Source organism: Prosopis cineraria, unplaced genomic scaffold, assembly GCF_029017545.1.
Source record: "Prosopis cineraria cultivar Desert tree isolate PC_DT_omini unplaced genomic scaffold, ASM2901754v1 PC7, whole genome shotgun sequence".
NCBI lineage: Eukaryota > Viridiplantae > Streptophyta > Magnoliopsida > Fabales > Fabaceae > Prosopis > Prosopis cineraria.
Window position 1 is genome coordinate 28,273,995 of NW_026555338.1, and position 72,089 is coordinate 28,346,083.

A 72,089-nucleotide genomic window follows, 5' to 3' on the forward strand; every position below is an offset into this window, starting at 1 on the left:
ACAAATTGAAACTAATGATGGGTTAAGGGAATGAAAAGACAATAAAATTAAATTGAAACTTTAAAGAAATTTATAGAGCCAAATATATATATATACTTTGATCTAGATTTAATTAAAAGGTAACTTTGGAAAAAAAAGAAGAAGAAGAAGAAAGAAAGGATTTGATTAAAAGGCAAGGTTGATGAGTCGTATGGTTAATTGTAAATATATGCATATATATATATATATATATTTTGTTTTATTTATAAATCACTTTTAAATTTCAACATACTTTATTAAAATTGAAAAAATTTAAAATTTATTAATTTTATCTAAGAATTTAATACTTCCTCTAAATTACAATATAGGGCATTTGTAACTACTTCACAATAGTAAAAAACAGTTATGTGCGTGAAACCTTAATCTTTTAAAAAAAATTAAATCTTTTTAATTATATCCTTATTAAATATTTTATATAAGTGCCTTAATAATGATAATTAAAATTTTAAAAACATATTTTTTCAAAAAAGGTATATAAATGAAGTAAGATATAGTTGAAAAAATAATTATAAAAACTACCTAATATTCTATATTCTAGCACAAATAAAACTTTTAAAAGATATTCTAGTGTCTATATCATGGTCTAGAGGGAGTAAGTTTTTGAATTTATCCCTATTAAATATACATATTTTGCTTTCTATTGTTAACATTTAATGAATGATAAAAGAGAAAACTTGTAATAAAAAAAAAGTAATGACATAAATATCAATAAATATATAGGACAAAAAAAGTTTTCAGTAGTCTTCACTGTCCACCTTATATAGAGAGGATATGAGGAAGTATTTAACAAATCACAGTAATAACAATCAGACAAAATGATAATGAGATTATAACTACGCTTAATTAATGATTACTAGTGACAAAGCTAAGAGTCTAATAAGACGCATACGGGTCAGCATCCCTAATTGAACTGCAAACTTTTTAAACTGTTGATATTGTTGACATTCTACATATAAATATTTTTCCCAAGATATCTCCAAATATGATATTAATCTCTCGATGAATTAGAGCGTCATTTAAGAAGTTATTCTATTCTAAAAAATGCTCTCCATACACATTTTTAAGAATTCATGAATTCTGAAGTGATACCTACAGGACCCAAACTGCTACCATCAGAACGTTCTTTTAAAAAATAGTGCCCTTGCTGCTAATTGATGAGGAAAGAACACTTACGTGCTATGTCCCAATTAAATTAATATATGGTTAAAGGGTATTTTTGTCTTTCAATTATTTGTTAGAGAATACTTGTTATCTTAAACTTTCGTATGATGTAATTTTGTTTTTCAATTTTTCAAAATGGTGCATTGACTACCTTGTTATTAAACTAGTTTTGACCAAAAAAATTACAAAAAAACCTAAAAAAATAATTAAATCCCAAAAAATATTGCTAAAAGGGTAAATCGCAAATATTAATTTCTTTTGGCCAACTCAAAAATATTAATTTAACAACTTCATTTAATACTACTAAATGTCATTACTCAAGAAATTCTTGCACAAATTTCATGTACGACGTCATTTATGATCTATCTAATAAAAACATATCATGTTAGATAGTTATAGATATAAATTTATTTTATCAATGATAATAGTGGAGAGAGAAAAAGAAAATAAAGAAATAGTCATTAAAAATAAGAACACACGAGATTTTTTTATTCCAACGTTTAGGAAAACCTGAGTATTACTACATCCAGTCTAGAGAAATCTGAACCTCTGCTGAATAACACATAAGATTTTAATTATTTGATTTAATTAGTGCTAACGTAACATGTTTTTATTGGATAAACCATGAATTATGTGTTTTTATAGTCATTATCCTCGTTATTTGTTCATTGGGCAAATTCTGGATCGCCTAAAACGAGGAAGTTATTTTAACATATTTTTTATTTACTAAAACTTAATATTTTTTTTATAGAGTATAAAGTTTTTACGATCTAATATCCAGCTTAACCTTAGGCGGACTTAATTTTAGCTAAGTTGTTTATAATTTCATCCAAAAAATATAACAAATTCATATAAATTTGAAGTAAGTTTGAGAGTTTGAAAAAAAAAATATAGTAAAGCGTCAATTTTAATATTTTTATAAAAATAATTTAAAATATTTATTAAATTATAATAACAATGTATAATTTAATAGAATCAATACTAAAAACAATGCATAAGCCATAAAATTATGATAAGATAAAAAATACTCAATCTTTTTTATAAGATTAAAAAAATATTTTATATAAAAAAAATTTCTGTCTATATTAGAATCATGTTTAATTTTTTGAAAAAATTAATCATTGGTCCCTATAATTTTAATTCAATTATAACTCGATCCTTAAATTTTGATTCATTGTAATTCAGTTCTTATAGTTTTAACTCAATTATAACTCAATCTCTAAATTTTGTCTCTTGCAATTTAGTTCTTATAGTTTCAACCACTTAAATATTGATCCCTGTATTTAAAGAAATAAAGTTATAAATATTCAAAATATTTTAAACTTTTAATATTTATAATATTTATAATATTAATAATGAGATTATAAAGATTAAAATTATATTAAAAATTATTATTAATGTTTTAAATTATTAAACCCTTTTAATCTTCATAAATGTTATAAATATTAAAATTTTCAAATATTTTTCTTTATAATTTTATTTTTAAAATATAGAGATTAATATTCAATTGTCTAAAATATAGGGACTACATTATAAATGATAAAGTTTAGGGACTAAGTTACAACTAAATTAAAACTATGAGGATGAAGTTATAACGAATCAAAGTTTAAGGATTAAGTTATAATTGGGTCAAAATTATAAAGAACAAATAATTAATTTTTCCTAATTTTTTATGTTCATTAAATAAAATTTATATGTCTCCTTTTATAGTAGAGAATTTTTTGTAATAGATGACCAAGGGAATTTTTTGTGACAAAAATTTTTAAAAGAAATTTTTTTTTTAAATTATTACTTTACCATTCTAAACCTATTGTTATTGAAGGTTATAGTGCATCGATAAATTTTTCAATGGAATAAGAGAGATTTTATAAGAAAACAAGTGAAATATTTTGAAACGGCGGGGCAATTAAAATTTTTTTAAAGAGAAACTAAAATTATTTGAGTCACTTTTTTTTTCTTGAATTGTGGGGACAATTGTATTCATGGTTATATCCTTAAGTGTAAGGGTCATCACACACAACACAAGCAATAAAATTAAAGAAAAATATCATTCTCACGAGAGAATTAATGTAAAAGAGTTTTAAAATTTGCCATTGAACTTTAAATTAGGTTGAGCAAAATCATAACAAGTTCTTTAAACAAAAAACAAAGAAAAATTGAGTGTAAACTTGTTTTAATGTAAATAAAATTAAGTGAAACTTTGATTTCAAGAATAAAGGATTTTAGGACTTTAATTAATTAAGACCTGAGCTCATATATATATATATATATATATAGATCAAGCTCATCCGTTTTTTTTTTAACTCTAAATCTAATACCATTGATCATCACTACATATTACTTCAAAAATGAAAACGCCTCTTCACCTTTCAATATATTCAACCGTTCAATATATGCATTAATTGAAAGGAGACAAGAAATAACTATACTATTCCCTCTCCATTCCTTTAATATTTCTAGCTACAAGCACCTTTTAACTACTTTATACGAAAATTAAAAAACAAAACAGTTTTTTTTTTTGAGCCAAACAAACCAATTTTATTAATCATCAAAAAGCAAATTACACACATTAATCCCCTGTAAATCCAAAAAAGAACACCTAACAGTACAAACTAGAGAAAAGAAATAAAGCAGTAAATCTAGGATACAAACTAAAAGAAACAAAAAGACAAGAACAAACCAATCAACCAATACCCATCTATATGTGTATAATTGATTATCAATAATCATTCATGTGTCGCGTGATTAATTAATGAATGTTTTGTAGACTAAAATATCTGATTCTAGAAATCATTCACTTGCTTTATGTTTTTAAATTAAACTGTCTCTGCCACTAGTTGCTATTAATTATTTCGCAAATAAGTGGTCCTTCACTGTTATTTTCTCCACTAGATATTACCTCTACGTAATTCAACAATGGTCAATCCTTCTATATATAGGACGCACCTGGGCTCAACGATTCAGTGTCTCACTTGGCTTACTCTTTCTTCACTTCAGTGTCCGTGATGGAGTCTCTTCGTCTGCTTGCTGTTTTAGCTCTGTTATGTGTAAGCTTCTTCAATTTTCTTCCACGTTTCATTAATATTTTCATCTAAACATCTTCTGTAGTTTTAATTAACTGTGCTTCCCAAGACAAATGTTAATAATATTCGGTCATGAGTCCACTTTGAGGAGCTTCAAAAGTGAAGCAGAGCTTATACGTGTAAGAAACTCTTTCATTTAATAGGCTTTTTTTGAAATGAGCTCTTTCTCTTTCTCTATATTTGTGCTCGTAACATTGACCTTTAATTATTAGCAGAAGATAAGTGCAATGCCCTAGCCTGGAGCCATAAGGGATGTCAACTCTCGAATAGGGTGACACTTATTGTTATGACTCCCACAAGTGAAGTGAACATTAATAAGTTCAAGGAATTTTTTAATTTTTTTTGCCTAACATGCTGTTCTTTTGGAATAAGTTTTTTTTTTTAAAAGAAATTGTGACTTCATTCTGACGGATCATGTTATTACTTTTTTGTTTATAGTTACATCACAAAATCAAAACACTTAGATATTACGTAAATAAAGTTAAATGACAACTCCGTGGTGCATGTTTTGCTATGGATAATATATTTGTAGCTTGCTGCTGCTGGGAGGGACGATGTGACGTCGTCTCATTCGGCTGAAGAATACTGGCGTTCAATCTGGCCAGACACTTCTTTGCCAAAGAATTTAGAGTATCTTTTGGGATCTGGTCAGTACTTTAAATTCTCAAATCTCTATTTGAATTCCTTGTTTTTAAAATATATATATATATATATCAGCTCTTACAGCTGTATTATATTTGGAGGAAAGAAAAGAATGAATAAACTAGAGAGTTAAAATAAAAGGGGGAGGGGAGAATTATACACAAGTACCAAAAAGAACACAATTAAGAGATAATAAAAATGTTAATCTCTCATGTTTATTTCAGTTGTCAATTTTGTCCGTCAAAATTTAATTTATATCAATTTGATTTATTAATTTATTTCAGTTATCAATTTGGTTTTTATTGTTTAAAGAGAAAATAAAATGATTACTGACATGAATAATGGAGTATTAATGACAACTATGTAGATTAATGAAAAAATGTAATTATTTAGGTAGAAAAAAAATTAAACCCAAAAACTTAAAAAACCTAAAAACAAAACACAACTTAAAGAGCTAAATTAATAAAAATTAAATTGATTTACTGATTAATTTGTTCTCATTTAGCTATATAAACACGTCAAGTTATAAATATACTTTTTTTAGTTATTAATATACTTTACAAATTAGATCAATTTGAGAGTTAATTCATGTTTTAAAATTTAAAGGGCTAGCATGATAATTTAAGAAAAAACATAAAAAATTAAATTGATAAAAATTAAATTTAAAGGATTTAAAATTTATAATTGACGATTACAAATTTTATTATGCCTACAATTAAATATTACAAAGGTGCATTAACAATTGAACATAATAAAAGGACAACTTTAATTATGTTGTAGGGTAACCTGATCCTCTCTTAATCTGATTTAATTTGAATCAGTTTAGTGTACTATACACCGAGCTGTGGCCGAGCAACGAACACTTGAGAGGGGGCACGTTGGTCCTATACATTTTTATAATTACCTCCACTAGCCCCAGGATTTTGCACCTCTAGATTTTAAATCCAAGTTTACTAAGTTATTTTTAAAAAAGAATATCATTATATACTTTAACAGTTTTTAATCCCTCAAGTTTGTCTTAGTTAATGATTTGGTTTCTGAAGTTTAATTTTTATTAATTTGATCCTTTATTACTTCAATTATTGATTTAGTTCTTATTATTTAAAGAGAAGATAATACTATTAACATCTATTGATATAAATAATAGAATATTGATGACAATCATGTAAAGTAATGAAAAGAAATGTAATTGCTTAGTTAAGAAAAAACATATTCTAGAATTTTAAAAAACAAAAGAACAAAACGCAATGTGAGGAATTGTATTGATAAAAATTAAATTGATTTGAAAACTAATTTGTTCTCATATAGCTATAGATACTTGTCTAGTGACCAATATACTTTACATATTAAATTAATTTAAAAGTCAATTTCTGTGTTGATACTTAAAAGACTCACATGATAATTTTAGAAAATATAAAGGATCAATTAATAAAAATTAAACCTGAGGAACCGGATTGATAACTGAAACAAACTTGAAAACTAAAAATTTTATTATCCCTAAATTAAACTATAAATATTTTTTGCTTCATAAAGAGATCAACCTCAAATATTGTGCATAATATTATAGTTGGACGTACATGTTGAAACATGATTCCAAAAATTCCCCATCTTTTCAATGCCACAATTTATAATGCTTATTTTCTTATACTTGTACAATCTTAAATTAACAAATACTAATTTGGTAATGCCTAGGAGGTGTGAACGAAGGAGAAATTAAAGATACTCAATATCCTTATACTAGTTTCTTTGAAGATGACCTTCATCCTGGCAAAGAGATGAAGATAACATTTAACTCGCCTTACCCAACTCAACCTTATGGCATCCTAGCATTGAAAAGGAACAATATGAATGAAAACTCAAAGAAGCCAACTTCAACTCAACCTTATGGTGTTTTTGCATGGAAAAAGAATAGCATGAATGAAAACTCAGAGAAACCAGCTTCAACTCAACCTTATGGTGTCTTTGCATGGAAAAGAAACAATATGGATGTAAACTCAAAGAAGCCAGCTTCAACTCAACCTTATGGTGTCTTTACATGGAAAAAGAATAATATGGATGAAAACTTAGACAAGCCAGTTACAGCTCAACCTTATGGTGTCTTTGCATGGAAAAGGAACAATATGGATGCACATTCAGAGAAACCAGCTTTAACTCAACTTTATGGTGTCTTTGCATGGAAAAGGAACAATATAGATGATAACTCAGAGAAGCCAGCTTTGGCTCAACCTTATGGTGTCTTTGCATGGAAAAAGAATAATATGGATGAAAACTCAGACAAGCCAGTTACAACTCAACCTTATGGTGTCTTTGCATGGAAAAGGAACAATATGGATGCACACTCAAAGAAGCCAGCTTTAGCTCAACCTTACGGTGTCTTTGCATGGAAAAAGAACAATGTTTATGAAAACTCAGAGAAGCCAACTTCAACTCAACATTATGGTGTCTTTGCATGGAAAAGGAACAATATGAATGAAATCTCAGAGAAGCCAAATTCAGCTCAACCTTATGGTGTCTTTGCATGGAAAAGGAATAATATGGATGACAACTTAGAGAGTCCTTCTTCAACTCAACCATATGGTGTCTTTGCATGGAAAAGGAATAATGTGGATGAAAACTTAGAGAAGCCAGCTACAACTCAACCTTATGGTGTCTTTGCATGGAAAAGGAATAATATGGATAAAAACTCAAAGAAGCCAGCTTTAGCTCAACCTTATGGTGTCTTTGCATGGAAAAGGAACAATATGGATGCAGACTCAATGAAGCCAGCTTTAGCTCAACCTTATGGTGTCTTTGCATGGAAAAGGAATAATATAGATGACAACTCAGAGAAGCCAGCTTCAACTCAACCTTATGGTGTCTTTGCATGGAAAAAGAACAATAAGGTTACAAACTCAGAGAATTTAAGCTTGGAATCAATATGCAACATTAAGGAAAGGTTTATAGGAGAAAATGACAAGTTTTGTGTAGAGTCCATTGAATCATTACTTGATTTCGTCATTTCAAAGCTGGGGAAGGACATTGAAGCTCTAACAAGCTCCTTTGTCCCTCATCAAACTCAATATACAATATTGGAAGGCGTACAGAGGGTTTCAAATAAAGGAGTGATGTGTCACAAGTTGAATTTTGAGAAGCCTATGTTTTATTGTCATCAGGTGAATGGAACAATAACTTATATAGTTCCTATGGAAGCTGCAGATGGCACGAGAACAAATATAGTGGCTCTTTGCCATCATGATACAAGAGGCTTGGATCCTCATAAGTTGTTCCATCAACTTAAGGTCATGCCAGGAACTGTGCCTATTTGCCATTTTTTAGGCTCGGGAGCTATTTCTTGGGTTCCAAAGAACAAGGACCTTAAGGTTGCTTACTAGGCAAGCCAGGCTACCTAGGTTGACCTCTTTCAATTATGACTTATAAATAAAGCACCACCATGTATCGTTATGTGTTTAGATGTTGTGTGCTAGATAAAACTATCTGTATAATGCTTGTATGTTATGTAATATATGTATTATATTTGTGATATAAAAACATTAAAATCTATAATCCTGTTCGGTGTAGTTTCTCACTTTTTTGACAAAGCAATAAATAAAAGACAAACTCCTTGTTCTAGCTAAAGCATCAAGTCTCATGCAGTATACTTGAAGACTAAGGCCATGTTACATAACAGAACCTAAAACATAAAGTTCAATTTTTAATTAGGACAACACCTTGCAACAATGAAGATGTAATGAACCAGCTTAATATTCATATGGACTAGGATTATGAAGAGTACACTAATGGGCCGATCATTTTAGGCTTAAAAGGAACTGAAAGGGTATAAGGTGAAGATATATGGATAAAGGAAATGCTAACAATATGGTAGATGAATTTTATGAAGACTCTTCCCCTCTTTGAAGTTTTCTTTGGTCTTTGGCCATAATCTAGTGATTGTGGAGCTTTACTTCTCTTCTGTTATTCCTTCTCTCTATATATATATATATATGTCATTAGTTGCTTATATAAATGTTATTCTTTCTCCTCTATTATTCCTCCTTGTATTATATAAATGTTAGGGTTGCTTATATATTTGTTGCTGGTTCAACCTAGGAGGAATTCTTCAAACCTTAAGACACCTTTAGATCTTAGCTGTGCTAGAATTTAGGCATTGAAAGTATTGAAATCAAGAGATTGGACTTTTTGAAGACATTTAAAGCTTCATTTCTTCAATTTTTTTTGTTACTCTTCCCATTTCCTCTATTATATTCTTATATGGGCTAAAATATTTTGTATATTTGTATCTTTTGAATGATTATGAGTAGCTAAACTCTTACTCTAGGATTATTTTAAATCTTTGAACAGATTAACACTAATTTTCTCCTCTCTTTGTAATTAGATTAATGATTTATAAGTGTTGATTTTATTCTGCTTTTCTTCATGCTTTCAAATATTTGGTCACTATTTAGTTGTTTTGTTCATTTGGGTGATGCTCGCGAGGGCAACCTTGAGTATACAACTTGGATAAAATATTTAGTGCAAGATCTTAAAAATTTTACGATGAATGGATTGTTTTTTGTTAGTAAGATAGAGATATACTTGCTAACATTTCATAGCTACATTAGGATTAGAGTTTAAAATTAGATTTTATTAATTATAACAAAAGATTAAGAAATTAATTAAATTAAACACTTGTTTATGAATTGAGAGAGCTTTTTTAAGTATTTTTAAAATCCTACATTGGCACTTATTTTCATTAAAAATATTTATGAAGAAAGTAATTTTAGTATTATGAAATGCAATGGGATAAATAATCATAGATCTCAATTGTACTTAAAATCTAAGAATCATTTACTTTTTTATTTTCTTATTTTATTATAGTTTTTAAAACCAATCTTCTTCAATTAATTAATTGAATTTGCAATGTTTTTTGTTTAATCATATTTTTAATAAAAATATTTATGAAAATGATACATCATTTATATTTTGATTGCTTTGTCATGCCCGTGCACTTATTATTTATCACTTGGTCCTAACGGGCAACTTTCCCTTATGGATCCCATGAGACACACGAGACACATCAAAGATGGAGCCCAATATACGTGCTTCCTTTGTTTCTATATATAAAAAAATCATATCACAAAATTTAAAAAAATTAATTAACTATAATAATTACACCTGAAAATAAAGAAATTGAACTAAAATGCCTTGTGTGTTAATCAATATAAGTATATATTAATTATTTCTCGTTAATATAAATTATGAGGATAATTTAAAAAATTTGTAATAAATACTTATTAAGATATGTGATTTTGCCTATAAAAAAAATATCAAAAGTGAAAGATTCTCTAACAAGTGAAAACAGAGAGAGTAGCTTTAGTGTCCATGTGTAATGTATAATAGTATTGCTTGTAGGTTAGATAAGTAAAAAGGCAAGTTAAGATTATATATAGGCAAAATTTATTTGTGGGAACACCTCTAAGAATTTGTTTTATCAACAAAAGAATTAAAAATAAGCAAAAATTTAATAATAGGTTGCAGGTATTTTGATTGCATTTTTGATTTTGCTCTCTATAATTTTATTTTATTGTTCCCAATTTATTATGCTATGTTAGGATGGACGTGAATTTAGATTTAAACTAAATTTATCATTTGAATAATAAAAAATATTTAGGTAATTTTAAGTCTCTGTTATTTAAAATTTCAATGAAAGCTCATCTCTTCCTTCATGTTCATTCGTCAACTTTACTATCCTTTGAATCCACAACGCAAGCAAGCGAGAGAGTGCTCCTCCGTCACTGTTCCGGCTGCTGCATTGTCACTATTACCATCTTCATCGTCGCCCCTGTCACGGTTGCAGCTGCCGTCACCATTTGAGTTGCCAAAGATCAAATTGCTTCTTCCTTGATTGTGTGTTGATCAACACTCAGCATATATGCATGCTCTCTTAGCTGGTATGTTTTACATGCACTTAGCATAAACAATAGCGTTAAGACTTGGTTGATGCGTTTTCTACCAGGATTGGATCAAGTTATTTTTCTTTAATTAGATAGGCTTTCATCTTTTGCTTTACTCATATTTGAAAGCCAATTTAACTTTGAATATGTACTTAATTTGGGTAGGGTCCTTAGAAGGGACATGCCAATTCTTAAACTCTGAATGATAAGCATGATAGATACTAAAGGAATCTTATATCTATTGGTTTCTATTTTCTAAGCATATGCTGACCATTGGATTTAAGATGGACACATTATGTTTGCTGTTCCTACTAGGTTTCTATTCACTCCATGGGATTTATTAGAGTTATTTAAGCCTCTGTGATTTATATATACTCTGGTACTGATGTATTCTTCTGCTTGATTGAAATATCAACTGTAAATATTTCTACTGTAAATTAGTGGTGAATAAAAAGATATTCTGAGAATATCTCACTTTATTTTCTCCCATAATATAGGGTGATAGGACCAGCACTAATAATAGCTATTTCTAGAGATTAATGACAGGAAAATGATGAATATTTCACTGGTATCCTCTATTACGAAAGGAAAATGTAGAGAATACACTCACTAATCAGCCTTACTCACTCTAGTTATGGAATGGGAACAGAAAAAGAAAAGAAATGACCCCTGAATAACCTGGTTTTCGAGGGGCCAGGCCCTCTCCCCAAAGACGATACTCCCTGCCTTCCTATGACTTCCCTCCCTCCTTTTTTACCCCTCCACTACCTGACAGTGTCAGGTTTCGTTATTTCTACTCTGTCCCTGTTCCTGGGTATTTCCTTTAGGCCTTCGCTTGTATACGTGGCCCCAAATGTTGGCAGGCCCAACATTTCCCTCCCCTACAAGTAACACCTTGTCCTCAAGGTGAAAGTGGGGAAATTGTGCCATTAGCACTTCTGCATCCTCCCAAGTATTCTCATGGTCAGGTAGATCTTTCCATTTAATTAAAATCTGCAACTTTCCATTGTTGATCCTCCTCACGCTCTTAGCTTCTTCCGGCTGAATTTGCAACTTCAGCTCTTCTGTGAGGCCCTTAGGGAGGGGTTAGGCAGTGATTGAAGGTTTTAGAGCCCGTTTTAGCTGAGATACATGGAATACATTATGTATTCGAGCTGCTGGAGGTAACTCTAGCTTGTATGCTACTTTGCCAACCCTCTCCAAGATTTTATAAGGGCCATAAAATCTAGGGAACAGCTTTTCATTAGGTTTCTTGGTTAGTGATTTGTACCGATACGGTTTCAATTTAAGGTAGACAAAATCTCCTTACTCAAATTGGATTTCCCTTCGGTGCTTGTTTGCTTGATTCTTCATCCTTACTTGAGCCTTCTCTAGTTGCCTTTTGAGTTCGTCCAAAATCAAGTTTCTTTCCTATATCAACTCATCCACTGCTTGGACTTGTGAAGGCTGATCCTTCCATTTCAAAAATGTCGGTGGATCTCTCCCATATAGTGCCTTGAAAGGAGTTATCCTAGCAGCACTGTGATAAGTGGTATTGTACCAATATTCAGCCCAAGATAACGATTTAGCCCACTTTTTTGGAGCTTTACCAGCAAAACACCTCAAGTAGGTCTCTAAAGTTCTATTGACCACCTCAGTTTGTCTGTCGGTCTCGGGGTGATAGGAAGAGCTGAACTTGAGAGTGGTTCCTGCCAAGCTAAAAAGCTCTCTCCAAAATTGACTTATAAAAACACGGTCTCTATCGGATATAATAGAACTCGAGAACCCATGCAATTTGATAACCTCTCGTACCATTAATTCAGCCACCTCTCTAGTACTATATGGGTGCGATAAAGGGAGGAAATGCCCATACTTGGTTAAACGGTCAACCACTACCAAGATTGTGTTAAATCGGCCACTTTTTGGCAGTCCCCCTATGAAGTCCATACTAATATCTTCCCATGATGCTTGGGGAATAGGCAACGGTTGCAAAAGCCCAGGGGGATTTAGAGCCTCATACTTGTTGCGCTGGCAAACTTCACATCTCGCCACATACTCTTGAATATCTTTCTTCATACCTTCCCAAAATACCATTGCAGTGAGGTACTTGTAAGTCCCTAAATGCCCCGAGTGGCCCCCCATAGGTGAGTCATGGAATTTTGTAATCAATGCTGGAATTTTCTGAGAACTCCTGGGTAGCACTAATCTCCCTTTAAAATATATCACTCCTTGTCTCATAGTATATCCTTTCGGTGCTCCTTTGCCTTCTATTAATTACTGCATAATCTCTTGAAGACGTGTATCTTTTGAAATTTCAGCAACCAGCTCGTCGACCCCATCATACTGCCACATAGACACAGCCCTTAATTCCAATTCCATATCACGTCTAGATAGTGCATTAGCCACACGGCTTTCTCTTCCGGGCTTATATTGGATTTGAAATTTATATCCCATGAGTTTTGTCACCCACTTTTACTGATCAGGTGCTAGGACTCTCTGTTCGAGGAGATATTTAAGGGCTTTCTGGTCTGTTTTGATAATAAAAGGCTGGTTGGACAAGTAGTGTTGCCACCTTTTGACTGCCAATACGATAGCCATTAATTCTCGCTCATAAACAGAATTTTGTTGGCATTTTTTAGATAACTTCTGACTGAAATAAGCTATGGGTCGTCCCTTCTGCATCAGAATAGCCCCTACTCCTCTCCCCGAAGCATCTGCTTCCACTTCGAAAGGCTGACTGAAATCAGGCATTGCCAACACGGGCAGAGTTGTCATGGCCTCCTTGAGATCTTCAAAGGACTTCTGAGCCTTTTTATCCCATTTAAAAGAGTCCTTTTTGAGTAGGTGAGTTAGTAGGGCTGCTATTCTACTGTATCCCTTCACAAACTTGCGATAATATCCTGTGAGACCAAGAAACCCCCTCAATGCCCTCAGATTCTTTAGCTTCAGCCATTGCAGCATCACTGTGATTTTGGAAGGGTCAGCTTTCACTCCTTCCGCAAAGATGATGTGTCTCAAATACTCAATCTGGTTCTGTCTGAACATGCATTTTTTTGGATTCACCACTAGTTGATGTCGCTCTAACAGCTATAGAGTCTTCCTTAAATGCTCTTGATGAGACTCCTTGTCTTTACTATACACCAATATATCATCAAAGAATACAAGTATAAACTTTCGTAGATAATCTTTAAAAATGTCATTCATAAGAGATTGAAAAGTAGAGGGTGCATTCATCAAACCAAATGGCATAACCTTGAATTCATAGTGGCCGTCATGAGTGCGAAAAGCCGTTTTGGGTTCATCTCCCTCTTTTATTCGAATCTGATGATAACCTGACTTGAGGTCCAACTTGGTGAAAATTGTTGCTCCTCCCAACTCATCTAATAACTCATCAATAGCTGGAATAAGATATTTGTTAGGCACTGTAATACGATTTAGGGCTCGGTAATCAACACAGAACCTCCAGCTACCGTCTTTTTTCTTTACCAGTAGCACTGGGCTTAAGTAAGGGCTTGTACTAGGTTGTATTATCCCTGCCATCAGCATTTCTTTAACCAACTTCTCAATCTCAACCTTTTAGGCATGTCCATACCTATATAGTCGTGTGTTTGTAGGTTGTGAGCCTTCTTTGATGATTATGGAGTGATCATGAGTGCGTCTTGGTGGCAATCCCTTACTTGATTCACACACAGCAAGGAATTCCTCAAGTATCTTAGCCTCATCGCCCTGTACAATCAATGGAACTTCCTCATCATGCTGCTGCAAAGTTGCTAACTCGATTAAGTACCCTACTCCAATCTCCTGAATATTTTTCTTCATTATCCAAAGTGAGACTTAGGCGTGCGATAGGGAAGGGTCTCCTCTGAGGCATACCCACTGTTTTCCAACTTTTATTTTCATATAAAGCTGCCGCCAATTCATGCGTTTTTCCCCTAGAGATACCAGCCACTCAACCCCTAACACAAGGTCCACGTTACCCAAATTAAACGGGTAGAAGGATTGTTCAATCTTCATCCCTTGTATCTCTAATTCCACGGTGGGACACTTAAGATTAGAGAACACTTTCCGTCCATCTCTGACAGTAACTACGTATCGCTTAATGGTCTTGGTTGGAATCTTGAGCTCTTCAACCAACATTGCAGCCACGAAGTTATGCGTGGCACCACAGTCAATTAACACAGATACCTATCTTCCGCGTGTCTTCCCTTTTAGTTTCAGCGTTCGTTTCCTCGTAAGACCCACTGTAGTAGCCATGGATAATTCCATGGACGCGAGCTCCTCCTCATTATTGGGCTCTCTCGTTTCAATCACGGTTCTTTCTTCTGTTGGGCTAATGTCCTTATCGTCCAAAACCAAGAGCCTATATTGTCTATTCTTACACTTATGGTTTGGGCCAAACTTCTCTTCACACTTAAAGCATAGGCCCAATTCATGCCTCCTGTTTATTTCAGCTTCAGAGAGACACTTGCGTGGTATCACACTGCTGCTACTGCTAATTGACGAGGTGATAGAGCTTGCCAGCTTTACTTGCGTCGACCTGGTATCCTCGTTTGTCTTCACCCCCAGGTCTTTGTCATCGGTGGCACGCTCAGATTCTTAGACGTCTCCATATAATTGAACTTAGGAGTCACGAGTTTCAGATCACTCCATCGGCTACCACCAAATGTTGTTTTTGTTGCCCTGCTTTTCTTCTCCTCCAGTGCCTTTTCCTTAATTCTATTTCTATCCTCTACCTGACCTGTGAAGTCCATGAGTTCCTTTAAGGTCTTGGGGTGCATATGCCGTACATCAGCTCTAATTTCTTCATTCAATCTGTTCAGAAAGGCCCCCATTAGCATTTCATCGGGTACAATGGATAAAGGGGCTGATAGCACTTCAAACTTCTCTCTTAATTCAGCCACTGTCGCTTCTTATTTAAGTGCCAAAAAACGCTCGTGTTCTCCACCAATTTGCTTACAATGAAACCTGTCTGTCACTTCTCTTTTAAACTCCTGCCATGAGTGCACTGGAGTGCGTGTGTCAAGCCATTGGAACCACGCTAAGGCTTTACCTTCTAAACTAACCACAGTAGCATCCAGCTTTTCCGTTTCTCCAACTCCATTCACTGTGAAGTATCGCTCTACCCTGAAAATCCATCCCAATGGGTCCTCACCATTAAATAAAGGAAATTCAAGTCGACGGTGTTTAAGACCTTTATTTTGTCCAATGCCTTCTCGGTCATCAGTGTTTAACCCTGTATCCCTGGTTTCATTCCTTGGTTCGTCCTCCGGTGGAGGTGGCGGTGGTGAAGGTGGTTGAAGAGGTGGCGGGTTGTTAGCTTCTATAGTGTTCTTCAACTCCTCCAACTGTCGCAAGATGAGCACCATTGAAGCTTCGACACTGGTAACTTTTTCTATAGTCTCCCCTTATTTCCTTTGCATTTCTTCCACTACTCGTTCTAAATGCTCAACTCTTCCCTCCATTCTAGTACCAACCATACCCCAGAATAGATGGCTCTGATACCAAAATGATAGGACTAACACCAATAACAGCTATTTCTAGAGATTAATGACAGGAAAATGATGAATATTTCACTGGTATCCTCTATTATGAAAGGAAAATGTAGAGAATACACTCACTAATCAGCCTTACTCACTCTAGTTCTGGAATGGGAACAAAGAAAGAAAAGAAATGACCCCTGAACAACCTGGTTTTCAAGAGGCCAGGCCCTCTCCCCAAAGACGATACTCCCTGCCTTCCTGTGACTTCCCTCCCTCCCTTTTTACCCCTCCACTACCTGACAGTGTCAGGTTTCATTATTTCCACTCTATCCCTGTTCCTGGGTATTTCCTTTGGGCCTTCGCTTGTATACGTGGCCCTAAATGTTGGCAGGCCTAACATTGGGCTTTGCTAAATATGTTGAATGGAGTGCAAATATGATGGAAGATGATGCAAAGCGGAGGATGAAGGATGCAGAGCTTCAGGCAAAGAAGAGCAGGTTAAGGATCTGGACATATATACGATCGGCTACAAATTCAAAAGCAATTCATGACCTGAATTTTACAGGAAAGGTAAAGTTTTGTCCAAACATATCCTTACAATAAATAATCAAATAGTAATGTCATCTTATAATACTTTAAGTTGACTTTTCCAGGTGGTAAAGTTTGTAGGTGGGGATTGCATAATTGTTGCTGATGATTCCATCCCATATGGTAGTCCACTAGCAGAACGACGAGTCAACCTGTCAAGTATCAGGTGTCCAAAGATTGGCAATCCTCCAGTCATGCATAAAACTGACCTGACTATTTCTGGAAAGAAAGGAATCCATTCTGCCAAGGATCCTCTAGTCATGCATATAACTGACTTGACCATAGTGAGAATAATGATTGTTATGTTGAATTTTCTTTCTACTTTCAAGGTTATAAAATATGACTTGGAACTTTTTGCCCCACTTAGGCACCGGCCAAGAAAGCTGTTGATTCCCAAAGAAACATGCAGCATTGCCTTTTCATTTTTTTGGTATCAAATGTCCTGGTCATGATGAGCCATATTTTGATGAAGCAATTGCACTAATGAGACAAAAGATTATGCAGAGGGATGTTGAGGTAATCCAATTTCTGAGTGTAATATTACTTCATTTTTGCTTTCATTTATACAATATATATTCTATGCAGATTGAAGTGGAAACTGTCGATAGAACTGGAACTTTCTTGGGATCCTTATGGGAGTCAAGGACCAATAGCTGTACTTCTTGAAGCTGGCCTTGCAAGAGTCCAAACCTCCTTTGGCATCCTGATTTTCACCTTTTCGAGCAACCTGAACAATCTGCGGCAAAAGCTTAAGGTAAGAAAGGAACTACTATGGTCTTATTACTGCTTCTTTTTCCTTTCAAGTATTCTAAGATGAATTGTTTTGCAGATTTGGGAGAACTACGTTGAAGGGGAGGAAGTGTCCCATGGTGCAGCGGCTGAAAACAAGCACAACCGCAAGAAGTGCTCAAGGTGCTTTGGATACACTTTTCATAAGTGATCCTTGTGTTTAAAAATGTGAATAACTTACTTATTTCTATAAATTGTCAGCGAGGTGGTAAATTCTATGTACAGACTGTTGGTGATCAAAAGATAGCATCGATTCAGCAACAACTTGCTTCTTTGAGCCTTCACGAACCTCATGTTCTTTTGTCATTTTCTAGTAGACAATTCTTGGTACGGGGCAATGGTGAGTTCAAGCCTGAAACCTTAGCTGTGTATTCAAGCCTATGCAGAAAACATTGACAGTTAAATAGGGATTGAATTCGTGGGGTGAGGGAATTCTCCTGATGGTTGCTTTTTCGTAAGCCTGTTCCTCTATAAAACTTAATTTTCTTCACCCTAGAGCTGCTTTTATTTTTCCTTACGTAAGATGCTAATTCCATTTGATAAAACTAAAGTGGATTTCATCTCATTAATCTGATTTCAAATTTTTATTTGATACTGCATCTTTTTTCTTCTAACCTGTAATGATTCCAGGATTAGTTAGGGTATTAGATAACATCACAAGGCCACTCTTTAAACACAAGCAGGTTATTTTACTTTTATAAGCCACTTGTTACTTTAGTTATAAAACTCCTCTCTTTAATTGCTACTACTTTCTATTTTTTTAACTTTATTAATATTTGGCTTCAGGGAGCTGATGGTGTCCTTGTTCCTAGAGGATTTTGAGATAAAGTAGTGTAAGGGAAAATTCTTGTAGCTTAACGTACCTTAGCAACTGGAACGGTGGAAAGGCCAAAGTAAATTTTGGAAGTTCATTAATTATTCCCCGAGTTTTTCTTTTATTTTATATTTGAGATACTTTTAAAACTCTTATAATATTATATGGGTTTATTACTCTACACTTGCAATATTGTATGATTTTTGATATGTGGTTAATGGATTGAATCACTTGTGTTATATTGTATTATGTACTTTAAATTTCTTATATAGCTCTTGCTGATGAATTGAATTATTAGCTAATAGAAATTTCATTTGCAAGTTAATTGCTTGATTGAACAAGATTTCTTTTTATAACCAATAAATTTTAATTCTAACAAAGCCAATGTGCAATTTAGTGAGGAAATAACGATTAGTGAAGATGATATTCTTCTCTAATTAAACAAATTTGCAAGGAAATAGTGAGAAATCAATGTCTCTGATTTTAGCTGGGAAAATAAGGCCTCACTAATTTGTCACTGTTGATGAAATATTAGAGCCAATTAGTGGAGATATTGCTAGGACACAATTCCTCACTAAATTTAGCGACAATGTCAATCCTCACAAATTTCTAGCTAAAAGCATTGAATTATCAAGGACCTAAATTTCTTGCTAATATCTAATCCCTTGATTAGTTAGTAAGGAAAACACTATCCCTCACTAAATATTAGCAAGCCGTAAATTAACTACAAATTTAGCAACAAAATTAATTTATCAATCAGGAAATTCTTTTTTTTTGGATAAATTACATGGAGAAATTCTTAGGTAGACTCCCTGGTCTATTCAAGAATTTCTCCTATTACATGAGTTGCCTACTAGACAGTAATAAAATACAGAGTATGAATTAATTTTTTAGAAAATTAAGAGTGCATATGGCTAAATTAAAATAGTTAAGATAAATTGTGGAGAGAAAATTAAAATTAATTTTCTGAACTTTTTTTAATTGTGATCTTTCCCATTCCCCATGACTCGTCTATGTCTAATAATAATCATACCAGCAGTGGAGAAAAGACTTTTGAAAGCTTTTTCCAAATTTAAATGACTTGATACCTTAAATAGAAATCTGATTCTCTAACTCTCAAGACTTGAGTGGGATGATGAAGGTTGATGGAACACTTTAACTCGTTATTTAATCTCAATAATTTTGACTTAGTTAAAATTTAATCTTTTAACTTTAACTCGTTATAACTCAATACTTATAATTTTTTTCTATTTAAACTATTGGTTTGTATTAAATTTTTGAGAATCAAGTATATATTATGTTTGCCTTTCAATCAGAATATCTTGAGAAAATGTAATAGGATTTATCTTAATTTTATATACATTCAATTCATTCTTTAATTAATCAATGTGAGACTTTTTATGTTAATATATTCTACTCCTCCTACTATTTTTTTCCCTCTTTATCTTTCCTTCATTCATTTCTTCTTCTTCTCTTTGTTTGGATTTGTATTTTTTTTGAGTGTCAGAGATGTGAAGATCACCACAATCTTCATTTTTTTAATCATTTTTGACTTCGCCTTTGATATCATATTAAATTTTTGAAAATTAGGTATATATTATGCAATTGTCTTCTATTAAAATACCTTGAATTAATTTTACAGGGCTTACCTTAATCTTATATTCTTTTAATTCATTCTTTAATTAATCAAAGTAGGACTTTTTAATATATTCTAATAGTCCATACATTTTAGAAAATAAATTTATAAAGAATAAAGTATCACTAAAGCTTAAGGACTAATATTTTAATATTTAAATCCTTAAGTTGTAATTGTTAAACTTTTGTGAAGTTTTTCTTTTTAAGAAAGAGATAAAAAATTTTATATTTTATAAAAAAAATAAATTGAGCAAAAGATACTAAAAAAAAAACTTAACCTAAATTCACCAATTCCAACTTTAGAAGATTTAAATTAAATATTTTAAATGATTAAAAATATAAGAACTAAATTACAATATGTTAAAGTCTAGGGACCAAGTTGTAGTATTCTATTAAAATTTAAGAATCAAGTTATAATTAAGTCAAAAATATAGAACCAAGTGATTAATTTTTCATTATATCAATATATATCAGTAATTATTGATTATTAAAAATCAATCATGTGAGTAATTACAATAATTAAATTAAATTCTATAATGGCCAATCCGTCTATATAAAGGAAGCACTTGGTTCAATGATTCGTTGTCTCCCTTCTCTCTCTCTCTCTCTCTCTCTCTCTTGATTCGCCGTTTCTATGATGGAGTTTCTTCGTTTTGTTGTTTTGACTCTGTTATGTGTAAGCTTCGATCTTTTCTTCTCTGTTTCCATATTTTCATCTAAACTTTAAATTTTCTACTGATATAGCGTATTCACAAAACTCTCTAATATATAACATCGCATAAAGTTAAACAACGACTTCGATATGTGCATGATTTAATTTGCTTCTGATATTGTATGTTCAGCTTGCTCTTGCTGGGGGTGATGCAACGACGTGGTCTCGTTCTGGTCAGTATTTAACATTATCAAATCTTTATTCAGATTCCCCTATTTGGGAATGATACACCTTCATAAGTCCTTTGCTTCTTAGCAGTTTTGTCTACAAGTATATATGAACTGTGAAATATTCATGTGCAAATAATTACATGAAAAATATAATTAAATAAACCTCTGGAATTATTTCGGTACCTTAGGATGGGAAAGGAGCACCATGAATGCAGACTTAGAGAAGCCAGCTTTGACTCAACCTTTCGGTATCTTTGGACGGGAAAGGAACAACATGAATGCAGACTTAGAGAAGCCAGCTTCAACTCAACCTTCTGGTGTTTTTGGATGGAAAAGAATCAATATGGATTCAAACTTAGAGAATTTAAGCTTGGAATCAATATGCAATACTAAGGAAAGGTTTGTAGGAGAAGATGACAAGCTTTGTGCAGAGTCCATCGAATCATTACTCGATTTTGTCATTTCAAAGCTGGGGAAGGATATCGTAGCATTGACAAGCTCCTTCATTCCTCATCAAACTCAGTACACAATATTGGAGGGTGTACAGAAGGTTTCAAATAAAGGGGTGATGTGTCATAAGTTGAATTTCGAGAATCCTGTGTTTTACTGTCATCAAGTGAATGCAACAATCACTTACATAGTTCCCATGGAAGCTGCAGATGGCACGAGAACAAGCATAGTGGCTCTTTGCCACCGTGATACAAGAGGCTTGGATCCTTATAAGTTGTTCCATCAACTCAAGGTCATGCCGGGAACTGTGCCTGTTTGCCATTTTCTGGGTTCTGGAGCTATTTCTTGGGTTCCAAAGAACATTGAGCTTAAGGCTGCTTACTAAATCGAGCTAGACTATTCTCTTTGGATTATGACTTATAAATAAAAGCATCACTATGTATAGCCCTATGGGTTCTAGTGTTGTGCGCCAGATAAAACTATGTATAATGTTTGCATGTTATAAAATATTATATGCGTGCGTATTGTGTAATAAAAGCATCAGTTCTATAACCTTGTTTTCCATTTCTCACTTTTCTGACAAATCAATAATAAAAAGAAAAACTTGTTCTCGACTTTCAAGTCGGATACATTAATACTTGAAGACTAAGGCGACATTACATGATTAATTAGAACCAAGAGCATAGACTAAGATATAAGTAGGGTCTTCTTTTGAGATCCCAAGAGCGCTATACCTACAGCACCAGGAAACATAGGGGCTAGGAGTCTCTAATGTGCCCTTCTCTAATGTCTCTTGTAATGCCTCAACTTTTCAATTTTATTTTTTATTTTTCTTTAGCTCATTGGCTTCTACATAAAATAAGAGACATTTGAATATCTTGATGTCCCAAAATGGTGAAGATTTATATTTTTTATGATTTTTCAAAAATAAAAGGGTGTATTTGTGATATTTTTCTTTAAAAAATCATCCATCTTCATCAAAATATCCAAATGTCTCTTATTTTATATAGAAGCCAATGATCCAAAGAAAAATAAAAAATAAAATTGAAAAGTTGGGGCATTAAAGAAGGGCACATTAGAAACCCTAGCCCGAAGCATAGTAGCTAACGATATTATCAAGTGAAGGAATAACCAATCATTAATAATTATAAAAATTACATGTGGTTAGTTAATTGAATTTCGTATATTAGGAATTAAATAGATAATCATGATCAGGTCAGGTACATTAATGGGATGCTTGTCATCTGATCTGAGTTTAATTCAGCAAATTACAAAATCGAAGCTATATATAGGAAGTGATTGGAAATTAGTCAGGAAAGAAAAAGAACAATGATGATCGTGGAACAATTGAGAGAAGAATTTGGAATGGTATATTCAATTTGAATCTAACCCATCAAAATTTCTTTCTCTGCTTTTTTATAAAGATAACAAAAGAATACAGAATAATTAGCGTGTTCTTTGAAAGCATGCTGTAAGATAATAATCCAATCTCTTGTTCTTTGTCAAGAGGATCAAGGTTCGAATTCTAGATTGGAAAGGAAATATATATTAGTTTTCTGCTATTTAATGATTTCACAGCAATTTTTAAATGTTGCCCAACTGTTGCCCATTTCTTACCAACAATTAAACCTGTTACTTATTGTCTTACTATAAGCAACAATTTTTTTATCCATGACTGAGAATATGAAAAAATTTGTTATTTTAAACTACAGGTAACGGTGACAAATTCTATATCTAAAAATCATGTATGCATGTATGTGTAAATATATATAGACGACAGTTTTGCTCTTTGTTGCAAAGATTTTTTGCTGTTGTAATAGGAGAAAAAAAAAAGGGTTGTAGTAATATATAGACGTCACTAAAGACTTATCGCAACCTTGATTTCAACACAGCCTTATTAAGCCTTAGCTTCCAAAATACTTACAAGTTCAATAACAGTGTTGGGAAAGTAATATTGTTAACATCAATTGATGTTCAAGCGAAGGCCTCACATCTGATTAGATATAGTTTTTCTTTAGCTTTTGCTTATTTGGAAAGGTGAAATCAATTAGATGGGATTTTTTTGGGGTTGTAGTGTATTTTTACCCCTGAAAAGTATTCTCAAATGAACAATTGATGATGAAAACTCTAAAGAAAATTATAAACCAATGTGGCACATAATTTTTTTGACTTAATTAGCGCAATTTTACCTATTTTTTAATAGTCTACATTGAGTCAAACAAGATTTCTCTACTTGTATTAATGATTGACCTAACAATGACACCTTACGTTTATGATTTGAAAAAGTTAATGATATGTTTGGATATATATATAAATTTAAATTTGGATCAAATGCTTTGTTTGAGTATTTAAAAATTTATTGATTTAGATATACCTCCAATGTGTATGAATTTGAAAAACACGAATTTTAAATGTGAAATTTGGATAAGTGAATCGGTGAACCAATATTCCTAAAAAGTTTGTCAAGAGTTTTGGATGAGTCGACCTGATTGAATTTTATTTTATTTTATCTTATTTCTCTTTATTGGAGCTTGAACCAATATCATTTTGAGTTTGGTAAAAAAAAGGTATTTCATCAGATTTGTACTATAGTTGTTCTATTTTTGTTAGATTATTTGATGCATGAATGTTCCATTTACTTGTATTAGATTAATGTCTTTTTTATTTAAATATTATTCTTTTCAGGGTTATATATTTATATATATGAATATTTTTATATATTTTAATTAAATTATTAGTCTAATCTTGATTAGGTTGATCTTGAATCAACTACAGTTAAACCACAGACACTTGAATATAATCACTATTTTGGTTCGATTTCAGTACCTTCATCTCTGGTGAATTGTTTTGTCCTTATTAAAAGCTAAGTTATTCAATTTTCGCTCATATATTCCACGAGGCACACGAGACACACTGAAGATGGAGCCGTGTAAATGTGGCTTTAGTGTGCATGTGAAATTATAGTGGAAATTATGAGAAGAAGAAGCAAGCCTAAGGGTCTGTTTGGCGAGCTATAATAGATTGTAGACGTTACGTGCATAGGTAAGGTCAGATTACATGTAAAATTTATTAAGTGGGAACACCCCTAAGATTTTGTTTTATTAACAAATTAAATTGACTATATATTTTGAGTTTTAAATTACAATTTAATATTCTTAAAATTTTGTCCAGCTTAATCTTATTGTTATTTGAATTTAATTTTATAAATTATACCGTCATCATGATTAAAAATAAAATAGTACAGACAAAAGGTTAATTTGTCCAACTTTTGAACTGTGTTTCTTTTCCATTAATCTCCATGATTCCTCCAATAAATTTGTACTATCATATTAGAAAGACTTGAAAACTTTTGCCAAATTTAATTGATTTGATACCTTAATTAGAAATGCCATTCCCAAGACTTATGGTCCAAGATGCGGAGGAAGAAATTTTTGCATAGAACTAATGCACCATATCTTTTGTAGATATCCAATAGAGTTTTACCATTTCAATTAAATAAAATTTCATGTGTCATTATGTTTAGTGATTTTTATTTTGAAATAAAATGTGTTTTTAATTTATTGTATTCTCTCTCTCTCTCTATTATATCCAATAGCACAATTAATTTATATTTATAGTCACATAACATAACATGTTTTTATTAAATTGTTTACAAATGATGTGGTGCATCAACTTTATGTTAGAATTTATCAGAAGATGAGGGCCTGTGCGAAGTGTAATACTCCTTTGAGAGTGACGTACATATCAATGTTATTATGAGTAACGGAAAGAGAGAATAAATAGGCAAGAATTGCAAAATAAAAATAAAAATCATATCTTTACTCAAAATTAAGTCCTTGTGACTTCAACCAAGGCCTATCCTATCCCATTTTGGGACTCAAATAAAATTTCATATAGGTCACAAACGAAACCTAACTTTTATGACTTGTTAAATAAAGGAGAGCAATTGTTCAAAATTAGGAGGAGAGAATAAATAATAGGCAAAAATAATAGAATTACATCATATCTTAATTCAAAACCAAAACTTTAAGGTGTGAATTTATGAGTCCTTCTATTTATTTATTTTTTTATTAAGCATGTATGATACGGTTCAAGATATGGTTTAATATTAAATGTAGGCATTTCTTCCAACGGAATTTAAATATTGGTGCACCATATTTTCAAGGACTAGCCTTTTTTGCTAGACTTAATCCCCATTGGTGAGTTATGTTTCATTATACGTTAATTATTAAACCTAATTTTATTTAATAATTTTTTATATTAATTTAAATTCACTCACACTTGAACAATCTAACACACACATATATATATGGATACGTGTACATAACTTACTGACTATAATAATAATAATCATCATCATCATCAATCATGTAATGACTAATTATAGTGATTCTACAATGGCCAGTCCGTCTATATAAAGGACGCACCTTAGTTCAATGTTTCAGTGCCTCACTTCACCTACTCTTTCATCACTTCACAATCCGTCATGGACTTTCTTCGTTTTGCAGTTTTAGCTTTGTTATGTGTAAGATTCTTTTCTTCCTTGTTTCCATTTTCTCATCCCAATCTTTTTCCTACAATTTTAATGTGCTTGATCAGGAGGCATATGTTAACAATTAATGCTTCGACTGATCACATTATTAGTTTTTTAAGTTATTATATCACAATCTGTTCGGACACATTTTCAGCTCGCTGTTGCTCGGAGTGATGCGACGTCGTCTCGCTCAGCTGAAGAATATTGGCATTCAATTTGGCCGGACGCTCCCATGCCAAAGAATCTAGAGTATCTTCTGGGATCTGGTCAGTATTTATGTAACTCGCGAATATTCAAAATCTTTATTATAATTCCCTATTTTTAATGGATTCAACTTAGTTCTCTGCAGTATTAGAGAGAGGAAATTAAAGAATGAAGAAGAAAGAGTCCCCCCCACCTTAAATAGCACACTTGGAAATTTTCTTCCTAGCAGTTAATAATATGAAAAAAAATAATTAAATAGACTTATGGAATTATTTTGTTTTTTCAATAAAAAGAATGAAGATAAAAATTTATCATGTACTTCTTTTACGCATTAAAAGGGTTTGATCCCCATTGAGTCTTTATTTACACTAATCCACTCTACTCTTGAAACATGATAAAAATATTCTACACTACAAATCTTGTTTGTGTTTAGACGGCACATCTTTGAATATGGTACATAATGTTATAATTATAAGTACGTCAATGTCAAAACACGATGTCGATGATTCAATATCTTTGATTATTATTTTCTCACACCATTTATAATGTGTCAAAGGTGTGAACGATGAAGAAATTAAAGAGACTCAATATCCCTATACCAGCTTCTTCGAAGACGACCTTCATGCAGGTAAACAAATGAACATGATATTCAATAACCCTTATGCTCCAGGGGAACAAGAAAGTAATACTAAGAAAAAATATCAAGAGAGCTCAACTTCTACCCAACCTTGGGGCATTGGTATATGGGAAAAAAATAGTTTGGGTGAAAACATAGAGATGTCAACATCTCCTCAACCTTGGGGTATCGGAATATGGAAAAAAAACAATATGGATGAAAAACCCAAAATGCCCACTTCTCCTCAACCTTGGGGTATTGGTGTATGGAAAAAAAATAATCTAGTTGAAAACCCAGATATGTCAACCTCTCCTCAACCTTGGGGCATTGGTATATGGAAAAGAAACACTTTAGAAGAAAACCCAATGATGCCAACCTCTCCTCAACCTTGGGGTATCGGTGTATGGAAAAGAAACAATCTGGATGAAAACCTAGATATGTCAACCTCTCCTCAATCTTGGGGTGTTGGTATATGGAAAAGAGACACTTTGGAAGAAAACCCAAGGATGGCAACCTCTCGTCAACCTTGGGGTATCGGTGCATGGAAAAGAAACAATCTGGACACAAATCCAAACATGCAAACCTCTCTTCAGCCTTGGGGTATTGATGTATGGAAAAGAAACAATTTGGATGAAAACCCAGATATGTCCACCTCTCCTCAGCCTTGGGGCATTGGTATATGGAAAAGAGACACTTTAGAAGAAAAACCAAGCATGCCAACCTCTCCTCAACCTTGGGGTATCAGTGTATGGAAAAGAAACAATCTAGATGTAAATCAAGAAAAGTCAACCTCTTCTCAACCTTGGGGTGTCAGTGGATGGAAGAGAAACAATCTGGATGCACATCAAGAAAAGTCAACCTCTCCTCAACCTTGGGGTGTTGGTATATGGAAAAGAAACAATCTGGATGCAAATCAAGAGAAGTCAACTTCTCCTCAACCTTGGGGTATTGGTGCATGGAAAAGAAATAAATTGATTGAAAACTCAGAAAAGTCAGCATCTGGTCAACCATGGGGTGTTAGTTCATTGAAAAGAAATGCAGTAGGAAATAAGCCAACTGAGAAGCTAGCATCTACTCAACCTTGAACTGTGGCTTTGGGGAGAAAAATTCAATAAGTCTTCCTCCTAATTAATCAAACTAGATAGCCGCTAGGCTAGTCTCTATGGGTTATGAGTTTTAAATAAAAGCACCACTCTATTAACACTTTGTGTTCTAATATTATTGCGTGTGCTACATGAAACTTCATTCTGTGTTATGTATTAGTTGTGCCTTGTTTCTTTGTTTCATGGAGTCTTCTGTCATAACTCTCTATTCTATATTTGTTCTTCGGCTTTCTATCACACTAAAATTAAATTAACTTTGAACAATATTAAAAACATTTTAATTTAGAGGATTGGTTAAAAGTTTATGGTAAATAAGTAGCAGATTTTCAGCAATCCAATTACCATGACGAACTTGTAGTAATGTGCCTTACGTTGACTTATCAAATAAACGAAACAAAACTATATTGAAAACAATAGTACTATATGTCTCTAACTTTGCTAAAAAACCAAATACTAATCAATAAGCAAAACACTACGATTAGACGGGACAGACCCAAAAGCCTCTATTTTTTTTTCCTTTTTTTTTTATAAATATTTATGTGACAATGAAAGATGTGAACATAAAAAAAAATGGAAATATTTCCATAGATGAAAAAACATGGAAAAAAACATGGAAATATTGCGTGGGGGTGGAACCAGGTCCCAGAATTTTTTATTTATTTATTTATTTTTTTTTTTGCCTTCGAGTAAAGTATAGGTGTTAATTAACAATTAATACATGGCCCACAAAATAAAATTTAACTCAATTCAAAAACAATTTATTTTGTTCCTAAGGTCCGAGCCCAAATACCACAACCCGACTTATAGTGAGTAGTGTTGTTTCATCTTAAAGCATGGTTTTATAGAATTTATGCTTTGACCCCAATAAATTTTTAAAAATTATATTGTGATCCCTTATCTTTCAAAATTGAGTTTTGACCCACCCAAATCTCTTCCAGAATTACCATTACCCCTGAACACCTTTTAAAATTTCACTGAAGTCTCAAATCTATTCTCTAATTCTAAAATTATTTTTTATTTTGTCCTAAAGTCATAAAGCTTGTAATTTTATGACACTTAAGATCTTATAACATTGATAATGGTATACCCCATAGGTGTGACATTATTAATGTAATTTTAATTGTTAGCTTCAAAAATATGCAAATAGTATTATTTTTTTGATGTATTAGATATTTGTTATACCCTATAAGTATGAAAATATTTAATATATTATTTTTGTGCCTATAGACTTTTATGTGAGCCAAATCTATATGGTATAAGAGCCTTCTTAATGCATGATGATAGTTGCATAACTGAAATTCACATGTTGAAATATACTATAATTATATTATGCATGCATAATTATTATTTTTTATATTTTGTTTTGTGATTCCATTTCTATTTTGAGCAATTATTTTTTGTAAAGGCTCTTTGTGGGACTCATTATGATAATTTGTAAGAGTCTTTAAGTATGTACCTTACTACTTTAAGAACTAGTTGGCTTTAAGAGAACTCAAATAAAAGGATCTCTCTTTACAGTCTAATGCTTCTGACAAAGCCTATAATAAATATTGATATAAGTCCAATCAAATCTCTTTGGCAGTGATTAAATTTACTATTAAGAAAAGGAATTAGGGATAACATTTCTAGCGAAATATATTATGCAATGCTTGATAGTACTCAATCATAATGGGACATTTGGTATTAAAGGAAATATTCTTGAACTTATATGGGGTTGACATTGGAGTATTTCTTAGTGTATAGAACTATTACAATCTAATTATGAATTCTTAACATCTTCTTACTTCACGAAAGAGAGGGGAGAGATTGAAGGATTGTGCAATATTGATAATAGCCTATAATAACTTTCAATTTGAGGAGTGAAGTGTTTCAAGTTTGGAACATTTAAAGAGTTGCTAGACTATTGTCCTTTTTTATTTGGAATTTTCATTTATATATCCACATGTTTAGAGCATTTGTGAATAAATTAGTGATATATTTCTATGATATTACAAAAGTCATTTACACTTAATGATTGTGTGCTCACCTATAATGGGCAAAATTATGGTAATGTATTATTTAAAATTATATTTCAAGATATTATATTGACAATGAATCATAGGTATGTCATTGTTAATGTAATTTGTGTTTAAAACTTTTTAGATTTATCTAAATACTATATTGGTAAAAGACATTATTGGTAAATCAAAGATTACCATTATTGATAGTTGGGCATTTATTTTGGCAAATTTTGCAAATAAGAGTTTTAATGTTTTAATGTTTCTTATACCCTATAAGTACGGTGACATTAAATACATTTTGTTATAATCCTTTTAATAAAGTCTTTAATTCATATTTGAATTGGATGCTTCATAATTTAATGTCAAAAATAATATAAGATAAATTATTTGTATTAAGCTAGAAATCATAAGTGAGATTTTTAATTGAAGAAGCTTAATCTCAAAATTTATTAAGAAATTCATTATTTACTATTGCATAGGATCAAGATAGGTGCTGATTTTGTTACTCACTATCAAGTTAATCAAATTTAAATCTTGCCTTCAAATAAATAGATTTAAGATTAATAATGGTGTATGATCCATAATTGGTGTAGATATGTAACTTTTTCTTTTAAAAAAAATAATTCACATTCCTTGATTATAATCTACACTGATTAACCAACCAATGTAAATATAATCAATATCTACATTAGTTATATAATCGGTGTAGATGTGGACAAAGTTTTTACACCATTCTTATCTACACCGATTGTAAAATTAGTATATATACTTATTTTTAATTAGTGTAGATATCCCCTCTTGTACTAGCGTAAGAAGAAAATTTATATACTTAATTAGCCTTATATATTTAATATAGTTGTTTTTAATTGAATAAAAACATGTTAATTTTTTATATATTATTTATTACATAACAAACTTTTGTTATCAATATAATTAACATTTTAAAATCTGCTTTTTTTGATTCAATTGGAGAAAAGTATACTATTTATATATATATATAAGATTAAACACTTAAATCTTTCCCTTACAATAATTTGTCAGCAAAGAACGCTCTATTAAAACAGTGGGTGTCACAGTCAATTTTTCTTTCCCTGGGTATAATGCCCAAGTAGATGATGGGCCATCAAAAAAGGTTTTGGGCCTAAAATAATATATCATGTGATACCATCGTCAATATGTTCAGAACAAGGCTCGACGTACTTGGAGGATAAATGTATTAGCATGTAGTGTTTTATATTGTTTGTATTACTCCTCTAATTCTATTTATAAAGTAAAGAGATAAAAAATTTGACCTTATTTATAAAGTATTTGTTAATTTTAAAACTCCTCTTTATGTTTTTGCCCTTATTAAATGCTTTAAATAAAAATATTATTAATAATATTTAAGAATATTTATTATGGGTAAATGTGAAAACTTGTTAAACTTTAAGATAAAATTAATGAGATTTAATTTTTTTTAATTTTAATAAAATACATTAGAAGTGGCTCATAAATAAGACTAGAAGGAGTATATGCTTTCAATTATTTTGAAGTTTTCGTATGTGGTTATTTAATGTGCTTTTTAATACTATATTCATGTAGAGCTTATCTTAGATATGCCAATGAGAATTAAATCTAACAGAAGAGCTAATCTTTTATAGCATGATGAACTAATAGTGTTTGAATTTTTATTGAAAGAAATACTTATATTTAGTACCAGGTTGAAGCTGCCAATTTTGTATCTTAAGGACTAAATGGCATTTCTATAATTGAAAGTATTAAAATTAAAATACAATATATCGTAATATTTCTTCAATGTCGACCTTCGTTATCATTGCCCTTGTTCTAAAATTAAACCAGAACAATACTTACGTAAAATACATAGTAACTTGATTCAGAAGACATGTAGCTGCTGATATAAGCTCATAATTTTTTAGAATGAGATCAATTGCCCTTACGTCGTCGTTTCCATGGAATCTAATTAATTCTAAGATCAATTATCATCTTGAATCTTGAATCCCAAGGGAGAATCTGCTACCAGGAAGGCTATATATGGGAAAACTAACATATAAGAGCTATATTAGGTAGAGCAGGGAAATTTTAGCAGCCCGGCTTTATAGAGCCAAACTTTAAAAAGTCAGTGTCTAAGAGGATCGGCTTGAAAAAGCTCAAAAATATTTTAAGGTGGTTTTTCGAAGCCCAGCCTAATATATATTCTTTTTTAAAAAAAATGTAAACATTTAATAAACACATTTATAATTAAAAAAACCAGAACACATAAGATTAAGCCTAAAAAAATAGATTGAAGTAAAATGATGACAAATCTATAATATGGCAACCTCATCCAATTTAGGTTTTAAGTATTGGTTTATCTAAATAATTTTTTAATTCAAACTTGTCCATAGGAAAAATTATCTATACTTATATAAATATCTTAATAATCTGACATTATAATTTGTAAAGGATTAAAAAAATATCACTTAAATATTAACAAATTAAAACAAGATTAAAGAATAAATTTAATTGACAAAATATTTAAAACATACGTTAAGTGCATAATTAAAAGTGGTGGTTGTTATTTTTGAAACACTAAAAGTATAAGAAGCATGATGAGTTATAACTTGAAACTCTAGAACTTAATTCGCCTCCAACTTTATTAGATAATCTCCCTATATTTTATATTCTTTTACTTGAAATTTGAAAACAAATAATCAAGCCTAAAGGGACAGGTCTATTAGCTCTAAGGGGAAAACATTTTTACTTTTAATAGGACGAGTCCTTTTAAATTTAAACTCAAAATTTATGTCTACATAAATTTAAAATGTCTGATGAACCGTGAATGAACAGTGATTTACTGAAAATACTCCCAATTTTTTTCCTTTTTTATTTGTTACCAGTGGAACATTGTCTGATAGTATTATAGATCTATAGTACCACCTGACTTTTTCTTTTTCTAAAAAGAAGTTTGTTGTGAATCTAATGTTTTTTTTTTAAAAAAATTTTAAGATGAGCACGTTACATATGAAACTTATACTTGAAAATGAAAAAAATATTTTTATCTATTTTTATCTTAATTAATGATATCTCTCTTTTATTTTTTGAAACTTATATGAATATTTTTTAGTATGAATAGTTAAATACAAGCCCTCCTTTTATTTTTAAGATTTTATTTTCATCACCTAACTATTAAGTTGACCCTTAAGTCACATATGTTGAATTAAAATATTCATATTTAAGTATAAATGTTGTCCAAAAATCATTTAAATTACCAAAAATTAATTTTTTATTATTTAAATGTGTTTATTTTGTAAATTTTTTTAAAAAAATTACATATATAAATTGGCCAAAAAAGATATTCAAAGAAACAATGTGTGGACTCAATAAAAAAATTATAAAATAAAATAATTTTTAATAATTTAGAGTAGTTAAATCAGCCTAAATAAACTTGAAAACTAAATGTGTTAAGAGTCATGTTCAACTATAAATTTTTATATGTTTAGATATTTTAAACTCTGTATGAATTGAGGCTTTAAGGTTAATAGAGGAAATATAATATTTTAATAAACTTAATTTTTAAAAAATTAAAATAGTGTGGTTTAAAAAAGTGGTATGTAGGACCTATCATTAAAAATATGAGTGGGATCTATATTTATAAATTTTAAAAATTTAAACAAGGTGTAAAAATAATAAGATTTTTATATTTTGAGAGATCATGTAAGATTGTATATTAAAAATTGATGTGAATATAAGATTTTTAGTACAACAACAAGTGTTGGATACAAAGAATTTTTTATATACTCCCTTCATTAGAAATGTAAGGTATTTTGTTAGGAGTTAGATATTAAAAATGTAAGGCACAAAAAGGTGTAATTATTATCTTTTTTTTTTAAGTGTCCCTATTAAATAAATTATTTTATATTTATCTTAGAGTGAAATACCTTATTAAATAGAGTTAAATATAAAAAATAAGATTAGTTTAAAGGCAAGTAATTATGTTATTGGGGTAAAATTTAGTTAAAAATGGTTTATATTTTTTAACTGATGGAGCATTTATTATTAACATAGGGTAACAAATTAAAATAGTTTGTGCAAACATATATAGAATAAGTTTTTGTTTATATTCTTCAAACACATAAGGAATAAGAATCTACTTTCTCTGTTAAAAATATAAGGCATTTTTGATCTTTTTAGGTGTAATTATTAATTTTATTTTTTAAAAGTGCCCCTATTGATGAGCGACTTTATGCTTATTTTAGGGTGTTTAATAAGAATAAATATAAAAAGATAGGGTTAATTTAAAAATAGGTAACTATTTTATTGGGGGTGAGATAATAGGTAACTATTTTATTGAGGGTGAGATTCAATTAAAATTACCTTATATTTTCAAACAGATGGAGTATTATTCTATTATTTATATGTAAAAGTTGATTATGATTTAAACGCCTATAAAAAATATTAATGTAATTATGTGCCTCAAATTTGAGCAATAAAAATTATAGGGCTACAAATTAATTATATAATATTAATGAATTTATCTTCCACTGAACTCCTAATTTTTTCTTAATAGTCATTGTATTACTTGCATATACGTGTTTGAAAGATTGTTTTAGTAAACTTACTTCATTCGTTAAAAACTACTCCCTCCATTCAAAAATGTAAGGTACTTTTTAAGGAGTTGGATGTTAAAAAATATAAGACATTTTTAGTTTTTTGAGATGTAATGATTGTCTTTTCTTCAAAAGTGTTCCTATTGACAATGACTTTATATTTATTGTAGGGTATTTAATAACAGTAAATATAGAAAGATATAATTAATTAAAAAGTAGATAACTATTTTATTAGGGGTAAGATTCGGTTTAAAATGCTTTATATTTTTTAATAGAGAGAGTATGAAGCATTTTTTAAGAGGTATTTCTTAGGAGTTGAATATTAAAAAATATACAATATTTTTAGTGTTTAAAGGCATAATCATTAACTTTTTTTTGAAATGCCCATAATAAATAAATTATTTTATATTTATTTTAGTTTGAAATACCCAATTGAATAACAAATATAGAAAGATTGTGTTATTTTGAAAACAAATAACTAATTTATTGAGGTTGAGATTTGATTAAAAATATTTTATATTTTTTAAAACATGGAGCTTGTATTTAATTTTTTAAAAAAATACTAAATAAATTATTTTTTTGACTAATAAATTTAAAATATAAATAATTTTTTTAAAAAATATCAAAAATAGTAACTATTAATTAATGATCAGAAAATGAAAATTTAATAGTGAAAGGCATATTTATATTTTATAACTCTTAACTGTTAATTTTAAGAGGAATTCATATAAATTTTAAAAATAAAAATATTTATAATTAAAATAAAATAAAAAATAATATATTTTATTTTAAAGAATATTAAAATAATTTTTTAATATTTATTTTTATTTTTATTCTAGAAAGCTCAAATATTCCCTCTATCGTGCATAATTTAGTTTAATTATACTCTCTCCGTCTTAAATTATAAGATATTTTAAAAAAAATTAATATTTTAAAATATAAAACACTTTGATAAAAATAAGATTTTATTAATGATACTTTTTTAATATTATCCTTATTATATATTCTCTTTCTTTAATATTCTTTTATTAATGAAGTATTAAATGAAGGACATTTTTAAAAATTTATATTTTTATATCAAAAAAATAAAATTATAAAATATATTTAATAAGAATTATTAATATATAAAATTTTATATAAAAATATTTTATAATTTAAAATGAAGGAATACTTCATAAACCATTAGCATAGCCTAGCTATTTCCGAGATTAAACAGGCTTGGTTTGTTACTTTCCCGGCTCTAATATTAAATTTTGGGAATAATACAGGTATAACAAATGCCATGTATTATAAATAGAAAATATCCTCATACGTAAGAGTTTCATACATTCTCATAAAGCTACCCACAGTATTAAATTGATTTTTGAGCACATAGTCCAAAAAGTCCAGCATCATTTCTCAATTATAATAATTAAGTTTTATCCACATTTAAAATATGATACATTTTTCTTCAAAAACTTAAGAACAATTTTTTTCGTTAGAATATTTCTCACATAAATTAGTTTCTTCAAAAATTTTAAATTAAATTGAACTATTATTATTATTATTATTATTAATGTGCCAAAATCTCGTGAAGTAAATATAAAATATAAAATAATGTACAAAATAAATAAATGAAATAAATTCAATCTCGTAATTCGATGACCCACCTACACGTGATTCTGTCTCCCGAAGCCGCCCTTATCTTTAACGTGATCCGTAGTTATGAAATATCTCCTTCTGAGAATTCATCGCTACCGTCGGATCTTTCCTTTTTGTCTTCGCCCTCCACCTTTCTCATATCACGATGTCATTTCATGCCACGTTTATATAACAGATAGCTCCTTTCTATCCGAACCTCAGCTTCGGCATTGCGAAGGTGGTGCCTTGTCCCTTTCCCCTTTATCCATTTAACTTACAGTGTCATTCTGCTTCCGGTATTTTGCAAGGAAAACAAAAATCTCACCTCATAAACTGCGAAGTGGAAGCTCTACTAGCGTCTCCCAAATCGGTAAGGGTAGCTTCATCTTCCCTCTCGGGGTTTATTTATGGATTTTCTTGAAGGGTTGTCGGATTTCTAGCTGTCATTTGTATGATTTGGACCTTTGTTTGTTAATCGTGATAGCCTTGATCTTTTGAAACTCCAATGGTGGGATCATGATTTTGTGGTGTTTGTGGCATGAGTTTTGTTTTTGTTTTTGTTTTTGTGGGGTTTGAGGTTGTGCACTACAATACCGATTCAGAGTAAGAATGGAGTAGCATCTAGCCTTGTTCATGAGATTATTAATTCTTTGATGATCTGTCGTGATCTGGTGGCTGGCCATTTTTCTTGGGGTGAAATTGGAGTTCTCAGGATCAAGAATTGAATAATAGAGCCTACAGGGAAAAAAGAAAAGACTTTTGTTGCTGTTTACATTGACTTACATTTATTCTCCAGTCATGCTCTGATATGCATCTGGTTTTGATTTGGCTGCTCGATTAGATGTATAGATGATCATTATGAGTTGATCCTATTTCTTTTACTTTATTCGATCATTTGATGAATAAGTGACTAAAGCTCCTCTACTGAAATTTCATCTTCTGTATTGAGCTGACATTTTAGACAGTGATCTTCAATAATCAGGTAAACGCTGACAAGTTGTGATGGCTTTAGTATCTGGAAGAAGTTCTGGATTGAACCCAAATGCTCCTCTCTTCATTCCCGCTGCTCTTCATCAGGTGGAGGATTTTTCACCTAAATGGTGGGATCTGGTGAAAAACTCTACATGGTTCCGTGACTACTGGCTAAGCCAGCACAAGGATGAATATGTTGCAGAAACTGCCAATGACTCCACGGTTGACGAGATTGAGAATATGCTGCCAGAGATGTTTGATCTGGGCATTGAAGATGATTTAGAAAATGAGTTTGAGCAATTTGTGCTGTTCTCTGAAGCTAAAGATTCTCCTGCTTGGACTGATCCTGATGCTGGAAAAATGCCTCTTAACGGTAAGAATTGATGATCGTGTCTGGCGATTGAAAAAGTGATTTTGATTCAGTTTTAACTGGGACTGAACTACTGTAAGTCTATATTATAGAATTATGTGACGGAGAAAACTATGAAGAAATTGGAAGGATTCAATGAGATAAAACATACATTTCCCCTTTTGTGCATGTGCTGCTGCTACATAAATATGGTAGCATTCAAGTTATTGACTAATTACCTCACTTGGATGGCTCTTGGCTCTTTCCATGATTTTGCTTCCTTCAATTGGTGGTTTTTTTACTTGAGAGTATTGTATGGAAATCTGGCTGATAAATTGTTAAATTAGTGTGTTGACTGGTTTAATAATATGTTTTGCTTAAAACCGATTTAAATGCAGTTTTGACTATTAATTATTGAACTAGTATTTTGATAGGTTCAATCATCGATCTCGTTTTCAGTACCTTACTTGAGACAAACTAATTATATTCCTATCATTCTCCGTTTTTGTTTCAGGCATGAACGTGGATACAAAAGCTCTTCTGAAGAACCTGACGACACTAAACTCACCAAGGAGTCCCAAGTCCCCAGTTGGGCCTGCAAAGCACCTTGATAAGCCACCACAGTATGTCAACTTGAAATGTGCTCCTCGAAGAATTCATCAGCCTCGTTGAAAGAAAACTTTCATGGCCATGGTCGTTGCTTGGTAGAATTGCAAGCGGCTGACAAGAGTATGAGTTGTCCTTAGAAATAACTTCTGTAAATAATGCAGTTCAGGGTCGTTGTATTCCTAGTTCCTACTTGTCAGATGTTTTGTATATTTTATTTAGTCCTTGTTCTTCAGGTAAACCTAAAGCATTGACTTTTCATGATCCTTTACTGTCACTGGATGGTTAATCTTGAATATCAGAGCGAGCTTTTCAAGCCCTGAGACTTGGAAATAGTTTGCTAGTTGTTTGTGCTTTTAAATCGAGTACATGGTCAAGCTATAGGAGACCTAAGCATTGTTTGGTTGATCCTCAAATGAAGCAATTAGTGGCAATTTGTCCCTGGAAGTGCATTGAATTTGTGTGCAGCAACTGCAACAACTTCAAAGCATTCTGAGAATTTGGAGATGATGTATCTTTAGTGGGTAAATAATATGTCTAGTGTTGAAAGTCGAAGCCAACCATTTCCTGAACATGTTGAAATTAGATTAGCACTTCTGAAGATTTAGATTCAATGAATGGTTTAAATATATTCATTTGATGAACATCTCAATATTTTAATTAGTTATTAAATTTTATCAATTCTTATTAGTAAATTATTAACATAAATAATTCATATAATTAGAACACTTTTCATGTGCATTGTTTCTTTTAAAAATTTGAGTTTTGATATTTTCTGAATATGGTAAGGTTTTGGCTGTAGTTTGATTAATTTAATAATTTAGTTTCTCTTCTTTTTCTTCCCTCAAGTGCAATATGCCAGACATAGCATTATGGGATTGCGTCAAATTTTCTCAAATTTCATCAATCTCGTATGGACTATATTAATCAACATGAGATCAGCACATCATTGACTCATTGTTCATTGTATTGCTTATGATTATTGCAACATCATCAATATATATCTATAAAATTAAAATTAAAATTAAAGTATCTATTAAAAGTTGTGAAAAAGTTATATACTATGTATATAAATCATAAATAGTTGATTTCAATCGTACAGAAGAGTCCATTTGCTACTGAAAAGTCGTGGCTCAGAAGGTGATTGATATTCACCAGCTTTTGCATGTGCAAGTAATTGGAAGGTCACTTGTTTCAGCTTGATGCACCAAAAAGGACATTTAAAAATTCCTACAAGGTATTCATATTTCAAAGTTTAAAAAATTAACTTTTTTTGTGAAAGAACGAAATGGGAATTTAATTTCTTAAAATTATTATTCATATTTTTAAAAGCTGTTACTCATTCTTTTAACATTTATAAATTTAAAATGTTCTTGTATAATTAATAAGAAAATCACGTAAGTTCAAGGAGAATCAATGAACAATGATAATTATATGGAAGCTTTAACTTTTTTTTTTTTTAGTATAAGGCCACGGTAAAATCGTATAAAAAACTAAAATTAAGTAATGTCGGAAGTCATAAGACTTATACAATTACTAGGTGGACTGTAAAATAAACAAATATCAAAAGTAGGGGTAGAAGCCCTGTGAGCCATAAGGTCAGCACATTTGTTAGCTTCTTTATAGGAGTGATCAAAGGTTATCTCTCAATTATGCATGGTCAGATTTCTGTTGTTACTAATAATGGCAGAGAGAGAATGATTATGAGGAGAATTCCAGTCAATAAAAGATAAGGCCTCTATAGAATCAGAGTAGATATTTACTTTAAAAATCTTAGCATTCTAATAAAGGTTGAGACCTTTCAAGATTTCTATTAATTCCACAAAGTGCTAGGTTGGTAGCCAAGATTTTTAAAAAATCCTTTAACCCAATTGCTCATATCATTCCTAATAAGACCACCACAAGGCACAATTCCATTAAGATTAACAGAACCATCAACATGTAATCTAACCCAACCCAAATTTAGTGGAATCCAATTGACTGTAGTGTGGGTGTCATAATTCCTTAGAAGATTCATTTTGGATTGAAGCTTCATGTCATTGATAATTTGTTGTGTGCATGTAAAAGCAATATCACCGTCCAAAGTGTTATCCTCAAAGTAGACTTTCTTGCATCTGGCTTTCTATATGTTCCAACAGGCTTGTATAAAGAGTTTCTATTAAGGCAATCTTGTCGTAGACGTGCTACCAGCCTCATTTTTTGTGTTCCAAAGAATCCAATCCTGCACGAAAATAAAAAAGAAAGTATTAAACTTATTTGGATTGACCAACTTTTTCCAAACCTCTTTTGCTGCCCTTCAATCTTGTAGAATATGAATAATAAAGTTATGAGAATTACAACCAAACGGGCAAGTACATTGCTAAAGGTTATTCCCATTGTGGAAATGTACTTGATTTGGAGATGGTTCGGGAAGCTTTAGTTTTAAGGTAATTAAACATGGTTGGCCTATATTTTATCGTTACTTACATTGTTGAATTTTTTTTATATATTGGAATCAGGCCACGTATTGATGGGTTGATTAATTCCTATTTTCCCTTAATTAATTTAATTCTGCCCAATACTCCCTAATTTATTTTAATATGTATATTTTGTTTTTTGAAATTCAATAAATTATGGGATAGTAAAGTGAAAATGAGAGATACGTGAGAAACCAATTTTGGTCAAGCCAAACACACCAAATGCACAGCGCAATATCTGGATAACACATTAGATATTTTGACATATTGTCAATAAAAGGACAAAAATTTTGTATCCTTTCATATGGTTATGCCACATGATCTAAATAATTAATGCAATATTGCAATTACTTGTAATTATTGCGCGAGGATTTTCCCCTCCTACATTATTATGATAGATTTTGTAAGGTAGATTTTTACATAAAGTAGACTTACTTTTGTTTGCTACCACAAATGAAGGTATTGCGGTAATCTATGTACTTTGTTTCATAATACAAATTAATTTTGGGCAGTCATATTAGGTATAACTGATTTGTAATGAGTCTAGTTGGGTCAAATGACTAAATGAGTCTAAAACAATGTTTTTAGAATCAGATTAGACATTAAACTGAAATAGCAGTCCACACTTTATATAATTCAATCAAGTTGAATCAATGGTCAAATCGGTAATGTATTAATTAAATTTAAAAAATTATATATGTATATAATAATTTAAATATAAGAAATAAATATGAAATTATTACTTAACCTAAAAATAAAACCAAATATTTTAAATTTATCATAATTTAACAAGCCACATAATACAATATAATATCAAATAATTAAAATAATTGGTCATTTTCTTAAAAAAAATTTCTTGAACAATCTGGTTTTTGAAAACTAGATCTGGTTTCCAACTTAATTTCAATTTTTCAATCTGACCATTAGTCTAAAACAATCCAACCTGGCCCAACTTCCAAAATGATTTTTGCATGTTGACCAAGCTGAAATTCAAACTGATCAACAGTTAGACCATTCAATCTAGTTTTAATCATTCATCTAAAGTTCTTTTTTGATTGCGTATAGATGTTATTTTGTTGGAGACAATCTTGATCAATGTATAATTAAGTGTTAAATGTATTATACCTTGGTTCACCATGTTATAAGAATGGAAAATTTTTAGGTAACTTGGGTATGTTGTCATTTGTAGTCTATCCAATAAAAATATGATATCCATATGGCAGTAAATATAAATTGATTCTGATATTAATGATAATAGAGATTAAAAAATGTAACACACCAAATTTTTTTTAAATAATTTTAAAATAATTTAACTCAACCATAGTTGGGTTACAGCCACCCAACACATTTTTATATCAATAATTTCAATATAAAATATTTTATAATTGGTTTCAACTCACACACTATAACATTTCGGATAAATTGTTACCTCCCACATGCCATTAGGCTAAATCACATTTGTCCATCCTTATACTCTCAACAAGTAAACTAAATTACATTTGTCTATCCTTATACTCCCAACAAGTAAAATAAGCAATTTATTCAATTTTCAACACAAGCCAGTTATTTGGCCTTATAATCATGCCATTTTAACCAATCCAAAGTAAACCAAATATTAAAATTACAGTCATCCAAATTGTACCAAAAATAAAAATAGTTTGAAAGGCATGATTACATTTATATATTCATATAATTGACAATAAACAAAAAAGCCTTAATATTGGCAATATAACACATTATAAATCATAAATCAAATACCCAAAAGAGACAGTGAATCTATGCCACTAAGCCTCTGGGACTCCTCCACGTGCCACTCGTGGCTCTTCTCTTGAAAATTGTTAACCACATAATGAGACTCAGAAGTCCCAATAACCAAAGCCAATTTATGATAGTGTATACAAACAGTTAAGTGTGTGCTTACTAAGTGAGAATTAAAAATAATATAATTTCAACAAATATAAGAAATATTACAATACACACAAACAACCATCCTTATATCCCTCCATTAACCTCGAGCCGTAGCCCTCACTTGGTGCTAAATTACCTGGCCAAAGGTAGATTAGCCCGAGCCCTTACAAGCCACCTATTGAGCTCCAATAGGGGCGTACCATGTGGCACATAAATACAACAACAATAGCAAGTCTCCCAACACCTCCCACAATAATCAAACAAATTCATAATAATATTGCACAATATACAATATTAAAAAAATTCATAATTTTCTCAATAATCACCCAATTAACATGAAGTAACACTAATATAAATTAAAAGCATAGTTACCTTGTGGCTTTTTCAATAAATTATTCCTTAAAATTTCTCTCTCACCACAATCTTCACCAGTAATACAATCTACAAATAACATATTATTTATAAATATTAGTTTCAATTTTTGAAACTAATAAAATAATTCTAATAATAGAATTAAAAATATAACATAATTTCTAATCTCAATCTTAATACAAATCTAGAGTTAATACTATTAAGTAAAATTTTTAACTCCTCTTTTAATTATCAATAAACATTAATAATCTAAAAATCAACTTCTAAACTAATTTCTATTATCAAAATTTTCTTTTTATTTCATAAATTCGCACCTAAAATACTCAAAAATTAAAAATTGAGTCTCTAGCTTAGAATCATAATCCTATAGCCATAATAATTCATTTCTCATTCTAAATAATCATCTAAACCTCAATAAATCAACATATATTTTCAGATCTAGTCTAGAATTTGATCCATAAGCCACAAATTCAAAGATCATCAACAAATTTATACTCTAGAACATTTATTATACTACTGACAACCTCAAAAACCATATTTATTCAACATAAATTCATCCCTCTTTGAAATCTTAAATTTTCTACCACTACAAACTCAGAAACCAAGGAAGAAGGATGACTAAGAAAAAATTTTAGAACACTTACTTAATCTTGAAAAGCTTAAAATCACACCCTAAATATCCTATTAAAAACTCTTACCTTAAAAATTAGATATTTCGCACCGGTGACTCGCGTTCTCTCTGCCTCAGCGCGCACGAAGGAATGAATGAAGAAACGAAGGAATAGGTGAGTTTTTATAAAAATTTAGTGAGTCCCACATCTTTTTTTATTATTTCTTCTTTTCTCTCTCCCTTTTTTTTTATATTATTATTATATACAATGATTGCACGGACGCCGAAAGAGGAAGCCAAACTTTCTTCTTCTTCTTTGTTTTCTTTTTTTTTAATACCTTTTTCTTTTTTTTTTAGTATAATAATAATAATTTAATAATATTTATTTTTTTCTTTTTTTTATTTTTTATTTTTATTTTTAATTTATAATTATATCCTAAGTTAGATTTAATAATCATCTCCTACTAATTTGCTTACCTCTAAATATTTTTTTAAAATTTTTATTAACCCAAATTAACTATTAAAATTTAAATTGGGATGTTACAAAAAAGATAAGAAATTAAATATGGATTCTATTATAAAAATAAAATTAATTAAAATAATATTACATAAGATTTTATTTAAAAGATTTAAAATATTTTAATTGGATAAACTATAAATGACATGGCATACTTAATCTACCTAAAATTTCTTTATAATAAACTAACTCATTCCACTAAAACAACTCCATCGTAGAGTTCTTTTAGCAACAAATTTCTCTTGATTTCTCCTTTAAAAAAATTAATTTTTTACTCCTTCAATTTTTAATTTATTTATAATTCAATCCATCAACTATAACTTGTCGCAACTCATTTTTTTAACTTTTGACTCACATATGACTTAATCTTTCAATTTTTGTTAGTTCTCTTTTTTATGTTAGCCTAAATTCCAAATCAAAGAGTAAAAAAAGGATATTTTAATACAAGATGTGAGCATTTTTTTATTTCACTTATTTGATAAAGATAATCTTTTAAAAGAATTTGAAAAATAAAGACTGAATTATAAATGAATCAAAAGTTACAACAGGTTATGATTGATAAATTAAGTTACAAATAAATTAAAAATTAAATAATTAAATAATTAATTTTCTTAATCTCTTTAACTTTGGGCATGCATGACAATAATATATTAATGTGGTGATAATTCTTTACCTCTAACTTTTCCCGTCCCATTTCTTGGGAAACACTACACACAGTCGTTACACACACACGTATGTGTATAGTAGTATTCCATGTTATATATACATTACAAGCAAAGAATAGAATCCGTTGTGGCCGACCATTTTGGGCCTATACTTTATATTAATTAATGTTTGCCAAAACATGAAGGTGTCAAAGTGTCGACACAAGGGACTGTGGTCCTGTTTATGAAACATTAAAATACTATACAACTTTGTTCACGATATTAACTTTATTTTCTTCACAAGAAAACATTAGTCAAGTTTGTTGTGTTGATGTGATTGATTATGTGATCTATTCAGAGTATAATCTTCTTCTCTTCACCAAACCATGTACAATATAATATAATCCATTTTCAAGAGCTAATCTTAATCTTGATTAATTCAAATCAAGTTAGGTCAATTTATAAAGTGTAAAACTTTCAAAAACAATAAAAAACATCATCATTGATTCTTATAATTTTATTAAATTTTACTTTTAGCCTTTGTAATTTTTATCTAACGTTTTTAACCCCTATAAAGACCAAAAACATTAAAATTATGGGGATTTGAGAAACAAATGTCACCTAACTTTATTAAAACTATAAAAGTTGAAAATATTAAAAAAAACTACAAAGATTAAAAAATAATTCGATGACAGTATAGAACTAATAATTGAATACTAATTAATTAATTCAAATTGAGTCGACCATTACAAATAAGATTTGAAACTTGATCAAAAGACATTAATTTTTCCACTAACACGGCTTGAGTGGCTTAAAACCCTGGAAAAAGGCATTTAACCACATAAATAATATATCCTTGGTTGGTTAAAAAAGAAAAATAATATATCCTTGTCAAATCATATGAGCTGTACATTATATGGCAAATTAATTAATGAATGCTTAAGCAGACCAACCATTAATTTGAGGGTCATATTTAAAATTCTTTGTTGAAGCACACAAAATAACTTGTCAACAATAGGAGCTATACATTTTTCGGCCATTAATCCATAGAGTCTACTAACAAAATTTTTATATTAATTAGGGTTAAGGTTAGTGATGGTTATTTTTTTTAAAATATTATGACTCTTAATATTGTTTGACGAATATTGAATTTGTAAGTAACTTTTATAATTTTCAACTAATTCGGTAAGGTCAGTCATGCTGAAATATATATACAAATTAATCCAGTTATAATCTTAGGAGATAAACTTATATATATGACTTGGCTTGTCGATATAAAATTCGCATTTTTATTTTGTTGATATGTTCAAGTGCATTTGAAACACTTTAATTTGCCTTTTAAGACATAGAAAAAGTATATCCCCAGAAGAATAAAACGCTAAAGGTGAACAGAATCCTTCGACTTAGACTTTATTATTAATCATGGAAATTACTAAATCTCATGCTCATAATTTTTTTATATTACTGAAAATATTATCAGACTCTAGTTAGTACAAGACTACAAGGGGAATGACAATTGGAGACCAAATGATAAATTTAATTTTATTTAGAAGTCAAAGTATTTATTAAAATTTAAGTAAAGAACCAAAGGATATTAATTAATTTTACATCGATATTCTAAAATTTAACATTAATATTTTTGAATTTGACAATAACACAACTTTGGAATATTATTGTCAAATTTTTTTAACATTAGTATCAAATTTAAAAATACCAATGTCAAATAATTGAATTGAAGTACCCTTGGTTTTATTGAAAGTTCAAAATCTTTTAATTCCAAATCAAAATCAAATTAATATGTAGACTCTTTCAAAATAACTTTCTGAGAGGTTTATCACTTACTGAAAAAGATTGTAATACTTAGCCTTTTATAATATTAATAATAAGAATTTATTATAAAATAAATATATAAAATATTTATGTGTTTTAATTTAATTGAAAGCGAATACTTTTAAGTATACAATGTTCACTTTCTTAATTCTATTATTATTTTCCCTTTATATCTAATTAATTTGTCTCGTTTTGTACTAAAGATAGAAGCAGAAGAAGCTAATTAGGTCTCCTCCCACTATGGTATATCGTACAGTCCTTGGATTATAGAACGGTGTTGATATTGGGTCTCTGAACACGTGGCCAACTATAATTGGTGGAACATTAAGAAGCGAATATGAAATGGCTACAGCTAAGACATCCAACGATACAAAAAGTGATTGGTTAATAATCCTTGTTTCCTTTCTACTTTACATTGGTAATCAATCACTCATGTCAGAGACAAATCCCTTTTGTCAAGGTAGCCGTTGTACCCTCTCCTTCATAATAATAATAATAATAATAATAATATAATAATCCAATTCAACTCAACACATACGCACCATTGTATTTTTCTTCATTACCAAGCAAATCCTTCTCTCTCTTCGCCCCTCCGCTCCGCTCCTCTCTGCTTTAAATTCCTTCTTCCCTTCTCATCTTCGCTTTTCAATCTTCTTCAATAATGGTTTCCTCTGTTTCAAAATCCAGTCTTTCTACCCCATTACTCTCTCTTACTCTTTCAGCTTCTTCAAGCAGTTCTAGTGGCAGCATTAGTGACGCCGATGATGTCAGCAGCGGTAGCCTTCTTTCGTCGGATCGATTCGATGCTGTTGACGTTAAAAAGTTTCGATTTTCTTCCATACCTGTTTCTGGGTTTTCCTTGCATCGATCCTTGGCTGTTCTGTCCGGTCACATCGGCTCTGTTTCTTGCTTGGCCTTGTGTGGCGAGTTCATACTCAGTGCTTCTCAAGGCAAGGACATCATCGTATGGCAACAGCCTGATTTGAGAGTTTTCACGAAGTTCGGACAGGGAGACGGATCCGTCAAAGCCCTTGTGTCTGTCGGGGACAAGGTTTTCACAGCTCATCAGGATAGCAGAATCAGAGTCTGGAAGGTTTCTAGGAGCTCCGAGAATGTGTTCAGGCTGGTGGATTCATTGCCCACAACGAAAGACTATTTGGGGAAATTCATGAAGCAGAGCAACTACGTCCAAACTCGAAGGCACCACAAGAAACTCTGGATCGAACATGCTGATAGCATCTCATGCTTGACAGTTTGTGACGGCTTAATCTACTCTGGCTCGTGGGACAAGACCCTGAAAGTTTGGAGGCTCTCAGATTTGAAGTGCTTAGAATCCATTAAAGCTCACGACGATGCCATCAATGGCCTGGTTTCTTCAAATGGGGTTGTGTATTCTGCTTCAGCAGATGGAAAGATCAAAGCTTGGACACAAGGGAAGGAGAAGAAAACACATTCTTTGAAGGGGATTCTAGAAGGTCACAAGGATGTTCATTCAATTCTGTGCTTGTTTCTGATGATGGAAAGTGGGTTTATGGAGGAGGATCAGATGGGTATATAATGGGATGGGAAAATAATAAATAATAATAACAATAATGGGATTTTGGTTTCTGAAACAAAGCACATGAAATGGCTGTGTTGTGTATGTGTTTGATGGGAGAGTTTCTATTCAGTGGGATCAGCAGATAAGAGTAATTGTCGTTTGGAAGAGAGCGTCATTTGGGAAGCTTTGTAAATTTGAGATCATAAGTGGTCATGAAGGACAGTGAAGTGTTTGCAGGCAAGTTTTGATAGAATTGGAGGTGGGTTTTTGCTCTACAGTGGAAGTCTTGATAAGAGTTGAGGGTTTGGTGGGTTCCTAAGTACAGTGAAGAAGAAACACAAAACAACTCAACACAATAATCCCACCAAGCTCTACTCTCAACAACAAATCCATTGTTGGATAAGGTTGTGTTTCAGTTGATAGAATCAAACCTTTTGTGGACTAAAGAGTTGTTATTGGTTTGATTCTCAACAGTGATCTGTTCCTGGTAAAGCTTGCAAGGTTCTGTCATGAAGCAGCAGATTCCTATTTTTTTTCTGTATCTGCTGATTGGAGTAACATACAAGATAGAGGGTTAAAGTTTGAAATTTTTCCCCCTTTTTTTCTGTCTGTAATTGCATTGATACTTTTCTGTTTCTTCTTCTTGTGTGTCATTCAATGTATGATATTTTTCATAGGATTAAATTTAAGGGTAGAAAGTGGAGGGACATAAGATATAATTATGGATTCAATTTTTTAACACGTTTATTCTGTTTTTTTTAATTGTGATTGATGTAATTATGGATTCAAAGCTGGAAATTAAAAAAAAAAAAATGTTTCTCATGTGGTTGCATGATTGATTATGGTACATTCATTTGTAGTTAGTAGCAGAACATGGCGTTTACAATTATCAAAGTGACACTTGGCATCTGTTTCCTAGGTATCATTATTGAAGGCTCTTCACCAACCACAAAACATTTAAAAATAAATAAATAATAAAATATTTGTTGGAATGCTAAGATTTAAAAAATTAATGTTTGTACTAATTTTATGAAAAGCATATCCCTTATTAATGGCAATTTGGTCCAGATCATTCACTCTCAAAAATCATCAAAAGCATCAAAAATTTCATCATGAAGAACTGAGAGGTTAATTTGAAATACGTTTACAGAGAAGCAAATCACTATATTGAGTTTCTAGCTCATAAGGCCTCTCTAGCAAATATTTTGATACTACTTATTGGATGACACTTTCATAGATTGTAGAAGCATTTTATTTTCTAACATGACTGACTTTTATCCTTTTGTACAGTATTTTTACGATGGCTTTATATTTAAAATAAATATAAATAAGACATTGTTACGAAGACACTGAGATTCTTCTCCCAACAAACTATTCTGCTGTATTTTAAGCTAAAGAATCTGTCCTTTTTGTTAATTGCATAAAGTCTTAACTGGTATGCGTATATGTGCTGCCTGCTACAGTTGTTGGTGGAGATGAATTTTATTTTGAAGATAGTAATGGCTAAAGCTGTCAATTAGGACCCTTAAAACGCCAGGGTCTAAACAGGTTAGCCCTAATAAGCTCGATTGTGTGTCAGAATTTTCATTTTATAAGGCCCGGTCCTAGCCCTCAGGGCTAAAGGGCCGGCCCTCAGGACCCGACCCTATTTTTTTAAAATTGTTTGTTCAATTAAAAATTATAAAAAAATATATTTATAATTATAAAAAAATTATTATTCATAAAATTAAGTTTGAGAAAATAAATTTAAATCATTACACCACAACAATAAAGAAAAACAAAACATTTAGGTCTAATATCAAATAGCAACATCAAATGAATACCAATAAAAATTAAACTTAGTTAATATTATCAGCTAAATCTTAATAAATAAATGAGGGATGGATAAATACATTTAATATATTCATTTCTTTGAGTTATGTATTTAATTTTTTATTTTTTTATTATAATTTAAAAAAAAAATAATAAAGGTCTAAAAGGACGGCCAGGGCTCTTTTATTTTTGGGCTTAAAGGCCCTTTTAAGCCCGATTTACTTTTTTAAAAGTTAAATAGAAGCCCGGCCCTCAATTTTTTCGGGCTTAAAAGGGCTAGCCCAGGGCTCGACCCTAATTAACGCTCTAATAATAGTTAATAAAAATAAGGCAAGAGTTTATGAACAAAAAGAAGACAACGTCATTTGTGACAGAGATTCATGCTATTTACTTTGATTGTTTATGAACAAAACATCATCAGACTTTGATTGTTTATGAACAAAAAGGCATAAGAAATTAATATAACTTGTGTGGATAATCAAGTCTCATCTCCTGCATGGTATTGAAGCTAAGAAATAGACTATTCTTAACTAAGTTAATAAATATGTAAAAATTAAAGTTACTTATTTAAATGGCAAGAGTTTATACTATCTACGTTAACATAAGTTAGTTTCTATAATTAATAAAATACATATAATAATTGACTCTCCAGGATCTGTATAGAATCTTGGTTGTTAGTGCTACTAAGAAAATGAAAAATGAAACCATATGCTTCTTATTATATGCTAAAGTAATTCATAGTTATTCAAATAAAAAGTGGGGACACCAAAAAAAAAAAAGTATATATATATAGACTTCTCTTTATGTCGCTCCACCGACCATTTGGTATAAAGGAACTGAAAGTTTATATATATATATATACAGGACCCAAGACTTGAAACAAGGAGAACTGTTCCCTAAAATTATGTATAAAGCCACCGTTATTAGTATTCCTTTGGCGTTCCTAACGTTGTATTGGACCACAAACAACAAAATAGAATGAATGTTGAATTCAAGTAAATAATGAAGGCTATCTATGTATCATCTGAATCATCAACTTTTTTTTTCTTTTTCCTTTTTCTCTCATGTTCTTTTCATAAATGTGATAGTGAGACTTGAAGGGGAAATTGAGAAAAAGATTGAACTCAAGTTAGATTGAGGTAGCATTTAAATTGATAGATTAAAATTAAAATTTAAAATTTAAAATATCACATTTAAATCTATGTATTTAAAATCTTTTGTTTGGATAGGGTAAGTTTTTTTTAAAGGAATTAGAAGAGGGGTGAGCTGAAATTTGAAATAGAAACAAAAGATTAAGAATAACAAACTTATCTCTATTTTTTTTTCATCAGTAAGAAATGAAAGTAATAAGCCCATCGGTAGTGAAACCTTAAAAAAATGAGAGAATCAGATTTGGTTATGTATCTTGTGATCAATTGAGTTATCTTTTCTACAGTATGTCTTCTCAATCAACCATCTTTTTATATCCTTCTGTCTCATATTAATGTTAAGCATTTATCGATGAAGTCAGTTTAGTAAAAAAAAAAAAAAAAACTAGGTTCTCATAATTTAATGAACCAACTTCAAACCCCTCTTAGAAAATAGATTATAGTGTGGTTAATGAGTTAAACTGAGCCACTTTTGTATTGAGGTGACAAATTGGCTAATCCAACCGTCCAAGTCAATCCAAGTTTTAAAAACATTACATTTTATATAACGTATTTCTTGGACTCTGTATAACTTAAGCAATCCACCTTAGTTTGCTAAAATAATGTATGCCCCTCATTTTGACCACCTTAGTTGTGTGCATGCAAAGAGGATTGAAGTAAGGATTCAAAGCAACCAATTACAAAGGCTTCACCTAATGGGGGTGCCAAACTTGAAAGCTCCACTCTTTTTTTTTAATTATTTGTTTCAAAAGTAACAATTTTAAATACTTTGGTTGAGTTCTTCATCCTTGAAGGGCTGCACTTGTGGGATTAGAGTATGAATTCTGTGCTTAATTACAAAAATATGTGCATTAAGAATATTCTATCAGGCTTCAAACTTTGAATGAAGTGGAAAAGTCAGTCAGAAACAGAGGCCACTCAAAAAGCAAAGTGTATATATAATTTTAGTATATTGATATGTTCTTGAAAAATTAGAAAAACTTTTAATCAATGGTTCCATTTGTTTATTCAGAGAGCATAAGTTGGGTAAGACATTGATTCATCGTGTTGATTTGTTTAAGCAAAATACAAGCTGGACTTGTTCAATAAAAAACAAGGGTCTATGAAGAACCATCGTTGAACTTTTACAACCCTAGATTTAATTCTTGCTCAAAAAGGTAACAACTAAATAGAATGAAAACTCTTTTCAACTCTTTCTAGTTCACCAATAAAAAACTGGAGCACCATTGAAACAATAAGCTTGTGGTATAGTGCATCTTCTATTCTTTAATTTTATACAAGATTTTCTTTTGATCATTTAATTTTATAAATATTTTTTAATTCTATAACTCTAATTATGTTAGTTTTATTAGCAAAAAAATGTTGATATTGAACTTTTAATTGTTAAGAGATCATTTTCGAATATTAACATATACAATGAGCAACATAAAAAATATTAGACTAATAAAATTAGAGTTAGAAGGGTAAAAAATTACAATATAAAATAAACAAACTAAACTAAAACTTTGTAAAGTTAAATGACCAAATGCATATTTTTGCTAAAACTTCTCAACATTAGTGTAAATTAATCATTTAACTTATGAAAAATTGCTCTCTTTAATACTATTTTCATTCTTATTTATAAATCACCTTTTTTATATAACAAATCAACTTTTATGAGTTTTTGGCGTTCCTATTTTAAAGTTATTTTACAAGATCTACAGAACAATTAATATATTTTTCTAATAATGTCCTTGTCATGAAAATTGTCAAATAGTTCTACTGAAGTGGGATGGAGAGAGATCATCAAAATTCTGCATTGAATAAGGGTGCTTGTAAAAAGATAGGCTAATTTTAGGACAATCAATCAATTAATTAATTCAAATCTCACAAGGTGATAGATTCAAATCTTCTTGTTAATGTAAAAATCACGCTTTAAGCCTAGATACATTCTTTGACTCTAGTAAATCCTGAAAACTCAACTCATATAAACTACATAAAAACTGCATAAACGCCAATGTTGGCATCATAATGAACAGGTCAAAAAAGGGCAGAAACTTGAATTACAAAACTATAAGCTAAAATTCCACCAATCACCTCAAACAAAGTCAGTATAATATAAGCAGAGCATTCCTTAAGAATCTATTACAACAGTATTGGGATACATCCCTTGGCCATACCTAAAGAACACCAGAACTTTCCCCCTTGAATATAAGTTAAACGACTATTTCAATCTTAAGATAACAAGTCACGCCAAAGAGTGGGAAAACCATTCATGGAACCCAAGCAATATGATGACAAGAATGAGAGTCCGGACTCCTGATCCATGGACATGGAGGTTGACCAGTTCATACAAATGTTGAATGAACCACGAACAGTAATCAGAGATAGCAACCACAATTCCCAAGGGAGAAGTCAGTGCAGGAATTATGGCTTCACACTTGTTTGTAAAAGAGGACATATGCTTGATCATGCAACACCTTGTTTTCTCCAATGGCAAAGACTGACGCGTCATCAAATCGCAGCCACTGACCATTGGAGTATCGAGCATCAGCCGTGTAGTGGCCCTTCGAAGGCTCCCTTCCATGGTGAGTTATTGTAGCAACAAGCTCATATCTTCGGCCCTGCAGACGCATAAAAGTTGATCAGCAAATTTTCCCTTTACATAAATACTTACCTAGCAAAACAAGACTGTCATGGACAGCGGTCTCCTTTCTGAAACCCAATGTCAATAATAGTTATGTCAAAAACCTCTTTAGATGAATAATGCACTATGAAGTAATTCAATAAAAAAATCATTTAAGATGAACTGACTAGAAAATTAATAACTGATGGGTCTACCCTAAAAGCTAGTGAGAGAACCAACCCATTTAAATACCCTGTTGAGCATCTCATACTACTCAATATAGAACTTGGCATCCCATGCTACCAAATTTCCATCAATTGGCTCCCATGGAAAGCCAATGCCTTGACAGTTAACTCCATAGCACTTAACTTGGCCTCTTGCCAATCAAAACCCTTCATAGGTCCTCTTTGGAACTACCAACAATCTGGCTCTAATACCAATTCATGGTTATCTAAGCAAGATGGAGAACTAAACCCCTAAAATAACCCATTGAGCATCCCACACTACTCAATGTGAGACTTGGCATCCCATACTATCAAGTCTACATCAGTAACCCATTCATATTTTGTTTGCAATTGGGAAAAGCTAGTGTGTGCAAGGGGAAGCGAAGAACAAAATAGCAATCTCCCAAAGAAAATTACTCGACATAAATGCACAAGAAATCAGATATCAATTCATATTTTTGTGTTTCTATCCATTTACCAACAAAAATCTCAGAATTGACTAGATCAATTGTGCGCAAAGCAAAGGAAAGGGATTCAGAGAAACACCACATTACCTCGGTAGTTGGCGATACAAGCAGATCACGACCCAACATCAACTGGAAAGGAAAATGCACAGGCTTATGCAACTTAGTGCTCCCTTGGCTTCCATAACTAAAACGCATTAGGTGCAATATCATTATCTTGGAAAGTGTCTGTATCTGTACAGATTTTCTTGCAGCCACAACGCCAGCCTGAAAGATATTTGTAATTATCAAAATATTATCAACAGAAGTAGGAAGCATAGAATCCAACCCAACATAAAGATCATGCCATTATTATACAAACCCAGTCTCAATATAGGAGGGTCAATAAATTCCAAAATGTCCAAGTATTATTGGCTATAATAATGGCCAAGTGTAAGGCCACAAAAAGATGCACACTAATTTGTTGATCCAAAGGAAGAGATTGGATATAAATGCAAATTCAGAGGTACCAAACGACCCTCCTGCAAAACTATGGAAAAAACAAAATCCAGATCATGGGGAGCTGAATGTAAATCAACATAGAAAAAGAATAATCAATAGTTCAAGATGTCTCTCAAAACCCTATTCATCTATCTCTAAAACAAATTAAGACACAATGATATACATTGACATTGGACCAGCTCCTACCTTAACAGAGAGTAAAAAAACAGCGAGATCAAAATTATATGGTATTGAACATTTGATCCAAAAATGATACCATTTCTCGGAAAGTAGATGTCCTGAAAACATCGCCAAACCTAACTGATTAACCCAGAAATTAAATTGGCATGGAAAGAGAATAATCGTTATACTTCTTAAGATCTTTTGGTAATGAACCCTATTCATTTTTCTTTGAAATAAAGACTCAAAAGACATTAAACATTTTGATATGGGGCAAATACCCAACCTCACAGACCAAATAGAAAACAGAGAACAGAGATCAAAATCAAATGGTTTTGATTTTAAACTAATGCCATATCTAGGAAATCAGATGCCTTGAAAGCTTCATTAAACCAAAATGATCATAGAAAAGGGAAGGCCATTACTAACAATATCAGTAAGTAAAATAAAGTGGAATCAAAATTATCAATGCAACTCAAACAGAAGGGTAGAGTGTTAACTGCTACATTGATCATAAAAAAGCTTCCATACCTTTCCAGTAACTGATGCTCGAAAACCTTCAAGAGTCTCAGGTGCAGAAAACAAGTGAAGTGCATCCTCAATGGTATTAACAGCATCAGGGTAAATGTCAAGGTGGAGCAAGAGATATGGTTGAATGGTGGCAGAAGCACGATTTCCTGAACAATAAATACACAAAAAAATGACCCAAATATAAGAAGAGACGACACTTTTCTCTTAGGGGCCGTTTGATACACAAAATGAAATGGAATAAAAAGGAAAATAAAATTGGAAAGGTGATATCATAGATGAAAAATATCCTTTATATCCTTAAATTAAAAATAATGGAAAACAGCTAATATCAAGTAATAATAACAAGAGAGCATTAGATATTCTTTTCCGTGCCAATGGAAAAGGAATCCATGGTAAAGGAATCCTATTTTCATTGTGAAGTTTTAACATCAACAGCATTGCAGTACCTGGATTAAAACTTTGCAAACCTATCTCTAAGTGAGAACGGGTATTGTAAAAGGTCATTCGAAAGAGTGCAAAGAAGAGTTACAGAACTATAGGAACTATACAATATGATGCAACACACAGACCAGACTTTAATACTCCTTTGAACTAAACTCTAGAAAACATCTCAACCATTTAAGATATCTAGTTTCTTCTTCTGTACTAATAACCCCTAATGGTTCATATCAATAATACTAAGAATTTAACAGTCAGACTTCCAGCTATCTCAAAAACCAATAAAGTTACCAATACAAAGTCTTCATTAATTATTTAATATTTTAACACACACGCACGCACTCACTTTTCCAAGATATTTCATACCTCTAGCTCTCACCAAACTTCTTAATTGTCCTCCAAAAATTTCACTTAATTCAGAAGGAAGGAAACTTTGGGTCCTTGTGACAGCAGATTTGTTCTTTGGTCCTACTGTCTCCCACTCATCATCTTCCACAGAACAAACTAGGGACGAGTTGCCCCCATTAACACTTGACTGTCCTTCAAGCTTCAGTAATTCATCGTGCATTTGATCCATTACAAAGCTCAGAAATTCCTGAGCATCTTCCTGCCTGAACAAAACCAAAGATTGTAGTGCAGCTTTAGCATACAAAAACCAATTATCTCATGCTCAGCCATGTGATTTCCACACTTCTAAGTTACCACAGAACTACCTAAATTGAGTATAAAACATTGGGAAGACATAGAAACATAATATATTTATAGTAAGCAATACAAAACTACAAAGAAAATAACAAATAAGGAGACAGAGAGGGGTTGAAAAGAAGGCTATTAAGATTGTATTTCTACATATGTACTACTCTGGTCAAAGAATTTAAAGTGGGGGGGCAAAAATAAAGCTTTTTAAAGATTATATTTTCCCATGCATGTTATATAGAAAAACAACTCTTTGTTTGAGACCACGTCTTCCGATTCCCAATTCAAAGATTAGAGGGAATATCTATTTCATAGTCATTTATTGTTGTAATGCTGTCAACGCTTTTAAGGTGCTAGTTGCTTATGACATGACCAGAAAAGATACAATCCTAATTATTAGTATCTTCCGTAACATACCATAAATAGTAGAGTAGTAGACATAGCAAAGAAGCGCTGAAGAACAAGAGAAATGATTCTAGAAGGAAAAACACAAAAACCAACTCTGACAAACCTTGGTCTTCCTGATATGCTATTTGGCACATCTGGAGTAAAATTCTTCAGAACCCCTTCAAACATGGCAGGGCAAAATGGCCTTCCTAACTCAAGGGCATCATCTTTCTTCTTTACATTTGTGCTATTTGGCATGTCAAATTGAGCAATAAACTCAGCAAATGCAGTCAATGTTGGATAGCCAGCCTAATAAAGAGCAAAGAGAGACGAGGCCATAGTTAGCACCTGATGCCATAAAATATCAATTAAAAGATTCTATTTGTATTTTTCTTCAAAGTAGATAAGTCAAACAATCAAGAAATAAGTCCAAAAATTAACACCAATCTTTTTTCCAATCCAGATTTCAAATCTTTCTTTTGCAAGTTCCATACAGAACAAAAGTCAAGCTAAAATGTTCAAGCAGCAGCATATGATCATGTTAGAATAAAATTATCCATGCTTGTACGCTTTACAACTTGAGCTTTTGAGTTGAAGTGATGCCAACCTTAGGAAACTTGCGGGTTCTTAATTCCTGCAAAAGCTGAACAAAATGAGAGCATGACAAGAGAGCTTGCACAGTTGCGTTTAGGAAGCACAAGTTTCCAGAGTTAATAAGGCCTCGAGGAAGGAGCTCTTTAGAGAGGGTGACATGCCCATTTGATGCGTTCTCAGAGTCTTGATCAAGACTCCCATTTTCATCTACATGCTTCAGGCTTCCAATCTCAGAATCATTCAGTTTCAAACTTGCAAACTGATTCAAGGGGCCATCTATATCAGAGGGCATCGTGTAAGAGACACTTTCCTTTTTAACTTCATTTACATCAACTATATATGAGGGACCAATGACGAGATTGGCATTGCTTCCATTCTCTTTTACAGTTCCTGATACTCCAGGTAAATTATTATTGACTATATTAACATTATTCAGTCCATTACATTTGTGAGAATCAGAGGGAGGAATACTCTCTGATACTTTTGGTGATTCTCCAGGTAAATTATCACGGACTGTATTGACTTTGTTCGCTTCATCACACTTATGAGAATCAGAGGTAAGAACACTATCTGATATTTCTGTGGATTTTGGCGACTTGCTTGATTCACCAGTAATACCAACTGAAGATCCATCAGTTGAAAAATTCAGAGAACCAAATTGCAGCTGATTCTTCTGTACAGGCTTTTTATTCCCACCAGAAGTCTGTTTTAGCAGCAATGATCTGGTTTCATCTTCAGAGAATGATCCAAATAACAGCAACTTCTGAAGAGGAAAAGCCCAAAAACGGGGGGGAAATGTAAACAATAGTAATTTCGAAGGGAAAAAAATTAAATTACACTTTGAACATATATGACATAACAAGTTGACACGACAATTGAAATTCCAGTTAATGATCAAAACAGAAATAGATGAAAAGGAAACTTGACTACATAGTTGGTATTTCTGTAAGCTATGTTAGCTCAGTGGCCCTACAAGAAAATTGGATATGCAGTAAAAATTAACGGAAGGAACGTTACATGATCAAAATGGAAACTACAATCAGGCCAAATATGCCCAGTTTTAAACCTCTATCAGGGGATAAAACAACCAAACAGCTAAATCGGAGACAATCTTAACTTCGGAAACCAGTTTCAAATATTCACGTTAACGATGTAATGGCAATGTTATATCCACAATCAAACCACATACTCAATTCTCATCTCTCTACTAGCTCACCAAAATCAGCCCAACAACACAAAATTATTTAAAAAAAAAAGAAAAAGAAGACAAAAAAATCCCACCTTTGGATCACTCATGCTGCTAACGAGACCGAATTTTGCAAACCCGGAAACCACAAATCGAATCTTAATTTTCCGCTACAAGGGTTTTGCTTTAAAAAGGAAACAAAATCAAAAAGCAGGAGTATTTGGGACCCTAACGTAACAGAGGGGAGAGAGACGGCAATTGAAGACATTAAAGGGAAAAAAACTGGGCAGAGGTTGAAGAGAGAGAGCATTTAACAGAGGAACCCTCTCCTTTTGGACCTTGGCAGCTAGACGGAGCATTGACAAGAAAGAGAATGAAGGAAGAGATTACTATAGATGAGTCGGTTCCGGTTAGGGTTAAGCGAATGATGTTTATTCTTAAAGGTGGAGGAAGATCAACAGTGGCTCACTGACTCGCAATTGGCCAGCAGTTTGGCTACTGTCTAGTGCCTCCTCTTTCATTGTCTGGGTGATATCCAATGAAACATATACATGTATCATGCATATAATAAGCACATACATATATAGAATTTAAAACACGAATTAGAGACAGGAAACTACAGATAGATTTGGATTGGATAGATTGGATGATAAAACCTAAATTAATATAAAACAGATAGATTATCTAATAGAGAAAATAAAAATAATATAATTTTTTATTAGATTATAAAATTTTAAACTAATGAAAATAATGGGACACTAGATTTTAAAATTACAAAATCATCAATTAAAAATTAAAAATAAATATAGATTATAATGTTTAAAAGGATTGATTAATATTTTATTTTATGGCTAAAATGCTGTCCTAAACTTTTATATAGTTACCTATAACTTCTATCATTTTTAAATGTTTAAAATTAATTTCTCTAATTTTTAATTTTTTTAAACCCATTGCTATTAATTATTGGAATTATGAAAAATCATATAGAAGCTCACATGGTATTTTATATAAGTAAATAATAAATATATACAACTAATATTATTTTTTTAAAATATTTACTTTTGTCTTAGTTTTAAATATTTACTTTTATATCAGTTTTATTTATGTTAGTTTTATTATCAATGATGCATAGTTTTTTTGTACTGAGTGATAAATTTTTATTTATATAATTCTTATTAATAATAACTTTTAGATATTTTTTTCATTTTTTTAATATAAAAAACTATTTTAATTGATAAAGAATAATAAAATTATAATGTTTTAATTAAATTATGTTAACATTGAATAATTAAAACAATGTCACTCAACTAAAAAACAATAAGAGCATAGCCATGCATGTTAAAAGTAAAGATCACAGTTTTCCCTTCCTTAAATTGTGTTAAAAAAATTAATAAAATGTTTTGCCATGTCATGTACCACATATATTCCATTAATATGACATGACAAATTCTATTAATAACATAACAAAGTTAATCAATAATAAAAAGCTTTGAAAATAAAATTAAAATTTAGAGGAGTTAGTTTAAAATGTTTTAAAGTAGGAGGTCATATGTAACTGTTTTAAAGTTCATGAAAGTTTACATTTTAACCTTATGTTATTAAGAAATGAGCTTATGTAACATCCTAGTTATATTAGAAATTTAATCATGAGAATTATGGGTTTGAGTAAGAATTTTGCAATAGAATTTATATATAAATTATTGTTAAGGTTGAACTTAGGAATTAAATTTGGGACAATTGATAATTGAGATTCATTAATGGTTCAGACACAATTATAGACAAAATAAGCCTAAGGACATGTAATGGGTTGAATTGGACCCAACATGCTGGGCAAAATGAAACTTAACGTTTTTATGCCATACGTACTGGTACATGGTGCGTCCACCATAACACATGTCACAGAAACTAGTTTAATAAATTTGTTATCATGACAAGTGAGAAGGAGAAAATTTGAGGTGTTCTAGAGGTGTTTTTGGCAATTTTTTTATAGGCTGTACCAGGGTTTTGAAGTCTACAATCTTAAGACACATTTTTGGGCTCCAAATCACAAAGGTAAGTTTGATTGATCTTCATTCTATCTTCTAATTTTATCCATTTGACAGTTTAAATAATTGGTAAGGTTAGGGTTTCATTTTTACAGATACCTAACCCTTAAATTCGAATTTAAAGTGTTGTTTGAGATTAAATAAATGTTGTTTAAGTAGTTTTAGTATTGGTTAAGGTTATAGGATGATTATATTCAAAACCTTAGGTTTGGAATTAAAACATTAATGAGGATTTCAAATTTTAAGGGCTAAATCTATATTTAAGGAGTGCAATGAGGATTAATGGAAATAAAAGTGATGATTTAAGTGTATGGGTGGTGATAGGGTTAAGGCATTAATTAACCTAACCCTATGATTAGTATGTGATTAGTTGTTAAATAGTGTGATTAATGTCTAAGTGATGTTATTAGCTATAATCAGAGTATATTAATGACGAAAAGTATCATGCTTTGTGTAGATTGTGGTGGTGACACTTTAAAGGGTGGTCATTTGTGTTTTGGGAGAAACTTTGCTTACAAGGTGTAAAGGTAACCACTTTAACTTATTTTAGTATGTGACTTGTGATTGATAAAGTGAAATTTTGGTATAAATATTTGTCTTATGAAAATGTGTACATCAAAATTAAATACATATATTCTGAAAAAGTTGTGTTGCCAAGTGGAACTATGAAATGCAAAAATGTGTTTTAAACTAAAATGTGTACTTGAAACCATGTTTTATCTTGTCCCATTGGGCCCAATGAGTAGAGCATGTGGCTTGGGCTAACTTGCCTTTAGCTAATGTAAGTTAAAGTAGCGAGCATGGTGTAAGGAAAATATAAGATAGTGTCATGCAAATTGTGAAATTTGAAATATCATTGTGTATTGAAACTTGTTTTTACTTGCCCCTTTTGCAATCCACATTATTAATTGCATACTCATGCATCATGACATTTTAAATTAGTTACTGGAACTCTCACGTCTCATTCCTTATTGTTAACTATTTTTCAAGGAAGAGCTCAGTCGAAATAGCACCTGAGATATAGTATCGGTGTGTGGAACACCATTTAGTTGTAGGGCCTCATCTTTATATTTAATATATATATATATATATACTAACTTAAGGGTACTCATGTTGTAAAGTGAGAATATGACTCCTCTTTTGATACAAACATGTTTATGCTAGGCATGTAGATGGTTTTTGACTCTCATGATACCATTTGAGATATTTTGGAACACGATGATAATCATGTGATGATATTATAATGCATCACAATTAACAATTAATTTTTGTTCATTTTTAACTCTCTTAAGTGATTGTAACCCAACTATGAATATATGTGTCTGCTTAGGTAGTTCCATTTTTATAAGCATTATTATGTGTATGCATGGTGTAGTCAAGCATTCTATACCTTAGTTAATGGTTTTGGTGGTGGTTAAAATTTCTAGAAAGTGTGATAATGTGTTTTGGAAACATTGGAGGTTTTAATGGATAAAATATTTATATGGTGGATCTTGTATGCCAAACTAAAACCATTAGCTAAGTTTACTAAATAAACTTCATATAGATACTTGAATCATCTAATTTAGATGTATGTGTTGGAAGTTATGTGCATTTGAAATTTAGAGTTGGGAACTAAAATTTGACAACTTAACCATTATTGTCATGTGTAATGCATTGCAACCGATGTGCTTATGCTGTGACACACTATCATTTGAGGCCTCATGCCTATGTGTCATCTGTAATATTCCAAAATTTAATCTAAAATTAATTAAGTTAATCAAAGGCAAATGAATAATTTTGAAAGAGTAGTTAGAGATAAATAATTTTAGTTAAGGGATCAAGAATATATTATCTTAGTTGGCAATATCATAAACTAAATACACTTGTCAAAATAAAAGGAGAAAGGCCTACAGAAGTGATTATTATCACTTGGCCTAATGCTCCTTTCCTCTGTTCTTCCCAAATGAGCTAGTTCCTGTAATGTGTTAAAAGAGAAGGGTGAGTACAACCACTTAGTAACCAAGGTACATCTAAGTTATACAAATATATGATAATTAATCATAAATGCAAGTAGCTAATAAATTTATCAAGATAACCATGTAAACAATCATATCAAAAATATGTTAATCACACTAATATCTAACTCATGTGAATAATCTCAAATATAAAGTCAAGTACAAAAGTAACACAATCTCCTACAAGTACTGAATATTCATATAAAATTGACACAAATGGCCACATATACATTATTCACATATTTATCACATGTTTTCATTTTTACAATTACAATCATATTCTCAAACATAGTCATTAATTACTCAAATGGCATGATAATAATAATATGCATGATCAATTTCTTTCTTATATCCTCCCTTATTTCCTCTGATAAGAAATCTGTGGGCCAACAACCGAAAGGGATCGTCCATGTGATAAGACCACTCAAAACCTTAATCATATCTTGAGGGGCCACCGGATCAAGGTTACCTTACTCATTTATAAACACGGTTTTTCCCAAATCTCACACTATGGGGTGATATACCCAAAATTAGCTCTAGCCAAAACTCTAGGTAGGCTAATAGGGTCAAGTCCTTTAATAGGAATAATGCTACAGTACCTTACAAGGCAAATAGCAACTATAACTCCTAGGATTATTTATTAATAGTTAAGTATCATATGAATTTTGCACAACTGCTAACTCCTTCACTAAGGCTAACTCTTGCCATATGATCATGCTCATGAAAAAATGTATTTCAAAAGCTTATATATATAATTCACAATTATCCCACATGATTATCAACTTTCTTGCTCAACAAGCATCAAGAATCATCATTTTACAATCATGCCTCTTGTGTAACATCCTGATTTTTATATAATAAAGAAATTGTGGAATTTAGGATTTGAGGAAAAAAATGATAATAATAGGAATTTATGTTATTTAAGGTTATTTAGAAATAATATTATGGTTAGGTATTTAATTATGAATTTAAAAATTTAAATTTAAAACCACATAAGCAATATTTAGTTAAGATATAATACATAAATAATTTTTTTATGTGTGTGTTAAAAAAAAAAAGAGAAGGTAGAAGGAACAAAAAAAGGGGGGTGGAAGGTTATTGTTTTTAAGTCCCACATTGGTTAGATGAGGGAAGAGAAGAGGTGCCTTCATGTATAAAAAGGAGGGGGTGTGTGCATTAGGAAGCATGAGAGGCTAAGATGCAATTTAGAAGAAATTGCAACTTATGGCCCAAAGGTTTGAATAATTAAATTCAGACCTATAGTTTTTTTTAATATAATTTTGGGACTCACAATCTCATTTTTATATTATTTTTCTCTCTTCCTCTCACGTTGCTCGGCATTTTCTCGCGAGGGGGATTATTTTCTTTTTCTTCAGGTATATTCTAACTTTCCTGTTTAGATTAGCATTTAAAAATTTATTTAATTACAAAATTAATTTTATAGTTATTTTCTAAATAATATTAGCTTTCTAGTGATATGATTATTTTGTAAGATAGAGTAAATATTTTGATTAAGATTTTTCTATAGGATAGTTAATCTGATGATATGATGGATTAAAAATATAGGTTAAAACTCTTAGGGATATAATAAATATTATAGAACATTTTTTTGAGGTTAAAACTCATGTTTAAGAATTTTTGAGTTAAAATCTAAATCTATATGGTTGAATTTATGTGCAATCTGAGATGTAGGGATAAACCTATGATTATTAAATATTTATTTAAGTATGAATAGATATTTTTGAGGTTATAGAAAGGTGATTTGAGGCTTCAGGATAATTTTAAAATTTTTAATTTATTTTTGGACGAATTTTTAGAATATAGAAGGATGAAATTGTGATACTAGAAGTGATTTGAGGATAAAAAAATAATAGTTTATTAGGGTATGAGAATTTTAGAAAAGAATTTGGAAAGTTAAATGAGGCATAAATCTTAAATTAGTGTTAATATGGATTATAGATCTAAGACTTTCTAACTATTTAAATTAGAGTTATTTATTTTAATGTAAAATTAATATATAGTATTGTGAAATAATTATGTAGATTATATTGACAAAGATAGTAGTGAAAAAGGAGTTGTGAAGGGAAACTTGTTATTCAAGACACAAGGTAACCATTATTAATGTGTTGTGATGAGTGTATTTGTGAATGGTTATGTATTGTTTTGTTGTTCGGAAAAATTATGAATTATTGAAAATAAATACTGTTATATACTTGTTTGAAATTATTGCTAAGTGGGTCAAAAATTTATTTTTGTTTATCATGATGAGATATTATTGTTCGGATATATTTCTGTTTGGATATTTGAATGATGCATGACTTGTCAGGGTATTTTAATATATGGTGTTAATGGAAATTTCTGTTCAGTTAATTATTACCACGTGGTAAGCCCTCATTGGACCCACTGAGTGGCGTGTCACTTGGTCCAACTCACCTTTGGTCGGGTGATTTGGCGTCCGACATGGCGAAAGAAGGATATAAGGTGCAGTCATGCAAATGAAATACTTGTTCGGTTTATTAGAAAGTATTGTTCGGTTAAATGTTTTGTGTGCCCACTTAGCAATCGCATGATTAGTTACATCCGCATGCATCATTACATATTAATTTTTGGTTACTGGGACTTTTAAGTCTCATTCCCCGTGGTTAATATTTTTACAGGAGCGAGTCCGGCCGAGAAAGCACCAGAGGTGTAATTATGTATTATGAGACACCATCTTTTACGTTGCCTCTTATTTTGGATTATACAATGTATCTTGTGCCAACTTAGGACATATCTTCTTTGTGGAGCATGTAAACTCTAATCCTTTTTATTAAATGCATTTATATGTCCAAGAGGATTATGTCTGTCCCTTTTGATTCATGATCTGATTTGAATAACATGCTATGAGGATCATATCTGTCCCTCATGATTCTAATTACTTTTTAAGATATTTTAAGACCTGTGGTATATTGTCTTGGATGTATCATGGTAGAAATTTTTCTACCATGATAAGAGTTCAATGAAAAAAAAAGAAGAAAAAAAAGGATTTATTGAATTAATAATTTGCGAAAAATCAGTCTGTAAATTTAAGGGTGTTACATCTTGCATCAATTTTTATATTATCACATAAACCACATTAGCATCATATAAAATTCAATATGCTCATATACAATTTATCACTATGCATAATTCAAAATTTATAATCAAGAGTGTGCACATCATCATCAACCATCAATATCATTACTCATACCAAGTCACAATTAACTTGGTCACAAATCATAAGGTCTCAACAAAGCCACATACATTACAAACAACCATTTCAAATTTATATATATATATATATATATGTTTCACCAACATAAATAATTAATTAACATACAAATTCATAAAATAAATTTCTCCCAGTTACCTAACCTTTGAGAGGTCAAAAGTTACTCCTCGAATTACAACACTTCCAAAACTCAATTGGTGCTTAATTACAATTAATCGAGATTTCAATCACATCACAATGTGTTAATAATATTATTAACACAATTTTCACTTGTATTCCAACACCTAAGTATTTATTTTATTTTATTTTATTTAAGACTTTAGTCTTAGCCTCTTGAGTCTTAAAATTTAATTTCATATATTTGAACCTATCTACTTAATTCAATAGCCTTCTTCACAATGATTTCATTGAAGTTTGGCTAAGATCATCATTCAAATAATTTTCTAATATCAAAATTTTTCTTTTTATTTCAAAAATTCACACCTAAAAATACCCAAAAATTACAAACTTGATCTCAAGCATGAAATTATTATTCTATAGCCATAATAATTTATTTCTCATCCTAAATAATTATCTAAACATCAACAAATCAATTTATATTTTTAGATTTAATTAAAAATCTACCTATAGAGATTTAGAGATAAACTCAAACGCCTCAAATTTCAATTCTATTAACAAAATAATACTCTAGAATATTTATTACACTACCAACAACCTCAATAATCAAATTTACTTATAAAAAATTTATCCCTATTTCAAATTTTAGGTTTTCTAAAGTCTCAAAATCTGTAACTCTAGGCAAAAAAAATGATTAAGAAAATATTTAAAATACTTATCTAATTTTAAAATATTTAAAATCTCATCTGACATCTACTATGGAGTTTCACTTTCTAAGTTAGTTCCCATAGGTGACGCGCACCTACTCTGTATTCGTTCAATCTGTCGCGTGCAAAGAGAAATGAGGAAAGGGAAGAGAAAATGAAATCAGAAAGGTGGCTATATTGTTTTTAAAAAAACGGGTGTGGATCCCATATAATAATTCACACCCTACTTTCTCTTCTCAGTTTTTTTCAATACACACACCTTACACATAAGTGAACGGAAATTCATCCCCCTCCCTTTTCTCATTTTTTTAAGTTATTTAATATTCCTTCCTTTTTCTTCTTTCTTCCTTCTTTTTTTTATAATATTACACACTACACACACATGAACAAACGTCCTTCGCTTTTTATTTTTTTTTCTTTTCTTTTATATAATAATAATTTTTATTTTTTAAAAAATCATAACTTTATAATTTTTATTTTTTAAAAAATCATAACTTAAGATTTGTCAATGATATCAAACTTAACATCAACTTCCTTAAGGTAGTAAAGGTTGGAAGTTAGAATCTGGGGAGGTTTCAAAAGACCCCTGTGAAGGTGGTGTGAGAAATAACTCAAGTACCACCTTGAAAAAAGCTAAGCCTATTGCACGGTGGTTAAGGCTCCAAACTAAAAGACTCCTGGTGAGGTGGGGTGAGGGCTGTTACATCATCCACTGTAGTGTAAATAGCATGCGTCGCAGCAAATGGCCTTATTTTAACATATATGCCCCTATGTTTTATTAATTTCTAGAATAGCTCTTTTTATCTTTTTTACTTTCTTTTAACTTGTTTTTGGATGATAATTCCCCTTCGAAACTAGAGCCGGTAATTTGGACCGATCCTGATAGGCTAGTCCGAACTCGCCCGAAAAAATTTAGGGCCATGCTTTAAAAAATTATGATTATTTTATGTTTGGGCCTATTCGGGCTACCTGAATAAAAAATTTATTTTTAAAAAATATAATAAATATCAATTAATTTTTTAAATTTTAAGTTATTTTATGCTAAAATACATATATTTGAGTCCTATATATCATTTAAGTATCAAAATATATATTTTACATTTTTTATAAAATAAAATAATTAATTTTAAAGTTAAAAAATTAATTAAAAATAATTTTAAAAATAAAATTCAGGTATTCGGGCCACCCAAAGCCCAAAAAAATTTAGGTTGGGCTTAGTTATTCGGGCTTTTCCAAGACTCGAGCCTATTCGAGTCGGGTTTATTCAGGCCAAGCCTGAATAGGCTTGGCTTGTCTGAATTCTCAGCTTTACTCGAAACCATGCTTCCTATGTAAAGTTGTTTATTTGAATGTTGCTATTTGAAATCTTGGGATCCCATTCTTAGTATTTATAAATGATTTATGTTTGAATCTTTTATTATTATAGTAGGTCTATCTTGAGAAGTTGAACTCTTTTATTAATATGATAAATCATTTTCTACCATGGTGCTTGATTTTTGATGGCGTAAATGAAGGAGAATGTTTTTAAAAGGCAAGATATGTGAAAATATTATAAAATTTTAAAATAATTAAATGATTTACAAGCAAAGAAGATAGAAAAATACTTAGGTAGACTAAGTACATCATGTCATTTGTAGTTTGTCTAATAAAAATATAACATTTGGATGACATTAAATATAAATTAATTTTAATATTAATGATAGTTGAAAGAGAAAAAGCAAAAAATCAATTGTGTATTCTGTTATAAAAATAAAATTAATTTTAAAAATGTCACACAAAATTTTATTTAAATTACTTGAAGCATTTTAATTGAACAAATTACAAATAACGTGGTGCACTCAGTTTACCTCTACCTAAGTATTTCTTAAAAAAATATTATAAAATTTAAAAATAACTAGCTAATAATTACTTTTTTATTATTGTAACCAAACATAAAATAATATTTTTTATAAAATATTTGCAAAATAAATATTTTCATAAAATCTAAAATTTACTTCTTTTTAATTTGTAAAAAATAGCCTGCACTAGATAAGTAATCTAGAAAATTTGGTTTTGAAGTTGCAGAATCTTTTTTTCCCCCGCCTGAAAAGTAGACAATCTAAACTATATATAATTAATAAAACAAAAATGAAAAAAAGGACCAATATAAAATAAGATTTTTTTTGTCATCAATATATATTTTCAATAAATGGTGATTTATGAATAAATATAGTAAATAATAGTATAATAATTTTGCTTAAAAAATTATAGTAATATTATGTCTCCCTCCATTTCAAATCTCATTCCATTGGCTAAAGACATATCTCATTCTCTATTGTGTCTTTTTCAATATATTATTATTATTAGTATCTATGGCAATGCATTAGGAGAAAAGAATGGCTCTAACTGACTCTACTATTGTCTTTTCTTTTATTTTTTTTTACCAATTCTACCAATGTTTACATACGTAACCTTTTTAAATTGTTTCCTCAAAAGGAAAAGTAATATACTTACCACACTAAAACCCATAAACTCTCCCTTACACGAAGGTGTGGGGTGCTATTAAGTCAAAAAACTCTTAGCGCTATTAAATCAAAAAGCTCTTATCATGAAGGTGTGGGGTGCTATTAAGTCAAAAAGCTCTTATCATGCTTTTATAGTTCTATTATTTGAATTAATCTCATAGGCTCAACTTTACTAAGAATATTTTAAAAGATAAAAATAGTGAAGATATCATTGACATCGTTTTCACATAAGTCAAAGACAAAATCAAATTATAATATTGCTTGGAGATGGAAGTGACAAGAAATCAGGATCATTCATGCTATTAATGAGATTGAATTTTACAAATCCATAAACCCAAAATCAAACCTCAATTTTTTTTTCCACAAGGGATATGCATAAAAGAGGAAACAAAATTTACTCCCTATTCCTTCATGTTAATTGAAGGCCTAACCAAACTCTGATACCAGGGCAAAAATAATAAAGAGAGTAGTCGAAGCCACATCTTCATTTTCTCTCCCAATGTTTTATGTCTCTATATGGTAAGAGTATGTTTGTGCTTTTAATAGCTATAGTGGTTGATGGGTAAAGGCATTGAATAGAAAATCAAATTAGACCACCAATTCAAGTAGTGAACTAGTGAACCAACCTCTTTTTCAGTCTGATTTTATACTCAACCCAATTTGAGATTGACTTAGTGTAACCTAGCTAACTCATGATGACTTAACTAACCCAACAAGGTTGGATGGGTTGGTTGGGTCACATTTTTTGCTATAAAAAAAAACCTATAACTATGTCATTTTGGCATTTTTAATTTTTTCTAAAAAGGTTCAAACTTTACTTTATCCGATCCTTACTCAAACAATCCCTAATTATCCCAAATAGTCAATCTTCTAACTTAATGAATCCCTTGCATCAGTAAATCAAATCAATTGATCATTCACTTCTTTCTTTCAAGCTTGATCGATGAGTGAATCTCTTCTCACTGTCAATACTGAATCTAAGCTCATGCTCGTGCTTGCTCTCTAAACTAATGAATCTCCTTACAAGTTGCATACTAGCTTGTTCTCACCCTCTAAACCTTACCATGTGCTCATGTTGTTGGTGCTTGCATCAGTAGCGGAGCCAGGATCCTAGGTCAAGGGGTAATGATGAAGCCAAGATCCTTAGTACAAGGAAGACCTTTCTGTCTCTTCTAAATCCACTATTTATTTTTCCTTCTTTTTTTTCTTTATTTTTCAATTTAACTTTCAATTGTAGACTTGTAAGTGTAGCGAGTTAGCAAAAGATATTCAACCAGTTTACTCTTGAGTCTTAAATCTTAGTTCATCATTATTTTTTTTTGATTAGTTCCTAAGTAGTATTTAGGACGAGGACGATGCAAGTCTAGTTTAGTCAAATTAAATTTTTTTTATTTTTTAAAGGATTAATAAATAATATTAGTGTTTAAGTATAGTGAAATCATGAGCTAATATTCATGAGTCTTTGAGTTAAAAAATTGAATAAATTTAGGATAAAAAGTAAGATTGAAATGGGTTTAAAGTTTAAAATATGAAAATAAGGAGGTGCAAAGTATGATAAATAGAAGGTAAAATATGAAAATCTATATCCCAAACCAGTCAATTTTCTCAAGTAAAGGGGCATATGCCCTCCCTTAATTGTGTGTGACTCTACCACTAGTTTGTATCCTAGCTTATGCTTGTGCTGAATCTCTTTGCCGTCTACTTTTGCTCATGCTCGCATCCGTGTTCATATCTATTTGTTGTGTGTTGCTCATCTACTCATCAGTGTTCTCTTCCTCCTACCCTTTACATTTTTGAATTCTAATTGAGTAATTTCTCCCTTATTTGCTATTGTTCATTTGTCTAATTGTTGCCTTGCATTTCTGACTGTCTTAATGCCTGGGGATCTGAACAAAGTTAATGATCATTTTAGTATCAATGATTATTTATTTTAGACTTTTTAATAATTGAAGGATTGTAATTGTAAGGATGAATATTCAAAATATTGTATTCTAGTGTTGTTAGAATTATGGTTGTATTTGCATAATTATTGTTGTATTTGTATCTTGTATGAAACACTAATCTTAAATTTGGTTGATTATTTTCATAATTAATATCTTTTTATTTAAATGATATTATTTTAATCATGATCGATTTGCCTATGGTTTAACCCTTAGTTCAACCTCAGTTGAACCACTAATATATGAACTAGTGCTTTAACCAATTTAGTGACTAGTATAATTTATTTATAAATGTTTAAGGTCCCAAATTTTAGGAATGACTATTTCATAAGCTAAATTCTTTTTATCATGGTTGTAATAACTCAAAATAAATAAAAATCCTAAATAAAAATAATAATAAATACCTTTGTCTTTTATGTTATAATAGAAAATTTTTGATCCTTTTTTGTAATTTTCTCAATTCTTCCTTTTAACAAGATTCTTTTTCCTTTCCTCGATTATTTGAATATCAGAATAGATAGAGAGGGGGAAGCTTCAGGAACGCATCCTTTCATCTCCATTCTTTCTTTTTCATCGACTTAAAACCTCTGCCTTGTGATCTTAATTCATTGCCTTCCCACTTCTAATATCATCGCCGGTGACACGAGTATGCCAGAAATCCTTACCTCCCTTTTGTTCCTTGTGTCTCCTTCTCATTTGTGCCTTTGCTCTGATTGTCATCTTGTTGTGTTGCATTGCTGTCATTGTGAGTGATGTGGTTAAGGGCTGTATGAGATTCTTCCTTTCCTTCTCCTTCTTCGTGTGACCTCCTCTTTCTTTATACTTTTGCTATCGTGGATGACAAC

At 30.8% G+C, this 72,089-nt stretch overlaps 7 protein-coding genes across 8 annotated transcripts; 6 read left to right on the forward strand and 1 right to left on the reverse strand.

Annotated features, from left to right (window-relative positions):
* Positions 1–4,178: 4,178 nt before the first annotated feature.
* On the forward strand, positions 4,179–8,468 carry LOC129315356 (uncharacterized). Its single transcript, XM_054958992.1, has 3 exons — positions 4,179–4,247; positions 4,816–4,930; positions 6,618–8,468. The coding sequence occupies exons 1-3, from the start codon at positions 4,206–4,208 to the stop codon at positions 8,294–8,296; spliced, it is 1,836 nt and encodes a 611-aa protein (XP_054814967.1). The 5' UTR covers positions 4,179–4,205; the 3' UTR covers positions 8,297–8,468.
* Positions 8,469–14,128: 5,660 nt separating this feature from the next.
* Positions 14,129–18,634, forward strand: LOC129316887 (ribonuclease TUDOR 1-like). Its single transcript, XM_054961268.1, has 6 exons — positions 14,129–16,884; positions 16,968–17,186; positions 17,270–17,418; positions 17,488–17,656; positions 17,732–17,814; positions 17,893–18,634. The coding sequence occupies exons 3-6, from the start codon at positions 17,411–17,413 to the stop codon at positions 17,936–17,938; spliced, it is 306 nt and encodes a 101-aa protein (XP_054817243.1). The 5' UTR covers positions 14,129–16,884; positions 16,968–17,186; positions 17,270–17,410; the 3' UTR covers positions 17,939–18,634.
* A 2,098-nt stretch (positions 18,635–20,732) lies between these two features.
* LOC129315092 (unknown seed protein USP-like) lies at positions 20,733–22,024 on the forward strand. The gene is made up of 3 exons (XM_054958619.1): positions 20,733–20,816; positions 20,983–21,025; positions 21,211–22,024. The coding sequence occupies exons 1-3, from the start codon at positions 20,775–20,777 to the stop codon at positions 21,855–21,857; spliced, it is 732 nt and encodes a 243-aa protein (XP_054814594.1). The 5' UTR covers positions 20,733–20,774; the 3' UTR covers positions 21,858–22,024.
* Positions 22,025–25,905: 3,881 nt separating this feature from the next.
* Positions 25,906–28,109, forward strand: LOC129314966 (uncharacterized). Its single transcript, XM_054958451.1, has 3 exons — positions 25,906–25,997; positions 26,161–26,272; positions 26,767–28,109. The coding sequence occupies exons 1-3, from the start codon at positions 25,959–25,961 to the stop codon at positions 27,909–27,911; spliced, it is 1,296 nt and encodes a 431-aa protein (XP_054814426.1). The 5' UTR covers positions 25,906–25,958; the 3' UTR covers positions 27,912–28,109.
* An 8,238-nt stretch (positions 28,110–36,347) lies between these two features.
* LOC129315776 (protein EARLY RESPONSIVE TO DEHYDRATION 15-like) lies at positions 36,348–38,378 on the forward strand. Of its 2 annotated transcripts, none has more exons than XM_054959814.1 (3): positions 36,348–36,505; positions 37,101–37,480; positions 37,971–38,378. In XM_054959814.1, the coding sequence occupies exons 2-3, from the start codon at positions 37,138–37,140 to the stop codon at positions 38,126–38,128; spliced, it is 501 nt and encodes a 166-aa protein (XP_054815789.1). In that variant the 5' UTR covers positions 36,348–36,505; positions 37,101–37,137; the 3' UTR covers positions 38,129–38,378. The 2 variants fall into 2 exon arrangements, with proteins under 2 accessions (XP_054815789.1, XP_054815790.1); XM_054959815.1 differs by having other exon boundaries at positions 37,118–37,480.
* Positions 38,379–46,956: 8,578 nt separating this feature from the next.
* LOC129316263 (protein JINGUBANG-like) lies at positions 46,957–48,677 on the forward strand. Its single transcript, XM_054960591.1, has one exon. The coding sequence runs from the start codon at positions 47,061–47,063 to the stop codon at positions 47,955–47,957; it is 897 nt and encodes a 298-aa protein (XP_054816566.1). The 5' UTR covers positions 46,957–47,060; the 3' UTR covers positions 47,958–48,677.
* Positions 48,678–52,910: 4,233 nt separating this feature from the next.
* Positions 52,911–59,214, reverse strand: LOC129315869 (ubiquitin carboxyl-terminal hydrolase 24). Its single transcript, XM_054959998.1, has 7 exons — positions 58,780–59,214; positions 57,512–58,261; positions 57,029–57,213; positions 56,188–56,432; positions 55,384–55,529; positions 54,283–54,459; positions 52,911–53,502 (listed from the first exon to the last, which is right to left on the reverse strand). Exons 1-7 carry the CDS (start codon positions 58,792–58,794, stop codon positions 53,314–53,316), a joined length of 1,707 nt encoding a protein of 568 aa, XP_054815973.1. The 5' UTR covers positions 58,795–59,214; the 3' UTR covers positions 52,911–53,313.
* Positions 59,215–72,089: the final 12,875 nt, after the last annotated feature.

Coding starts and splice junctions, on each gene's coding strand:
- LOC129315356 (XM_054958992.1), top strand. CDS start 4,206: ATGGAGTCTCTTCGTCTGCTTGCTGTTTTAGCTCTGTTATGT. Junction 4,248..4,815: donor CTGTTTTAGCTCTGTTATGT/GTAAGCTTCTTC, acceptor ATATATTTGTAG/CTTGCTGCTGCTGGGAGGGA. Junction 4,931..6,617: donor AGAGTATCTTTTGGGATCTG/GTCAGTACTTTA, acceptor GGTAATGCCTAG/GAGGTGTGAACGAAGGAGAA.
- LOC129316887 (XM_054961268.1), top strand. Junction 17,657..17,731: donor ATCTGCGGCAAAAGCTTAAG/GTAAGAAAGGAA, acceptor ATTGTTTTGCAG/ATTTGGGAGAACTACGTTGA. Junction 17,815..17,892: donor AACCGCAAGAAGTGCTCAAG/GTGCTTTGGATA, acceptor ATAAATTGTCAG/CGAGGTGGTAAATTCTATGT.
- LOC129315092 (XM_054958619.1), top strand. CDS start 20,775: ATGATGGAGTTTCTTCGTTTTGTTGTTTTGACTCTGTTATGT. Junction 20,817..20,982: donor TTGTTTTGACTCTGTTATGT/GTAAGCTTCGAT, acceptor TTGTATGTTCAG/CTTGCTCTTGCTGGGGGTGA. Junction 21,026..21,210: donor AACGACGTGGTCTCGTTCTG/GTCAGTATTTAA, acceptor TCGGTACCTTAG/GATGGGAAAGGAGCACCATG.
- LOC129314966 (XM_054958451.1), top strand. CDS start 25,959: ATGGACTTTCTTCGTTTTGCAGTTTTAGCTTTGTTATGT. Junction 25,998..26,160: donor CAGTTTTAGCTTTGTTATGT/GTAAGATTCTTT, acceptor ACACATTTTCAG/CTCGCTGTTGCTCGGAGTGA. Junction 26,273..26,766: donor AGAGTATCTTCTGGGATCTG/GTCAGTATTTAT, acceptor AATGTGTCAAAG/GTGTGAACGATGAAGAAATT.
- LOC129315776 (XM_054959814.1), top strand. CDS start 37,138: ATGGCTTTAGTATCTGGAAGAAGTTCTGGATTGAACCCAAATGCTCCT. Junction 37,481..37,970: donor TGGAAAAATGCCTCTTAACG/GTAAGAATTGAT, acceptor TTTTTGTTTCAG/GCATGAACGTGGATACAAAA.
- LOC129316263 (XM_054960591.1), top strand. CDS start 47,061: ATGGTTTCCTCTGTTTCAAAATCCAGTCTTTCTACCCCATTACTCTCT.
- LOC129315869 (XM_054959998.1), bottom strand. Junction 56,433..57,028: donor AGCATATCAGGAAGACCAAG/GTTTGTCAGAGT, acceptor GGTTTTGTTCAG/GCAGGAAGATGCTCAGGAAT. Junction 54,460..55,383: donor GAGCATCAGTTACTGGAAAG/GTATGGAAGCTT, acceptor AATATCTTTCAG/GCTGGCGTTGTGGCTGCAAG.